This window comes from Hyla sarda, chromosome 3, assembly GCF_029499605.1.
Source record: "Hyla sarda isolate aHylSar1 chromosome 3, aHylSar1.hap1, whole genome shotgun sequence".
NCBI lineage: Eukaryota > Metazoa > Chordata > Amphibia > Anura > Hylidae > Hyla > Hyla sarda.
In genome coordinates this window covers 63,378,548-63,450,636 of record NC_079191.1, presented here as the reverse complement: position 1 = coordinate 63,450,636, position 72,089 = coordinate 63,378,548, and positions in this window count along the sequence as shown.

Sequence of the window (72,089 nt, the reverse complement as noted above, 5' to 3'; positions counted from 1 at the left end):
CCAAACATGTCTATTTTGTGGCATTTAATAGGACCTATGAGCTCTCATAACATACTCTATCTGCATTAGTGAATATTTGTGTCCCCATGACAAAGCAATGCTAGTGAAACTTTTTGACAAAACGCTGCCATTGTGCATTAGGTCTGGTTTTCCTCCTTGAAAAAGTTGACAACTTGGCTTTACCCTTTTCTTAGTCAATACTATGGTTCTGATTTAGAGCATTAGGTTTTATTGTGTGCAATGATGTTTCAGACACTCTACTAACCCCTTAAGAACAATGGAGATAAATATACGTCCTGGTGCCATGGTACTTAATGCTCCAGAATGTACAATTACATTGATGGCTGCTATCAGTAGCTATGCACTTACTATCAGTGACGGAGAACGGCCATATCACCGTTCTCTGTCATGAACCATGACCAATAGTGATCACAGCACCTAAGCTCCACAATGATTGTCCCTCTAAATCATTGGCATCACCACAACATGTATGTCCGATCGGTTTACAGGCCCACCTGCTTCTTTTGGGTCCTGGTTCTGATCTGCTCATAGAATCTTCTAAGGGAGGCTCAATCAGTATATCACTGATAACACTGAGTAATGATATACAATTGCATAGCATTATTCAGTGTTAGGCTATGTTCACATGAAGGAATTTCACACAGAGAAATTGGAATTGGAATTCCACACAGAGATTCTGCAGCAGCAGAGTCCCAATTATTTAAATGGGATTCCGCTGTGCTGTTCACATAACAGAATTTTCGTGCCGGAAACATCTGATGCAGAAATTTAACTTCAGGTGTCCACAGAAAGAATAGACAAGTCTATTCTTTCTGGGGACTCCGAACATAAATGCATTTCCAAATGTTCCTAGTGCTGGGGAATGTCCACACGAACATTTTCCCTGCAGACATTCTCTGGTGTGATCATAGCCTCAGGAATCTGAACATTGCATGGAAAAGTCTCCTACATGAACTCAAAAAGTGTACATAAAATAATAAAAAATGTTATTTAATAACACACATAAGCCCCTCCCCTAATAAAAACAAAAATCATCCCCTTTTCCCATTTTACAAATAGATAATAAATTATGAGAAATAAACAAAATGGTCAAAATTTTCATTACTGACATTTTGCCATTGGGCATAGTTTCTAGTACTGTTTATTGTTACAACTATATTAAGACAACAGAGGCTGAAATGTTTCAGTATGGATCCACATTTTACCCTTCATTGTCTTATAATAGTCAGATACAGTTCTGCAGTATATTTACCTTAGGAGATACACCAGAAAAGTGAATATTTAAAGTTTTGCTGATTCCTAATCAGGAGACAAGACGTGCCTCAGGAGTCAACATAGTAAGACAATATCTTCTTCTGCAATTTCCATGTTTAGAAAATTTACGTGCAAACATCTTTAATATCCCAAAAAGCAGTCACCAGGCATAATAAAGTGAGCTGAATAATGCATATGTAATTATGCTCACAACTAACTTTGAGACAGTTCCAAGTCCTCATGATGAAAAAACAAGACTAAGTAGAATAAGCCAAGCGTAAACATAAAGCAGGTTACTGTTCTTATCTAATACAGTGATGCTGCAGATATAAAAACTCATATGAAAGTCTAAAATTGTGCAGGTTTCCCTTTTGACACCAAAACAGCTTGACCCATTGAGACTATGACTTCACATCCCTTCTAAAGGTGCCCTGTGGTACCTTGTAATGTGGTCACAGCAGACAGTAAATTACATTAGTGGAAACCGTCATTGGTTGTGTCAAATTATACAAAACAAAGACAGGCAACACCGCTTAACAGAACAAACAAACAAACACAAACCATACAGTCTTTCATTGTTGGAAGTCTTTAATTGTTTACCTATACCACCCTTGTATTTTGCTAAAAGTCTCTAATGACTGGCAAGTCACCCTTTGACATCACAAGTGAGATAAGTAGTATCCACAGGATAGGGGATAAGTAGCTGATCGCGGGGGGTCTGACTGCTGGGGTCCACCACGATCACCAGGAAGGGACCCCGGCGCTCTTAGTGAGAAGTGTGTGTCGTCTATCGGTAGAAGGCACACACTCCATTCATTTCTGTGGGAGCACCAATGATGCCTCAGTGCTGTACTCGGATCCTTTTAGCGCTCCCATAGAAATTAATGGAGTGCGTGCCAGCTGAAGCACGCCGTTCTAACTGAGTGTCGGGTCCCAGTGATCGCGGGGGGGCCTGGAGCTCAGACCCCCCGCAATCAGCTACTTATCCTTTATACTGGGGATAGGGGATACGTTTTTTTTTTCTTGTTTTTATCACCGGAGATCTTCTTTAAGTTAGCAAAGCCTTAAGGACATCACAATCAGGTTTTAGTCAGGTAAGCTGCTATGACGTCACAGCTGGGTTTCTGTTGAGTAAACCTCTGTGACATTAAAAGTAGGTTTTCATCAGTTGCTGTAACATTACAGGTGGGCTTCAGTTACTTCAGCTGCTTTGACATAGTAAGTTGGCTTAAGTTAGGAAGTTCATATAACATTACAAATAGGTTTTAGTAAGTAAGCTGCTATGACTTCAAAACTGTATTTCTGTTGGGGGAGCCACCCATCACTAGAGATGAGCGAATGGAAGCTGACGAATCCAAATACGTTACGAATTTCATGAAAAATTTGATTCTCAACTAATGCGAATATCGCCGCGATTCTATCATGCACATCGCTTCATTAAACTCCATTTAGTGCGGTCCAGGCTCCAGGGCATCTAAAATGGCGGATCCACATGTCAATACATGGGGCAAGGAATGCTGGGATGACGGATAGGCACGATGACCCTGAATCACATGCAGGATGCAGCCTATCAGCAGCCAGTCATCCCTGTGATGTCACAGCCCTATATAATTAGCAGCCATATTGCGGCCAGTCACTTCATTCATAATACTGCAGAGAGGAAGGATGGACAGCCTGTGTGTGTGTGTGTTACATAGAAAAGCTTTTTCTAGAAGTGTTTCACCTCCTAGTCACATCACCGTTCTGGTGGACAGAGAGCATTGCTTTTTTCCACTGAAAATAATTTTTACTGCAGCCATTAACCTCCCAGTCACTTTCTACAGCATTGTATTACAGAGAGGGGCAGATAGCTGTGTGTTGCCTCATACATTTAAACCAACTGCCTCAACTTCCTAAACCTTAGCCAAGTAGAGAGGAATAATTTTTCAGCGCAATTCTGTGTCTTTGTTCCGCAACAAATCTGCTGGTTATACTAGTCTGTAGATGGTATAATACCCAGCAGTCCATTCCTAATAGTCTTTGACAGAGTGCAATTTTGGGTTTAGTACACAGCTATTGTGTGCTCCAGCGCTGTTATTTACTGGTGGTGTTGTGCAAAAATACTTTTTTTAAGCATACTGTAGTGCATTTTTTCCTGCTCTCATAACTACATACCACATACCTACTTCTAAGTAGTGTAATATTTTGTACCTGTTAATCTGTCAAGGGCCTAGATACTGTGAAAGGCCAGGCAAAACTACTAACTGGCTGGTGTTTTACTCAAATTCTTTTTTAAGTGTACTGTAGCGCATCTTTCTGCCCTTATGAGTGCATACCACATAAGTACATCTAAGTAGTATACTATTTTGTACCTGTTGATCTGTCAAGGGCCAACATACTGTGAAAGTCCAGGCAAAAGTAATCACCGGCTGGTGTTTTACTCCAATATTTTTTTAATTGAGCATAATGTTGCACATTTTTCTGCCCTCATAAGTGCATACCACATACGTACATCTAAGTAGCATACTATTTTGTTCCTGTTAATCTGTCAAGGGCCTAGATACTGAGAAAGGCCAGACAAAAGTACTCACCGGCTGGTTTTGTACTCAAATGCTTTTTTAAGCGAACTGTAGCGCATTTTTATGCCCTCATAAATGCATACCACATATGTATATCTGTACATCTATGTAGAGTACTATTTTGTACCTGTTAATCTGTCAAGGGCCTAAATACTGTGAAAGGACAGCCAAAAGTAATCACCGGCTGGTGTTTTACTCTAATACTTTTTTTTTTTTTTTTCAAAGTATATTTTTTATTCAAGTTTTTATAACAAGAAACAATAAACAGGGGCCACATGAGTGCATCGAGATGGGACACAACTAAGTCTCGACAGGCTTGAGACCTAGAGAACACTAAATGTTCCACACATAGTACGAGAATAGAGAAAACGTAGTGGAAGGTAACATACAAGCCACTATACAAATGGTCAACAGGTGTATATTCAAGAATGTTAGGTGGTATCACAGCGAGTGAATAAGTAGGTGTTGTCTATAGTGGTTATATAAGTGAGTAGAGTATGGCATTCAAGTGGCGGCTGCCTTGACATGTTGCGCCAGTCTGGGGTAGAACAATCGGCAGTAGAGCCTCTGTCAATGTTGAACAAAGAGAGGTAAAAGAATAGAGGGGGAGAAAAGGTGTAGTAAAAAGAGGTGAGAAACAGACAGGGATAGATGGGAGAGAGGAAGGAGGAGAAGAGGTCTATAAGCAAGAAGTATCTTACCTTGCGTCACAGCACACCTTTCGGAAACCCCAGGCACCTGAGCATGGGTATCGGTCATATAGTAACACCGAGGGCTTTATGTGGTCGGGCCATGGATGGACGAGAATTCATCAGAGGCCATAAAGGCAGTCCACGGTCTCCATATGGAGGTGAATTTGTCAAGTTGGCCACGTGAGTCTGCCACTAGCTCCTCCATTCTATGTAAGCAGGAGGTCTCCCGAAGCCAGGACGAAATAGATGGGGGAGTGGATGACTTCCATAGGCGTGGAATGACCGTTCTAGCGGCTAAAAGTAAAAAATGGAGTAGTCGGGCCGAAGCCTTGGGTATGTCACTTGGGAGGATTGACAAGAGAAGAATCTTGGGCTCCATGGGAAGCGACAAGTTCAATACTCTGCCTACAATGTCCGTCACCCGCGACCAAAACGAAGCAAGTGCCGGACACTTCAACCAAATATGATACATGGTGCCTCCCGGTTCTCCACACCGCCAACAAATGTCCGAAATATTCGGGTACATGTGGGCGAGGAGCGATGGGACACGATACCATCGCGTCATTACCTTATAGTTAGTTTCGTGTGCTTTAGACGAAGTGGCAGACCGGTGGCACCAAGAGAAGGCTTTCCTCCACTCCTCCTCTGATATGGAACAATTGGTCTCTCGTTCCCATGCAGAGCAGAATGTCATCTGTCCCTTTGTGAGACTATCTAAGAGTTGAGAATATAAGACACTCACAGTTCTGCCGGTAAGGGGTGAAGAGGTACAGAAACGCTCAAAAGGTGTGAGGGTTCGGTGTAGGTCCAGCTTACTTTTATTTTTCTCGTAGAAATGTTTGAATTGTAAATATTGAAACCTATGAGAAGCAGTGGGCGGCACATCACCCATAATGATCTCAAGGGGCTTCACGCCTGATGAGTGTAAGAGATCCCTTATTACTGGTGCTGAAGACCTAATCAGGGAAAGGTATGATGTGGAGGTCAAGGCCGGGGGGAACAGCGGATTTCCAAAGAGTGGTGACAGTGGGCTAGAGTTCGGGAACATAGACAGGCGGGAGGAGTATGTCTTATGGGCCCAGATAACTGAGGCCGTTATGGGTGGGAGACTCAAAGAGGTATCATTGGTCCAAGGAATCTTAGGCAGCCATAGCACTGATCGCATGTCTATACCCGAAGTCCGATGTTCAAGTGCTACCCACTGCTTCTCCTCTCTATGGTGGAACCCATCTAATACCCTCGTGAGGGTTGATGCCATATAGTAAGCAGAGAAGTCTGGAAGTGCCAGGCCTCCCTCGGTCTTTCTCCTAATGAGGACGTTTCTGGCTAGGCGGGGGTGACGGTGCGCCCACACAAATCCAGTCTGGATCGCAGCGACCTCTCTAAAGAAAGAGCGAGGCAGGTGTACAGGAATACCCGAAAACAGGTATAGGAGGCGGGGGAGGATATTCATCTTGAATGCATTGATCCTGCCAAGCCAGGAGAGGTCGCCACGATTCCACCTGGCTAAGTCTGAGCGCAGCGTTTGTAGAAGGGGCGGAAAGTTAAGTCGGTATGTGTCAGTCAGAACAGCCGGGACCTGAACACCTAGATATTGCAAGGATCGTGTTTGCCACTTAAACGGATAGGAGGCTCTCAGTGTCTGGAGGGTATGGACGGGAATGTTGATATTTAGGGCTTCACATTTACATGTGTTCAATTTATAGTTGCTATAGCTGGCAAAACGGCGGATAGTGGCCAACAATGAGGGTAGTGACAAGTGTGGGGAGGTGAGGAAGAGGAGCAAGTCGTCGGCAAATGCCGAGCATTTGTAATGGCAAGGCGGCACCGATATCCCCCTAATGTCAGCGTTTTGTCTGATGTCCACAAGGAGATGCTCCATGCAGAGGACATATAGGAGCGGTGAAAGAGGGCAACCCTGCCGCGTGCCATTACAAATGGGAAGAGGGGCAGAAAGTTGTCCGTTTACACGTATCTGAGCTAGGGGATTAGTGTACAGCGCCATAATTCGGGCCATCATTGAGTCGCCAACACCAATGTGTGAGAGTGTCATCTGCAGGAAATCCCAGTCCACCCGGTCAAAGGCCTTCTCCGCGTCCAGAGACAGGAGCATGGTTGGGATATTATGTCGACGAGCATAATGTATTGTGGAGAAAGCTCTCAGAGTATTGTCCCTTGCCTCGCGTCCGCGGACAAAGCCCACTTGATCAGGGTGGATGAGGGAGCCCAGGTGGTCTGCCAGTCTATTCGCCAGTAATTTGGCAAACAGTTTGGCGTCCGTGTTAATAAGTGATATCGGCCTGTAGCTAGGGCAGAGAAGGGGATCCTTACCCTCCTTCGGGATAACGGTGATGTATGCCCGGAGGAAGGAGGGGGGCAGTGGGGAATTTTGAGAGACCGAGTTGAACGTTTTAAGGAGGGGGGCAATTAAGTCTACCTTGAGAGTTTTATAGAATTTACTAGTGTATCCATCGGGGCCAGGGCTTTTACCCGGGGGCATGGCCGATATGGCGTCATCTAGTTCTTCCGCAGAAAATGGAGATTCTAGGGATTGGATCACATCATGGGGGAGTTTAGGCAGAGCCGTTGAGTCTAGATAGTGCCTTAGTGAGGGTAAAGCGGGGGGAGGTGTGGTCAGGGCCGGGGGTTTAGGAAGATTATAGAGTTCAGAGTAGTACTTGTGGAACGCAGATAGTATGTCTGGGGTGAGGTGAGAGATGGAGTTAGGGGAGGTCCGAATCGCCGGAATATACGTGGATGTGCGCTTTTTTCTAAGAGCTGAAGCAAGGAGGCGACCAGACTTATTGCTCCATTCATAGAAGACCCTCCCGGTAAGTTGTTTAAAATAACGGTGTTTGGCGTTCATCACCTCCAGCAATTCATGTCTAACTTTAATTAATTCTCTATAAACATTGTCCAGTTGGGAGCGTTTATGTTGGGCCTCTAGGGTGTGGAGCGATTGCATTAAGGTCCTGAACCTGTGCGCCGCCTCTCGCTTCAACCTCGCCCCATGCCCCATCAGGACCCCTCTAAGCACGCACTTTAGGGCGTCCCACTTCATCGCCAGTGAGGTAGAGTCCTCTGCGTGATGAGCTTCAAATTGGGCTATGGTGTCTTTCAGTTCCTGAAGGCAAAGTGCATCAAGCAACAATGATTCGTTTAGTTTCCATGAGGCATGGGGCTTGGCAAACGAGGGCAGGGCAAAGGAACAGAACACCGGGGCATGATCCGAATGTGTAGCTGTACCAATAGAGGTGAGTGAGATAGATGGCAAGAGATGGTGCGAAAGAAAGATGTAATCAATTCTGCTGTAAGAGTTTCTAGGATGGGAATAGAACGTGTAATCTTTCTCTTGTGGGTGTTGGGTCCGCCAAGTATCATTGAGTTGGAGGGAGTGAAGTTTTAGGCGTAGTGCTCTCAGCTTGTTGTGGGACAGTGTAGAGTGTCCTGAAGATGTGTCGCAGGAGGGAAAGAGGGGGACATTAAAATCTCCACTTAAGATAATATTACCTGTGGCAAAGTTGGCTAGCTTATCTATGGTTCGGATTAGGAAAGGGATCTGTGAGTGGTTTGGTGCGTAGACTGATGCCACAGTGAAGTTGTGTCCTGTCACAGTAAAATTTACAAAGATAAACCTAGCATCAGGGTCTATTAGTGTAGAGGTGATTTCGACTGGCAGAGATTTGTGAAAAGCGATCGACACCCCTTTCGTCCTGGCTTCCGGGTTTGTGCTATGGTACCACTTGGGATAGTATCTGGCACTGATGGCAGGGAGGCAGCCCTCTTTGAAATGAGTCTCTTGGAGCGTGAGAATATGCACCTTCTGTTTATGAAAGGCATATAAAATCTGGGCTCTCTTTTCGGGCGTGTGGAAGCCCCTCACATTTAGTGAGGCTACTTTGATATCATTGGCCATAGGGAATAAGACTTATAATGTTAAACTCACTCAGGTGCCCCGGGTTCTTCCAGATGGCTGATCTGCAAGGAGTGGAGGAATAAGAAAGTGTTGCTGACCTAGAAAAGGAAAAGAAAAGAGAGGACGAGATGAGAACACAAAAGAAAAAAACAGGCATACGCATAGACACATAAGCAAGGGAGCTAAAGAAGGTGGCCATAAGGGCCAAAATATAGGCCAGAGCCAGCCTGGCCACAGACCTAGTGGGGGTGACGTAGAAGAGGCGAGGGCCGGGGACCGCAAGCAGCCTGACACATAATGTCGCTAGATAGAGAGACATTAGGAGGTGCGTGGACCAGGGCCCAATGACAGTACAAAGTGGGCCTCGACTCAACATGTGAGGGAGGGTAATCCTATATGAGGGCTATATATCTTGTGGGTGCATAACCCTATGAAGGCTGATGGCGGGGAGGCAAGGTGGAAAACTATGACAAGCTATGGGGGTATGTAGTGATGGGAGGTTGGGCAGTCAGCAATACTTATAGCTGTCACGGTATAGTATATTACAAGTATCAGGTATCATAATCAAACCAACAAACAAAATCAGAAAACATAAGGACTAAGGAGTCCTTCACCGAGGAGAAAGAAAAGATTCTGACGGAGTCCTTAGCGAAGTCCAGTAGCCTTGGGCTCATAGGTCGGACTCAAGGAAGTTCGTAAAGAAACAATACGAGGAGATAAGAGAATCTTCCAGTAAGGAAAGAGTGGAGTCAAGTCTTTCTCTTCTGGCGTTGAGGTAACGGGTCTACTCTAATACTTTTATTAATCGTACAGTAGTGCATTTTTCTGCCCTCATAAGTGCATACCACATACATACATCTATGTAGTGTACTATTTTGTACCTGTTAATCTGTCAAGGGCCTAGATACTGTGAAAGTCCAGGCAAAAGTACTTATAGGCTGGTGTTGTACTCAGATACTTTTTTAAGTATACTGTAGCGCATTTTTCTGCCCTCATAAGTGCATACCACATACCTACATCTAAGTAGTGTACTATTTTGTACCTGTTAATCTGTCAAGGGCCTAAATATTGTGAAAGGACAGCCAAAACTACACACCTGCTGCTGTTCTATACAAATACTGTTTTAAACGTAGTGAAACGTATTGTACTCCCCTCATATTCGCACTAAGTATGTCAGGCAGAGAGGTGCCAGGACGTGCACAGAGGAGTGGCAGAGGCCTTAATTCTTCAGGCAGAGGTCGCAGCATACTAGGGGCGAGTGGCAGCAGGAGTCACAGGGAGAGGCCTAAGCTCCCGGTATCAGCTAGTGGTCGTGTCTCGACCAGCAACCTATCTTCCATCATCGATTGGTTAACACAGTCATCCACTTCATCACAAGTGACATCTGATACCCCAGTCAACAGTCAGTGGGTTCCTCAGACACAACCCTCAGTTGGCATGGCCCAGGAGCAGTCCCTGTCCTTCCATTGCCTCTGTCCTATGCTGTTCCCTCCCCTAAAGAAGTATCTTATGGTGTGGGTTCAGCTCCACTATTCAGTAAGGATGATCTAATAGAGGACAGTCAGCAGCTACTGCCCAGCCAAGAAGTGGAGAAGACATCGGCCGCTTCATCCACTAGGCGGGCAAGTAGTGATGAGGAGAGTGACGTGGGAGGCGGTGTTGCCAGCATTCAGGGTCCTGAAGCAGACACTGTTGAGGAACCTGAGGAGGACATCAGTGACGTGCAGATACAACTCGATGATGATGAAGCCGATCACACTTGGGCGTCATCATCATCAGGAGAGTTGCAGGCAGCAGCTGAGCCAGCAAGGCGGTAGCATGGTTGCCAGTCAGCATGGTGGTCAAAGTGGAAATTCTGGAGCCAAACGTGCCCGGGGGAGATCACTTGCTTCGTGGCAGCCTACCTTCCCGGGAGGTAGTGGAACAGGGGTTCCTGGAGACGGTGGCAGTAGCAGTCAATTAGAGCGGACTGTGGGCGCCATCGTCCATCCTCTTGCAGGTCTGAGTCGGGGGGCCCTCTGCGCTCACTTTCTACTGCCATGGTTACCGGGGTGGCAGGAGCAGTACCAGTTCCATCAGCAGCAGCCTAAGTCTACAGTCACTGATGAGTACCTTTCTTCACCTTCACTCATCAGCAGCAGGTAGACCTGGAGCAGAAACTTAATCAGCAGGTGGTGGCATACCTTGACATGAAGTACATAAAGAAAAAATAGACCAGCTCACCGCCCTGTAGAAGTAGCCACTGGAAGGGTACTTAGTGGAGGAGCACGGATGCAGGTCAAGCCATATGGTTCGAAACGTGTCTGCGTTTCATCTATGCTTTTAATTCTCACCATCTCATTGATTTTTAAAGGATGAAATTCATTTTTTGTGTTTTTATACCGTCATTCTATATTTTTCGGGGGTGCTGGATTTCCCTTTCCTTCCTCGATTCTATACCTTGACATGCCCATGCCAACATACCTTGAAGATCCGCCGGACTTCTGGGCAGCCAAACTTGATTTGTGGCCGCAACTAGCAGAGTTTTCCCAGGAAAAGCTTTCCTGCCCGGCCAGTAGTCTGCCATCAGAACGAGATTTTAGTGCGGCGGGGGCCATAGTAAAACCAAGGAGAACTTGCTTCAGCTACCTCCAAGCTGTGCCATTCAGCCATTTTTGGTCTCCTCATGCTTCAGCCAACTCCAGACTGTGCCATTCAGACACTTTATGTCTCCTCATGCTTCACCACCTCCAGGCTGTGCCATTCAGCCACTATATGTTCTACTCATGCTGCCGCCAACTCCAGGCTGTGCCATTCAGCCACTATATGGTCTCCTCATGCTTCACCAACTCCAGGCTGTGCCATTCAGACACTATATGGTCTCCTCATGCTTCAGATAACTCCAGGCTGTGCCATTCAGACACTATATATTCTCCTTATTCTTCAGCCACTTCCAGGCTGTGCCATTCAGCCACTATATGGACTCCTCATGCTGCCACAAACTTCAGGCTGTGCCATTCTGCCACTATATGGTCTCCTCATGCTTCACCAACTCCAGACTGTGCCATTCAGATACTATATGGTCTCCTCATGCTTCAGCCAACTCAAGTCTGTGCCATTCAGACACTATATGGTCTCTTCATGCTTCAGATAACTCCAGGCTGTGCCATTCACACACTATGTATTCTCCACATTCTTCAGCCACTTGCAGGCTATGCCATTCAGCCACTATATGGACTCCTCATGCTGCCACAAACTTCAGGCTGTGCCATTCAGCCACTATATGGTCTCTTCATGCTTTAGCCAACTCCAGGCTGTGCCATTCAGACAGTATATGGTCTCCTCATGCTTCAGATAACTCCAGGCTGTTCCATTCGGACACTATATATATTCTCCTCATTCTTCAGCCACCTCCAGGCTGTGCCATTCAGCCACTATATGGACTCCTCATGCTGCCACAAACTCCAGGCTGTGCCATTCAGCCACTATATGGTCTTCTCATGCTTCAGCCAACTCCAGGCTGTGCCATTAAGCCACTATATGGTCTCCTCATGCTTCAGTCTCCTCCAGGCTGTGCCATTCAGCTACTATATGGTCTCCTCATGCTTCACCACCTCCAAGCTGTGCCATTAAGCCACTATATGTTCTCCTCATGCTTCAGCCACCTCTAGGCTATGCCATTCAGACACTAAATGGTCTCTTCATGAGGCCTCAAACTCCAGGCAGCCATTCAGCCACTATATGTTCTCCTCATACTGATGCCACCTCCAGGCAACCATAAATCTTCAATTTCAATATTAAAATTCAACTTTTAATCTTAGGGACTGTGAAGCTCTATTGTCTACTCATGCTGCCGCCAGCTCCAGGCTGTGTCATTGTGCCGCCAGCTCCAGGCTGTGTCAACTTAAATTAAACTTTTAACATTTTAATATATCTAAAATCTTCAATTTAAAATGTCCAAAATATCTTAAATCTTCTCTATTGTGGGGCCCTATGGTCTTGTCAGGCTGTTGCCACCTCCAGACTGGGTCGTTCTGCCACTACATGGTCTCCTTGTGCAGCCGCCAATTCCAGGCTGTGTCATTCTGCCAGATTATGGTCTCCTCATACTGCTGCCACCTCTAGGCTCTGTCATTGTGCAGCCATGTGACTCCTTGTTATATTGGGTTTTGTGGTCAAACAATATTAGTTCAAAGTAAACACCTAGACATTTAAATAAATCGATGTAATCTTTTCACGACTGAGGCCATAGGGTCGTAAAATTCTGCGAATCGGCCGAATCGAATTTAAGTTCGCTCATCTCACCCATTACAGGTGGGATTCCATCAAGTAAGCTTCTGTGACATCACAAGGGGATTCCATAAGATAAGCTATTGTGATAACAAGAGTTGTGCAAATCAATATTGTCCCTGCTCCTGTACACTGAGAAGTGAGACATATAACATATGCCTCACAACTCAGTTAACAAAATTAAGTGCCTGTTCACATCACGTTTTGTGTCATGTGGAAACATTCTGTTTAAGGTCAGAAAAAAGGTATTTTTATACAGGATGCCTATCCTCTTGCCACCTATTACTATTGACATCTGCACCATTTTTTGTGTCCTGCTGCATCCCGTTTTAGTTGTAAATATAGCAAACGGAAAACAGGATGTTAGAATAGGATATAAAAACGTTTTGTAAAAATGCCCTAAATAATATATGCAAATGATGAAGTTGAGCTGTATTAAACTATGACAGCACAAAGGGTGCGGTAATGGCAATGACAGGAGGCCTGGAATTTAGCAGCCAAATGGAAAAGTTTATAGCAGCGATTAATTCTGTTCACCAGAACTGCCTTATGGAGGGGTATATAGCTTTGGCTAATGACAAACTTAGGTCTTTTACCAATACCTGGTCTAAATGGTTGAACTTTAAGCCGTTACCTATTTAAGTTACTTGAGTAACATAGCCTCCTTCCCTCCTCTTTCTTTTTCCCCTTTATTTCCTTTTTTTTTTTTCTTCTCTCCCCCCATTCTGGGGATTTCCGGGACATATAATGCTGGCATGTTAAATAGTATAAGCAATGTGAACTTAGTTATTGTTTGAATGCATATGTTGTATTTTCTTTTTTCTTTCTTTTTGGATGTAATGTATGGAAATGAATAAAAAAAAATAATAATAATAAATAAAAACAAGAAGCCTATCCTCTTGCCACCTGTTACTATTGACATCTGCACCATTTTTTGTATCATGCTTCATCCCGTTTTTGTCGTAAATATAGCAAACAAACCAAAAACAGGATGTTAGAATAGGATGAAAAAAGGTTTTGTAAAACTGCCCTAAATAATATACGCAAATGATAAAGTTGAGCTGTATTAATCCCTTAAGGACGCAGGGTTTTTCAGTTTTTGCATTTTCATTTTTTCCTCATCACCTTCTAAAAATCATAACGCTTTAAATTTTGCACATAAAATTCCGTATGATGGCTTATTTTTGCGCAATCAATTTGCGCAAAAAAAATCATTGTGCGACAAAATTGAAGAAAAAAATGTCATTTTGTAACTTTTGGGGGCTTCCGTTTCTACGCAGTGCCTTTTTTTGGTAAAAATACCACTTTATCTTTATTCTGTAGGTCCATATGGTTAAAATGATACCCTACATATACAGGTTGGATATTGTCATACTTCAGAAAAAAAGCATAACTACATGCAGGAAAATTTATATGTAAAAAATTATCATCTTCTTACCCCTATAACTTTTTTATTTTTCCCTGTACAGGGTGGTATGAGGACTCACTTTTTTCACCGTGTTCTGAAGTTTTTAGTGGTACCATTTTTGTATTGATCGGACTTTTTGATCGCTTTTTATTCATTTTTTCATGATATAAAAAGTGACCAAAAATACGCTATTTTGGACTTTGGAATTCTTTTGCGCTTACGCCATTGACCGTGCGGTTTAACCCCTTAAGGACTGAGCGATTTCACATTTTTGTTTTTTCCTCCTTGCCTTTATAAAATCATAACCCTTTCAATTTTGCACCTAAAAATCTGAATTATGGCTTATTTTTTGCGCCACCAATTCTACTTTACAGTGACATTAGTCATTTTACCGAAAAATCCACGGCAAAATGGAAAAAAAATTCATTGTGCGACAAAATTTAAGAAAAAAATTCATTTTGTAACTTTTGGGGCTTCCGTTTCTACGCAGTGCATTTTTCGGTAAAAATACCACCTTATCTTTATTCTGTAGGTCCATATGGTTAAAATGATACCTACCTATACAGGTTGGATATTGTCGTACTTCGGAAAAAAATCATAACTACATGCAGGAAAATATATATGTAAAAAATGTTCATCTTCTAACCCCTATAACTTTTTTATTTTGTACGGGCTGGTAGGAGCACTCACTTTTTGCGCTGTGTTCTGAAGATTTTATCGGTACCATTTTTGTATTGATCGGACTTTTTGATCACTTTTTATTCATTTTTTCATGATATAAAAGTGACCAAAAATACGCTATTTTGGACTTTGGAATTCTTTTGCGCGTACGCCATTGACCGTGCGGTTTAATTAACGATATATTTTCATTGTTCGGACATTTCCACATGCGGCGATACCACATATGTTTATTATTATTTACACAGTTTTATTTTATGGGAAAAGGGAGGCGATTCAAACTTTTATTAGGGAAGAGGTTAAATGACCTTTGTTAACTTTTTTTTCACTTTTTTTTTGCAGTGCTATAGCTCCCATGGGATCTTTTACCCTGATCCCTGCAAAGCCATAGCTTTGCATGGATCAACGAGATAGGGGCTCGATTGCTCAAGCCTGTAGCTAAGGCTTGGAGCAATCAAACCCATATCGGACTCGACGGAGCAACGTAAGGGGGTCTCCGCTCGCGTCCAAGCTGATTGGAACATCGTGATTTTATCACAATGTGCCGATCAACCCGACTGAGCTGCCGGGAAGCTTTTACTTTCATTTTTAGGTGCGGCAATCAACTTTTATCGCCGCATCTAAAGGGTTAATAGCACGCGGCACAACGATCAGTGCTGCACGCTATTAGCCCAGGGTCTCGGCTATCGTTAGCAGCCAGGTCACTGCGTGACTCCGTTTTAAACACCGGGACCGGGCAAGGGGTGTACAGGTATGCCCTTCGTTCTGAAGGAGTTAAACTATAACAGCACAAAGAGTGTGGTAATGGCAATGGCAGGAGGCCTGGAATATCTCGAAGTTGTGGTTTTATTCCATCCAGGTGGAAAGACTAAAACCACAGCTTTAATAGGGTACTACGCACCGAAACATTTTATCCCCCTATCCAAAGAATAGGGGATAAGATGTATGATCCTGGGGGTCCTACTGCTGAGACCAGCACCGCGAAGTTCTGAACACGGAAGCTTCTAGCTTCTGTTTTCTGCTGACATCATTTTATAGCACCTACATTAAAATTTCTGGGCTCAAATCAGCAAGTCCATGATAGCAAGCAACAGGTCAGGAGGGCACTTCTTCTGCAGGTCAGGAGGGCACTTAGAGGGTATATTATCTATCTATCTATCTGATGAGCCATTTGTGCAATAATGCTGAATAAAGTTATGATAAGCATAAGGTGATGATGAGAGGGTCACAATGAGAATAGTAGTTTCTCTCAAGTGTATGTCACATAGCTGTCACGATGCCGGCTGGCAGGTAGTGGATCCTCTGTGCCAGAGAGGGATTGGCGTGGACCGTGCTAGTGGACCGGTTCTAAGCCACTACTGGTTTTCACCAGAGCCCGCCGCAAAGCGGGATGGTCTTGCTGCGGCGGTAGTGACCAGGTCGTATCCACTAGCAACGGCTCACCTCTCTGGCTGCTGAAGATAGGCGCGGTACAAGGGAGTAGGCAAAAGCAAGATCGGACGTAGCAGAAGGTCGGGGCAGGCAGCAAGGATCGTAGTCAGGGGCAACGGCAGAAGGTCTGGAAACACAGGCAAGGAACACACAAGGAACGCTTTCACTGGCACTAAGGCAACAAGATCCGGCAAGGGAGTGCAGGGGAAGTGAGGTGATATAGGGAAGTGCACAGGTGAACACACTAATTGGGACCACTGCGCCAATCAGCGGCGCAGTGGCCCTTTAAATCGCAGAGACCCGGCGCGCGCGCGCCCTAGGGAGCGGGGCCGCGCGCGCCGGGACAGAACAGACGGAGAGCGAGTCAGGTAGGGGAGCCGGGGTGCGCATCGCGAGCGGGCGCTACCCGCATCGCGAATCGCATCCCGGCTGGCAGCGGAATCGCAGCGCCCCGGGTCAGAGGACGTGACCGGAGCGCTGCCGCGGGGAGAGTGAAGCGAGCGCTCCGGGGAGGAGCGGGGACCCGGAGCGCTCGGCGTAACAGTACCCCCCCCCTTGGGTCTCCCCCTCTTCTTGGAGCCTGAGAACCTGAGGAGCAGACTTTTGTCTAGGATGTTGTCCTCAGGTTCCCAGGATCTCTCTTCAGGACCACAACCCTCCCAGTCCACTAAAAAAAAATTTTTCCCTCTGACCTTTTTGGCAGCTAAAATTTCTTTAACCGAGAAGATGTCCGAGGAGCCAGAAACAGGAGTGGGAGGAACAGATTTGGGAGAAAAACGGTTGAGGATGAGTGGTTTGAGAAGAGAGACGTGAAAGGCATTAGGGATACGAAGAGAGGGAGGAAGAAGAAGTTTATAAGAGACAGGATTAATTTGACACAAAATTTTGAAAGGACCAAGATAGCGTGGTCCCAACTTGTAGCTAGGGACACGGAAGCGGACATATTTAGCGGAGAGCCATACCTTGTCTCCAGGGGAATAAACGGGGGGAGCTCTTCTTTTCTTATCCGCGAACTTCTTCATGCGTGATGAAGCCTGTAAGAGAGAATTTTGGGTCTCTCTCCATATGATGGAAAGGTCACGAGAAATTTCATCCACAGCGGGCAGAGCAGAGGGCAAGGGAGTAGGGAGGGGGGGAAGAGGGTGACGGCCGTACACCACGAAAAATGGGGATTTGGAGGAAGACTCAGAGACCCTGAAGTTATACGAGAATTCGGCCCATGGGAGGAGATCTGCCCAGTCATCCTGGCGGGAGGAAACAAAATGTCGCAAATAATCACCCAAGATCTGGTTAATCCTTTCTACTTGTCCATTGGACTGGGGATGATATGCAGAAGAAAAATTTAATTTAATCTTGAGTTGTTTACAGAGAGCCCTCCAGAATTTAGACACGAATTGGACGCCTCTATCCGAGACAATCTGCGTAGGCAACCCGTGAAGACGAAAAATGTGTACAAAAAATTGTTTAGCCAACTGAGGCGCAGAAGGAAGACCAGGAAGAGGGATGAAATGTGCCATTTTGGAGAATCGATCAACGACCACCCAAATAACAGTGTTGCCACGGGAAGGGGGTAAATCAGTAATAAAATCCATACCAATCAGAGACCAAGGCTGTTCGGGGACAGGCAGAGGATGAAGAAAACCAGCGGGCTTCTGGCGAGGAGTCTTATCCCGGGCACAGATAGTGCAGGCTCGCACAAAGTCCACAACATCCGTCTCCAGAGTCGGCCACCAATAGAAGCGGGAGATGAGTTGCACAGATTTCTTGATACCCGCATGACCTGCGAGATGGGAGGAGTGACCCCATTTGAGGATTCCGAGGCGTTGGCGAGGAGAAACAAAGGTCTTTCCTGGAGGAGTCTGCCTGATGGAGGCAGGAGAAGTGGAGATCAGGCAGTCAGGTGGAATGATGTGTTGCGGAGAGAGTTCAACTTCTGAGGCATCCGAGGAACGAGAGAGAGCATCGGCCCTAATGTTCTTATCGGCAGGACGAAAGTGAATCTCAAAATTAAATCGGGCAAAGAACAGAGACCACCGGGCCTGGCGAGGATTCAGCCGTTGGGCAGACTGGAGGTAGGAGAGGTTCTTGTGGTCGGTGTAGATAATAACAGGAGAACTTGATCCCTCCAGCAGATGCCTCCATTCCTCAAGTGCTAATTTGATGGCTAGAAGCTCTCGATCCCCGATGGAGTAGTACCTCTCCGCTGGAGAGAAGGTCCTAGAGAAAAAACCACAAGTGACAGCATGCCCGGAAGAATTTTTTTGTAGAAGAACAGCTCCAGCTCCCACTGAGGAGGCATCAACCTCCAATAGGAAGGGTTTGGAAGGGTCAGGTCTGGAGAGGACGGGAGCCGAAGAAAAGGCAGACTTGAGTCGTTTAAAGGCGTCTTCTGCTTGAGGGGGCCAGGACTTGGGATCAGCATTTTTTTTGGTTAAAGCCACGATAGGAGCCACAATGGTAGAAAAATGTGGAATAAATTGCCTGTAATAATTGGCGAACCCCAAAAAGCGTTGGATAGCACGGAGTCCGGAGGGGCGTGGCCAATCTAAGACGGCAGAGAGTTTGTCTGGATCCATCTGTAGTCCCTGGCCAGAGACCAAATATCCTAGAAAAGGAAGAGATTGGCATTCAAACAGACATTTCTCAATTTTGGCATAGAGTTGGTTGTCACGAAGTCTCTGAAGAACCATACGGACATGCTGGCGGTGTTCTTCTAGATTGGCAGAAAAAATTAGGATATCGTCCAGATATACAACAACACAGGAGTATAACAAATCACGAAAAATTTCATTGACAAAGTCTTGGAAGACGGCAGGGGCGTTGCACAGTCCAAAGGGCATGACCAGATACTCAAAGTGTCCATCTCTGGTGTTAAATGCCGTTTTCCACTCGTCCCCCTCTCTGATGCGGATGAGGTTATAGGCGCCTCTTAAGTCCAATTTAGTGAAGATGTGGGCACCTTGGAGGCGATCAAAGAGTTCAGAGATGAGGGGTAAGGGGTAGCGGTTCTTAACCGTGATTTTATTAAGACCGCGGTAGTCAATGCAAGGACGTAGGGAGCCATCTTTTTTGGACACAAAGAAAAATCCGGCTCCGGCAGGAGAGGAGGATTTACGGATAAAGCCCTTTTTTAGATTCTCCTGGACGTATTCGGACATGGCAAGAGTCTCTGGGGCAGAGAGAGGATAAATTCTGCCCCGGGGTGGAGTAGTGCCCGGGAGGAGGTCGATAGGGCAATCATAAGGCCTGTGAGGAGGTAGAGTCTCAGCTTGTTTTTTGCAGAAAACATCCGCGAAGTCCATATAGGCCTTAGGGAGACCGGTTACTGGAGGAACCACAGAGTTACGGCAAGGGTTACTGGGAACCGGTTTTAGACAGTTCTTGGAACAAGAGGACCCCCAACTCTTGATCTCCCCAGTGGACCAATCCAGGGTAGGGGAATGAAGTTGAAGCCAGGGAAGTCCAAGGAGAATTTCCGAGGTGCAATTGGGGAGGACCAAAAGTTCAATCCTCTCATGATGAGATCCGATGCTCATAAGAAGGGGCTCCGTGCGGAAACGTATGGTACAGTCCAATCTTTCATTATTTACACAATTGATGTAGAGGGGTCTGGCGAGACTGGTCACCGGGATGTTGAACCTGTTGACGAGAGAGGCCAAAATAAAATTTCCTGCAGATCCTGAGTCCAAGAAGGCCACTGTAGAGAAGGAGAAGGCAGAGGCAGACATCCGCACAGGCACAGTAAGACGTGGAGAAGCAGAGTAGACATCAAGGACTGTCTCACCATTGTGCGGAGTCAGCGTACGTCTTTCCAGGCGAGGAGGACGGATAGGACAATCTCTCAGGAAGTGTTCGGTACTAGCACAGTACAGGCAGAGGTTCTCCATACGGCGTCGTGTCCTCTCTTGAGGTGTCAGGCGAGACCGGTCGACCTGCATAGCCTCCACGGCGGGAGGCACAGGAACAGATTGCAGGGGACCAGAGGAGAGAGGAGCCGAGGAGAAGAAACGCCTCGTGCGAACAGAGTCCATATCTTGGCGGAGTTCCTGACGCCTTTCGGAAAAACGCATGTCAATGCGAGTGGCTAGGTGAATAAGTTCATGTAGATTAGCAGGAATTTCTCGTGCGGCCAGAACATCTTTAATGTTGCTGGATAGGCCTTTTTTGAAGGTCGCGCAGAGGGCCTCATTATTCCAGGACAATTCTGAAGCAAGAGTACGGAATTGTACGGCATACTCGCCAACGGAAGAATTACCCTGGACCAGGTTCAACAGGGCAGTCTCAGCAGAAGAGGCTCGGGCAGGTTCCTCAAAGACACTTCGGATTTCCGAGAAGAAGGAGTGTACAGAGGCAGTGACGGGGTCATTGCGGTCCCAGAGCGGTGTGGCCCATGACAGGGCTTTTCCGGACAGAAGGCTGACTACGAAAGCCACCTTAGACCTTTCAGTGGGAAACAGGTCCGACATCATCTCCAGATGCAGGGAACATTGGGAAAGAAAGCCACGGCAAAACTTAGAGTCCCCATCAAATTTATCCGGCAAGGATAAGCGTATCCCAGGAGCGGCCACTCGCTGCGGAGGAGGTGCAGGAGCTGGCGGAGGAGATGACTGCTGAAGCTGTGGTAGTAACTGTTGTAGCATAACGGTCAGTTGAGACAGCTGTTGGCCTTGTTGCGCTATCTGTTGTGACTGCTGGGCGACCACCGTGGTGAGGTCAGCGACAACTGGCAGAGGAACTTCAGCGGGATCCATGGCCGGATCTACTGTCACGATGCCGGCTGGCAGGTAGTGGATCCTCTGTGCCAGAGAGGGATTGGCGTGGACCGTGCTAGTGGACCGGTTCTAAGCCACTACTGGTTTTCACCAGAGCCCGCCGCAAAGCGGGATGGTCTTGCTGCGGCGGTAGTGACCAGGTCGTATCCACTAGCAACGGCTCACCTCTCTGGCTGCTGAAGATAGGCGCGGTACAAGGGAGTAGGCAAAAGCAAGGTCGGACGTAGCAGAAGGTCGGGGCAGGCAGCAAGGATCGTAGTCAGGGGCAACGGCAGAAGGTCTGGAAACACAGGCAAGGAACACACAAGGAACGCTTTCACTGGCACTAAGGCAACAAGATCCGGCAAGGGAGTGCAGGGGAAGTGAGGTGATATAGGGAAGTGCACAGGTGAACACACTAATTGGGACCACTGCGCCAATCAGCGGCGCAGTGGCCCTTTAAATCGCAGAGACCCGGCGCGCGCGCGCCCTAGGGAGCGGGGCCGCGCGCGCCGGGACAGAACAGACGGAGAGCGAGTCAGGTAGGGGAGCCGGGGTGCGCATCGCGAGCGGGCGCTACCCGCATCGCGAATCGCATCCCGGCTGGCAGCGGAATCGCAGCGCCCCGGGTCAGAGGACGTGACCGGAGCGCTGCCGCGGGGAGAGTGAAGCGAGCGCTCCGGGGAGGAGCGGGGACCCGGAGCGCTCGGCGTAACAATAGCTAGAGTGATATTGACCCAATGTTCCTATGAGTGCACAAAAAAAACCTTTTCAAATAAAGCTATTCCCCACACACAGACCAGGAATGAGACCTCTAAAACCAGGATTCCGTTAAACAACTTGTAACTTTACTTCACTCCTGATACAATTTATTAAACTGCATATACTTGCAGATACTTTGGCAGAAAATAAATCTTTAGTACATTTGCACATGTTCAGAAATATGTTTCCTGCACATTCTGAGGCCAGCTCTCTCCTTGAAAAAAATCCCACTTGGGGCAAACGTGTAAAGAAAAGTATCTGGAACAGGGTTCAGGAACTAATTAGTTGCAGATAAGGGACATGTGACCTATAGGAGGTATTCCTGACGTTAGCAGTACATAGGCTCACTAACTTTGTTCCCCTCAGGATTAGCAGTGCAGAGGGATAAATCATGTGCACCTAGGAGTAGACTCACCTAGGGCAGGGTTAGGTCCATCTCTTTTCCCCAGGAGATGAGGGCAGATTTGGGACTGGCTCCTGATGTACAGTATAATGCAGAAACATTAACTTGTGGAACACTCAGCTCTCCCTCCATGAGCAGTGCCCAAATCCTGCATCCAGCCTGGTGCGTTCAATGAATCCAAAAGCAAGACGATGATCCAGCACAATTGCAGTTAAAACTCAGCTTTATTTGGGGTTCAGAAGACAACACGGGATACACATGAAGGTGGTAACATTAGACGTGTTTCCAGCGCATGCACAATCTTTATCTGTGACATCTGCACATTGCCACCTGCAGTCTTAACATCCCTTATACTCCTTCACACTGTGGTGATTACAAATGGTCTCATAGCTTTAAATCAATTATCAATAACTAGTGCCATAATCATGGTTTATCTGGGAAAATCTTCTTAGAGGTAGAATGAGAAGGGTCCCCACTCTTGTCTGTTAATTTGGTAAATTATACATTGAGTTTCCATAATTATTGTATTGCGGCAGCAATGTCAGATAGGTTGAACATTTCCAATTTCCATTCACACTGCTTTAATTACTATTTACCCAAATTACAAGGAGCTATTCTTGAGTCACCTCTCAAATAGTGAGGATGAAATATAAAACTTAATGAAATCAAACTCTTTAATCTAGAAAACTGTCTTAGAATATTTAATAGACCTGGTGATCCGGATCAAGATTATATATTTCCTTCTAAGTATATATAGCAAAAAGTCAATATATATCAGGGAGTCATCTTCTCTAAAACTGTTAGAATTTTAATTTGACAATTTCTTAGTTTTATCTTTTTTTTTTTTTATATATTTTGCATTCAATTAAAGTGCTTGAGGGGTTTTCTCTAGACTCCTGATCTGGCAAATCTGAATATTTATGGAACAAAGATAACTATGCAGATTGATTATTGGCAACTAGGAATCATATGTGTATCAATATAACAAAATGGCTTTCCATGAATATTCATTGGAGTTCTGCCTTTGAAGATTATAAACTGAATGGTCAACTGGTGAATTTTTAGAACCAGTTGCCCTTTAATGACCGGAGACCCCCCCCCCGTATAGGAAAGAGACCAGTGACCCACATCATAAAATCTAGTGAGTGAGTCTTCTTTGGATTTTTGTCAGTGTGAATTCCTATTAGAATTGGTAAATCCAGCGATCTGATCTGAAATTGGAATCTGTGCTAGACAAGCTGAGGTCAGGATTGAAAAAGTTTCACAGCAGGATTTCAGGGATGTATTTCTCACTATTTACTTGTGGTTGAGGGCCTAGGGTGGCAGCCTGCAGGGGGCAGCACTATGTGAGGAGTATATCTTGTGCACTTTTTTTTTCAATCCCCCTCCATGCCACTCTGAAATTATTAGTAAAACCGGCGTCTTACGAGGGGGGGCGGGTTCAGCTACTGGCCGTACAGCAGAGAATGGGGCAGATAGTTAGAACAGCAGGAACATCTATCCCACTTATCAGCACATAATTAATGTGTGAGAAAAATTAGACATTTTGTGTGCCATAGGCTGCCTTCGCATATGCGTATGTTTCTCTTTATATTACAAACTCAAGTCCTTGTCCAACCACGGGTCAAATGACCAAATGCAGACGTAAAATCAGCTTGGCCCATGGGAAGCCACCCTATAGTGTATGAGCCTCATTTAGCATGACTCACATATGAGGCAGAATTACATCTATATACAACCCTGTTGGGTTTATTTAAGCATTATGGACTACAAAGTTTATCCCTTCATGGCTGCTATTTATCTTATAGCAGAAGAGAACTTTTTTAGCAGGACAAAATACCATGCCACATGAGTCGTACACTAAAATACAAAAGACAAAAAAAGCGCTCCTTGGTGTGACACCTTCAACATAAAGATTAAAAACAAGTGAGCCGAAGACCAGCTCACCTAACACAGTTGTGCAGATTTCGGCACAACACGTATAAGCATTTGGTCAATTAAGGCTCCTGCACATTCCTCCTCACGCTTCCAGTCGTGAATAATAGATTTCAAAACCACTCCAACCTCCACAGAGGATCATAGGAGCTGCCAGTAAGGTGATCCAGAAGTGATAATAAAAACTTATTTTATTTAAACATGCCTTATAATAAAATATGTTTTTATTATCACTTCTGGATCACCTTACTGGCAGCGCCTATGATCCTCCGTGGAGGTTGGAGTGATTTTGGAATTTACATGGGTCATACAGTCATGAAACATGAGTTTTCCTTGTTACCTTGACCTTCACAGTGCAAATTGCTTCAGTTCTAAAGGCCAAGAAACGTCCAATGTGCTACTAGATGCTTCTCTCCAATAAAGTGGCCATTCAGTGTTTTATTTATAAGCTTTCTCTAACAGCTGTCAGATTAAATAAAAGAGCCTTGGGGTCAGAGATTTCATCTGAGCGGCTACCACAGAAATACTTCAAGACTAGGACAGTGCGGACCTACACTGTCATCAGTGGAATGTTTACAACACCTAGTAGAAAGAATGAAGGAAGTTCTAAAGGCAAAAGGAGGTCCAACCCAGTACAAGTAAGTGGACAGTGAGTGTAGAATATGTGCACATCTTATGTTATGCATTGTTAATCATTGTACATAATGGACATATCATTAATAAGGTCTAGTAATTTATTTGTGAATAATCACATAATAAATAGACCCTAATGGCCAGTGGTTGGCTACAAGGTCAGCTTCTAAATAGAGTTGTCTTCTGTTAGACCCATGGACCCATTCTTGTATTAGAGTCTAGGTCCACCACAGAAGCCTCTTGTACCCTTGTAGGCCATTTTATCCTGAAATATTGTCATCCTTTTAAAGGGGTCTTCCCATCATTAACACTTATTAACATTATCCAAAACATAGAGGATAGGTGTATAATCGCAAGGGTTCTAACCAATGGGCATCCATTGCAATTTTAAGAATTGGGGGTTCTGAAGCTCCCATCAGAATGAAGCATTTTGGGCATGTGCTCTTATTTTTCACTCACATGCTATTGGACTGTCAAAAATAGTCTAGAGATAAACTCAGCTATCCTTGGCAGTGAGGAACTTTATTCTTGAGGTCATGAGGGGGTAATGGGGGTCCCAGTGGTCAGACTCCTCTAGCACCATACACTTATACTCTTAACGTTAATAGTGGGACAACACCTTTAAAGGGGCACTTCGCCCCTACACATCTTATCACCTATCCTAAAGAATAGGGGATAAGATGTTTGATTGCAGGGGTCCCACCATTGGGGACCCCCACAATCTCGTCTGCGGAACCCCAGACATCCAATGCACGTGCCGGATGACTGGCAATGAGGGCGGAGGCGCGTGATGTTACAGTCACGCCCGCTTGTGATGTCACGGCAACGCCCCCTCACTGCAAGTCTATGGGAGGGTGCGTGACGTCCGTGGCCGTGATGTCATGATCGTGACATCACTAGGCTTCAGCGCTGCACCCGACGCTCTAAATGAATGCCAGGTGCAGCAGGGAGATCATGGGGGTTCCCAGTGGTTGGACCCCTGCGATTAGACATCTTATTTCCTATCCTTTGGATAGGGGATAATATGTCTAGGGGCAGAGTACCCCTTTAAGATGAAAAAATGGCAGATGAAAGATGATGACTGGAGCACTTGGAGATTGTACTTTGATTCATCACTCTTTATATATCTATAGTAAAGTACAATGGACTGTATATTTGGAATGAGTCTCAGTTTTTTCAATTGGTTGCATAATTATACAGTATTGTTTTCAGGCTTTTTCATAAGTTAATGTAGTGAATGTAACCAGTATCAGTAACAAGAGTGCATTACTGTGAATCAATACAAGATAACAATGGATCTTTATCACAGCCCCCTGATTCAGCATATGTTTGATGCTCCCAATTTTAAATATTTAACAAAGCTCTGTAGAAAACCAGGAAAAGCTTCTTCTTTGTAAGGAAAACAACACTGAACTTTTCGCTTAGTCTTCAGTTTCTGGTTACACAATGAGCTGCAAATTGCTGACCAAATTTATATCCAATCCTTTGTAGATGGAATCTTTTTCTTTTACAACTACTAGATTTTTTAAATGATTCATTTAGATATTTAATAATATAAATAAAGGGGGCACCATCCCGTTACCAGCAGTTGTTGTTTTGCAACAGCTGGAGTCTCCATTTTGAAAACAGTGGTGTACCAGACGTTTTTCATTTTTATAGGGGAGGGGGACTGTGTAGGGGTATGTGTATATGTAGTGTTTTTTACTTTTGATTTTATTTTGTGTTAGTGTTGTGTTTTTAGGGTACAGTCACACGGGCGGGGGATTACAGCGAGTTTCCCGCTGCGAGTTTGAGCTGCCATGCAAAATTTGCTGCATCGCAAACTTGCAGCCTGATACTCACTGTAAGCCCCTGCCCATGTGAATGTACCCTGTACATTCACGGGGGGGGGGGACCTCCAGCTGTTGCAAAACTACAACTCCCAGCATGCACAGTCTATCAGTGCATGCTGGTAGTTATAGTTTTGCAACAGCTGGAGGCACACGGGTTGGGAAACACTGAGTTAGGAAACAGACAATGTTTCCCAACCAGTGTGCCTCCAGTTGTTGCAAAACCACTACTCCCAAACATTCTCAGGCATGCTGGAAGTAGTAGTTCGGCAACATCTTTAGAGCCAGATGTTGCCGAACTACAACTCCCAGCATGCTTGGAGTTGTAGTTTGCAACATCTGGAGGACTACAGTTTGCAGACCACTAATACAGTGGTTCCCAATCTGTGCCCTTCCAGATGTTGCAAAACTACAACTCCCAGTATGCCAAAACTGTCCAGGCATGCTGGGAGTTATAGTTCTGCAACATCTGAAGGGCCAGATGTTACAGATCTACAACTCCCAGCATGCCTGGACAGTAAGGGCATGCTGAGGATGTGTCGTTTTGCAACATCTGGAAGGGCACAGTGGTCCCAAGGGCTGTCTGGGCATGCTGGGAGTTGTAATATACAGGGTCCCAATACAGCAATGCATGTCACTTTACGGCGACGTGCATTGCTGTAAAGGGCCCGACCGCGGCTGAAGATCCACTCACCTGTCGCCGACGCCGTCTTCATCGCCGGGAGTCGGGTCTTCAGGGACGAGGTAAGTACCGGGGCTGGGCCCCAGCACTCCCCCATCCCCCGGCGCGTCCTCCGGTCTTCCTCCCGTCGTCCTCTCTGGACTTCCAGGGGCCGGGCAGGGCGGGAGGAAGTAACCGCCCCCCCCTGCGATCGGTCGATTAACTAACCAACGGATCGCAGGGCATAGGAGGAGGTGGCAGGCTTGCCACCTCGCTCCTATACTTTAGCATGGTCCTGGCTGTCTGTGACAGCCGGGATCATGCAAAATTACCGGGCGGTCGGGTCCCAGAGACCCGATCAGCCCGGTATCGCCGCAGATCGCAAGGGCAATTTCCCTACAAGGCCCCCCTCGGCGTTTGCCCTGGATCCCTGCTGAAGGATTTCAGCAGGGATCCTCTTCCGATCTCCGCCGGGTGAGCGGCGGAGACCAGGAAAAGACCATAACGTATGCATACGTCATGGGTCCTTAAGACCCAGGGTGTGATGACGTATGCATACGTCATGGGTCCTTAAGGGGTTAAGGAACTTGTAGGCTTCTGTCGTGGAGTCTTCCATCTTCTAAGGTGACCAACTGGCAAGGAAGAATGTCCCCAATTCAAGACTTTACATCTGAGTTTAACAGGCACAGAAGATATTACAGGGAGAAAGACAGTGATCTTGGCAATATTGTCCCCAACAAGTGATTTCAACAGATTTCCAGTCAAGTTGTAGAGAATGGCGTTGAAGCCAAGGAAGACCAAGAAGAAGCTCAGAAGTACAATCTGGTAGCACATAGAACTCCATTTTTTTCTTATGCAAATTTCCTACATGCATGACGTGAAATTGCACCTTAAAGTTCAGATTTTGTCCATTAACAGAAGAGATGAAAGACGTCTTTGCAGAGGAAAATACTTGAACTGGGGTGGTCAAGCGAGGACCTTGTCCAAGTTGAGAGCGTTCTCCCGGACACGGAGGACATATAGAACAGTCTTTGCGAAAGTGCTCCGGACTGGCACAATACAGGCACAAATTCTCAATGCGTCGATGGGATTTTTCCTGCTGCGTTAAGTGAAAACAGTCTGCTTCCATAGCCTCTTTGGCAAGAGGCAAAATAGAGAGTAGGGGTGGATGTTGGAACATGGGGGCTAGACGAGGTAAACGCTGTGTTCGGGCAGGTTCTTTTTCCAAATGAAGTTCCTCCTGCCTCTCAGCAAAACGCACATCAATTCGAGTGGCTAGATGGATAAGTTTGTTTAGGTTAGCCGGAGAATCTTGTGAAGCGAGAGCATCCTTGATTCGAGAGGAAAGTCCTTTTTTAAAGGAGTACTCCGGTGGAAAACTTTTTTTTTTAATCAACTGGTGCCAGAAAGTTATAAAGATTTGTAAATTACTTCTATTAAAATATATTAATCCTTCCAGTGCTCATTAGCTGCTGAATACTACAGAGTAAATTATTTTCTTTTTGGAACACAGTGCTCTCTTCTGACATCATGACCACAGTGCTCTCTGCTGACACCTCTGTCCATTTTAAGAACTGTCCAGAGTAGGAGAAAATCCCCATAGAAAACATATGCTGCTCTGGAGAGTTCCTAAAATGGACAGAGATGTCCTCTGTAGTATTCAGCAGCCAATAAGTACTGTAAGCATTAAGATTTTTTAATAGAATTAACTTAAAAATCTGTTTAACTTTCTGGCACCAGTTGATTTAAAAAAAAAAAAAAAAGTTTTCCACCGGAGTACCCCTTTAACCCCTTAAGGACCCTTGATGTAGGCATACGTCATGACACCCTGGTACTTAAGGACCCATGACGTACGCGTGACCCATGACGTACGTCATGAAGAATTCCGGCCCCCGCCACGCACCGGGCGGGGATCGGACCGGGATGCGAGCTGAAATCATTCAGCAGGCATCCCGTGCAAAGGCCCAGGGGGGTCATCAGACCCCCCATGTCGGCGATCATGGCAAATCGCAAGTGAATTCACACTTGCGATTTACGCGATTCCGGGTCATTACGGGTCTATGGTGACCCGGAATAGAAGGGGAATCGCGGGTGTCCATGACACCCACAATCCCCCTGAAGGGATAGGAGTGAGGTGGCAGGGGTGCCATCCCTCCAATCCCTGCTATTGGTGGTCTAGATGCGACCACCAATAGCAGATCGGGGCCGGGGGGTTTACTTTCGTTTTCCCCTTCCTGCCCACCCACAATAGGCGGGGCAGGACGGGGAAACCCAACAGAGACCGGCACCAAAGATCCACTTACCGATCCAGAGGCTGCGGGCGACGGAGATCGGCTGGATCCTACGGAAGCCGGTGAGTTGCCTAGCGACATCTGGAGGGTACAGTCTGATACCAATAGATAGTGGTCTCTAACTGTAGCCCTCCAGATGTTGCACAACTACAACTCCCAGCATGCCCAGACAGCGTTTTGGGCATGCTGGAATATGTAGTTTTGCAACAGCTGGAGGGCTACAGTTTGAGACCACTATCTAGTGGTCTCTAAACTGTATCCCTCCAGATCTTGCAAAACTACAACTCCTAGCATGCCCAAACAGCTGTTTGCTGTCCGGGCATGCTGGGATTAGTAGTTTTGCAACATCTGGAGGGTCACAGTTTGGAGATCACTTTGCAGTGTTCTCTAAAACTGTAGCCCTCCAGATGTTGCAAAACTGCAAATCCCAGCATGCCCAAACAGCTGTCTCGGCATGCTGGGAGTTGTAGTTGTGTACCTCCAGCTGTTGCATGACTACATCTCCCAGCATGCCCTTTGGTGATCAGTAGTTGCTGGGAGTTGTAGTTTTGCAACACCTGGAGGCACACTGGTTGGAAAATACTGAGTTAGATAACAAAACCCAACTGAAGGTTTTCCAACCAGTGTGCCTCCAGCTGTTGCAAAACTACAACTCCCAGCATGCACGGTCTGTCAGTACATGCTGGGAGTTGTAGTTTTGAAACAGCTGGAGGTTTGCCCCCCCCCCCCAGGTGAACGTACAGGATACATTCATACGGGCAGGTTTACAGTAAGTTTCTTGCTTCAAGTTTGGGCTGCGGCAAATTTTTCGCTGCAGCGCAAACTCCTAGCGGGAAACTCACCGTAACACACCAGTGCAAACATACCCTAAAAACACTACACTAACACATAATAAAGAGTAAAACACTACATATACACCCCTTACACTGTCCCCCCCCCCAATAAAAAATCCAAAACGGAGCCTCCAGCTGTTGCAAAACAACAACTCCCAGCATTTCTGGACAGCCACTGACTGTCCAGGCATGCTGGGAGTTTAGCAACAGCTGGAGCCACCCTGTTTGGGAATCACTGGCGCAGAATACCCCTATGTCCACCCCTATCCAATCCCTAATTTAGTCCTCAAATGTGCATGGCACTCTCTCACTTCGGAGCCCTGTCGTATTTCAAGGAAACAGTTTAGGGCCACATATGGGGTATCTCCGTACTCGGAGAAATTGCACTACAAATTTTGGGAGGCTTTTTCTCCTTTTACCCCTTATGAAAAGGAAAAGTTGGGGGCTACACCAGCTTGTTCGTTTTCCCCTTCCTACCCACCCACAATAGTAGGGCAGGACGGGGAAACCCAACAGAGACCGGCACCGAAGATCCACTTACCGATCCAGAGGCTGCGGGCGACGGAGATCGGCTGGTTCCAACGGAAGCCGGTGAGTTGCCTAGCGACATCTGGAGGGTACAGTCTGATACCAATAGATAGTGGTCTCTAACTGTAGCCCTCCAGATGTTGCAAAACTACAACTCCCAGCATGCCCAGACAGCGTTTTGGGCATGCTGGAATATGTAGTTTTGCAACAGCTGGAGGGCTACAGTTTGAGACCACTATCTAGTGGTCTCTAAACTGTATCCCTCCAGATCTTGCAAAACTACAACTCCTAGCATGCCCAAACAGCTGTTTGCTGTCCGGGCATGCTGGGATTTGTAGTTTTGCAACATCTGGAGGGTCACAGTTTGGAGATCACTTTGCAGTGTTCTCTAAAACTGTAGCCCTCCAGATGTTGCAAAACTGCAAATCCCAGCATGCCCAAACAGCTGTCTCGGCATGCTGGGAGTTGTAGTTGTGTACCTCCAGCTGTTGCTTGACTACATCTCCCAGCATGCCCTTTGGTGATCAGTAGTTGCTGGGAGTTGTAGTTTTGCAACAGCTGGAGGCACACTGGTTGGAAAATACTGAGTTAGATAACAAAACCCAACTGAAGGTTTTCCAACCAGTGTGCCTCCAGCTGTTGCAAAACTACAACTCCCAGCATGCACGGTCTGTCAGTACATGCTGGGAGTTGTAGTTTTGAAACAGCTGGAGGTTTGCCCCCCCCCCCCCTCCCAGGTGAACGTACAGGATACATTCACACGGGCAGGTTTACAGTAAGTTTCTTGCTTCAAGTTTGGGCTGCGGCAAATTTTTCGCTGCAGCGCAAACTCCTAGTGGGAAACTCACCGTAACACACCAGTGCAAACATACCCTAAAAACACTACACTAACACATAATAAAGAGTAAAACACTACATATACACCCCTTACACTGTCCCCCCCCAATAAAAAATCCAAAACGGAGCCTCCAGCTGTTGCAAAACAACAACTCCCAGCATTTCTGGACAGCCACTGACTGTCCAGGCATGCTGGGAGTTTAGCAACAGCTGGAGCCACCCTGTTTGGGAATCACTGGCGCAGAATACCCCTATGTCCACCCCTATGCAATCCCTAATTTAGTCCTCAAATGTGCATGGCACTCTCTCACTTCGGAGCCCTGTCGTATTTCAAGGAAACAGTTTAGGGTCACATATGGGGTATCTCCGTACTCGGAGAAATTGCACTACAAATTTTGGGAGGCTTTTTCTCCTTTTACCCCTTATGAAAAGGAAAAGTTGGGGGCTACACCAGCTTGTTAGTGTAAAAAAATAAAACATTTTACACTAACATGCTGGTGTTGCCCCATACTTTTTATTTTCACAAGCGTTAAAAGGAAAAAAAGACCCCCATAATTTGTAACGCAATTTCTCCTGAGTACAGAAATACCCCATATGTGGGCGTAAAATGCTCTGCGGGCGCACAACAAGGCTCAGGAGTGAGAGCGCACCATGTACATTTGAGGCCTAAATTTGTGATTTGCACAGGGGTGGCCGATTTTACAGCGGTTCTGACATAAACGCAAAAAAATAAATACCCACATGTGACCCCATTTTGGAAACTACACCCCTCACTTAATGTAATAAGGGGTACAGTGATCATTTACGCCCCACAGGTGTCTGACAGATTTTTGGAACAGTGGTCCGTGAAAATGAAAAATGTAATTTTTCATTTGCACAGCCCACTGTTCCAAAGATCTGTCAAACGCCAGTGGGGTGTTAATACTCACTGCACCCCTTATTAAATTCTGTGAGGGGTGCAGTTTACAAAATAGGGTCATATGTGGGGGGGGTCCACTGTTCTGGCACCACGGGGGGCTTTGTAAACGCACATGGCCCCTGACTTCGATTCCAAACAAATTTTTTCCCAAAAGCTGAATGGCGCTCCTTCTCTTCTGAGCATTGTAGTGCTCCAGCAGAGCACTTGACGTCCACACATGGGGTATTTCCATACTCAGAAGAGATGGGGTTTCAAATTTTTGGGGCATTTTGTCCTATTACCCCTTGTAAAAAAAAAATAATTTGAGGGAAAACTAGCATTTTAGTGGAAAAAAAATTATTTACACATCCAACTTTCACGAAAAGTCGTCAAACACCTGTGGGGTGTTAAGGCTCACTGGACCCCTTGTTACGTGCCTTGAGGGGTGTAGTTTCCAAAATAGTATGCCATGTGGTTTTGTTTTTTTTGCCGTCCTGCAACCATAGGGGTTTCCTAAATGGGACATGCCCCCCCAAAAACCATTTCAGCAAATTTTGCTTTTCATTACCTAAATGTTACTCCTTCTCTTCTGAGCATTGTAGTTCGTCCGCAAAGCATTTTATGTCCTAACATGAGGTATTTCCATACTCATATGAGATGGGGTTACAAATTTTGTGGGTCATTTTGTCCTATTATCCCTTGTAAAAATTTTAAATTTGAGGGAAAACTAGCATTTTAGTGAAAAAAAAATCATTTTCACATCCAACTTTAACGAAGAGTCGTCAAACACCTGTGGGGTTTTAAAGCTCACTGGACCCCTTGTTTCGTGCCTTGAGGGGTGTAGTTTCCAAAATAGTATGCCATGGGTTTTTTTTTGCTGTTCTGGCACCATAGGGGCTTCCTAAATGTGACATGCCCCCCAAAAACCATTTCAGAAAAACTCACTCTCCAAAATCCCACTGTCGCTCCTTCCATTCTGAGCCCTCTACTGCGCCCGCCGAATACTTGACATACACATATGAGGTATTTTCTTACTCGAGAGAAATTGGTTTACACATTTTAGGAATATTTCTGTCCTTTTACCCCTTGTAAAAATTCAATAACTGGGTCTACAAGAACATGCCTGTGTAAAAAATGAAGATTTTGAATTTTCTCCTTCAATTTGCTGCTATTCCTGTGAAACACCTAAAGGGTTAACAAACCCTTAAAATGTCATTTTGAATACTTTGAGGGGTGCAGTTTTTATAATGGGGTCATTTGTGGGGTATTTATAATAAGAAGGCCCTTCAAATCCACTTCAAAATAGAACTAGTCCCTGAAAAATTTCGATTTTGAAAATGTTGTGGAAAATTGCTGCTATACTTTGAAGCCCTCTGATGTCTTCCAAAAGTAAAAACATGTCAACTCTATGATGGAAACATAAAGTAGACATATTGTATATGAGAATAAATATATAATTTATTTGGAATATTCATTTTCCTTTTCAATTTTTTCATCAAATTTTGGAATTTTTCACCAAGAAATTATGCAAGTATCGACACAATTTTACCAATAACATAAAGTAGAATATGTCACGAAAAAACAATCTCGGAATCAGAATGAAAGGTAAAAGCATCCCAGAGTTATTAATGTTTAAAGTGACAGTGGTCAGATGTGCAAAACATGGCCGTGTCCTACAGTGAAAATTGTCTGGGTCCTTAAGGGGTTAAAGGTAGCACACAAGGCCTCGTTGTTCCAAGAAAGTTCAGAGGCAAGAGTGCGAAACTGAACCGCGTATTTGCCAACGGAGGAGTTCCCTTGGCAGAAGTTCAGTATAGACGTCTTGGCTGAGGAGGCTCGCGCTGGTTCTTTAAATGCATTGCAGAATTCTGCAAGGAAGGCTGACAGGTTCAAGGAGACTGGATCTCTACGATCCCAGAGAGGAATAGCCCAGGCCAAAGCTTTTCCAGACAGTAGACTGAACACAAGTGCCACTTTAGCACGCTCCTTTGGGAACAGATCCGCCATGAGTTCTAGATGGATAGAACACTGTTTCACAAAGCCTCTACAAAGCTTGGAATCTCCGTCATACTTTGAAGGCAAGGGCAAAAGAAGCTTGGTCCCGGGAGAAGCTGCAGACTCAAGAGGAGGCACAGGAACAGGTGGCAGCCTGAAGGGCTAACTGCTGTGACTTTTGAGCCACGACGGTGGGAGATCTGAGACATCTGGCAAAGGCACCCCAGCAGGATCCAAGGCCAGATCTTACTGTAATGGGACATGGCAGGTCGTGGATCCTCTGGGCTTGTGTGGAAGATGACGTGAGCCATGCCAGGGAGTGGAGTCTAAGGTGCCGCTGGTTTTCATCAGAGCCCGCTGCAAAGAGGGATGGTCTTGCTTCGGCAGGCGGCACCCAGGTCGCTACCCCTGGCACAACTCGTCCACACAGGTAGCTGGGAAGTGGCGTGGCACAGAAGGAGACTGGCAGGATGTGGCAAGATGGCAGAACTCAGGGCAGGTAACACAGGTGCAGGGGAGGTAAGGTAGCAAGGAACAGGTAGACGGTAACAGAGAAACAGGACTTTCACTATGGCACAAGGTAACCAAAGATCCAGCAGGGAAACAAGGGAGGAGCTGATATTTAAAGGGGTATTCCAGGCCAAAACTTTTTTTTATATATCAACTGGCTTCGGAAAGTTAAACAGATTTATAAATTAGAAAAATAGTAGAAAAGCCAGCAAGTGGAAGTAAAAAATAAGTCTTTATTCAGAAATCTTCTTAAAAACCTTGAGCGGTGGCAGACAAACAACGGACATATCAAAATGTAAAAATTGCACAAAAAGATGGGGGTCCCAAGCAAAGCTGACGCGTTTCCAATCTATTGATCCTTACTCATAGCCTATGCAACCTCAAATGAGGTACCCTTATATAGCTCAGGGTGTATTCCCCATTCCCACAGGAAGGGGAGGGACAGGTTCACATCACATGTGCACATGATTAAAACCAAAAATCATGGAACCATTACAGATAAAGTATATTTGTTTTAGGGGTGGCATATATTAGTAATTTAATATCAAATCTGTTTTACTATTTAGACCATAGGGTTGTATGCAGTTCAAAAGATAAATCCACATGATTTCCCTATTATGGAGGGATCGAATGTGATCTCCACCCCTTTTACCTAACTTCACCTTCTCAATGCCTGAGAATCTGAGGGAAGTGGTGTCTGAATTGTGACATATTAGAAAATGCTTGGATACAATGGAGATGTTTTGGCTTAAAGGGCCAGTAGCATGTCTAATATGCTCTTGCATGCGCTTTTTTAAGGACCTTTTTGTGGATCCCACATATGTTAAATGGCACTTGGTACACACTACTTTGTATATTATAAAGGTGCTATCGCAGTTGATAAAATCATGTATAATATGGCATCTTCCGTCCACTGTGCTTTCTACCTTCTGGCATTTATCGGCAAAAGGACATACCACACACCGCGATTTGCCACATTTGTGGAAACCTTTTGTATTAACCTCAATAGGGTGGGTGCCCGTCTTGCTGTAAATATCACCCCCCCTTGATAATCTCCCCCACTGTGGGATCAGTAGATAGCAAAGGTAAGTGCTTAGTTATTATACGTTTAATATAATTAAACTCTAAGCTATGTGTTGTAACAAAAGTAGGACAATTTTGTGGCTCAATTACTTGCTAGTAGGGACCTGCGATCCATGGGATCCACTCTTGAGCGGGCTTTTCTGAGTAGCCATCCTGGGTAACCTCGGGCCGCCAAACGTGTGCATACCTGATCAGTTTCCCTGAGGTACACTTCCGCGGAAGAACTGTTCCGCTTGATCCGTATCAGTTCACCTACTGGTATGGCTTCTGCAACCTTTGGTTATACAGTGTCCAAGTTACATTAAGTAAATAGAAAAAAAAATAAAAAAAATAGAAAAAAATAGAAAAAAAAACTGATGGGCACCACCTCAATAAAGATAGAGTGCAATAGGCTGCAACTAAATATAGACCCAGAAGAAGAGAGAAAGCTAGCAGCCATATATAAATTGCACACCACAAGTATTCAATATGTTCCTAAAAATATATATAAATCTTTATTTATCACAAAACAGACAGATGAGTACATACAATTAAAAACAATTAAAAACACATAATCCAAAAGCGGAGGAATATAATCCTACTACGCCCACCCTGCAGTGGGTACACATAACCCTAAGATGTAAACCAGTCCCGGACCAATGAAACACAAACCAATCTATGCAGCAAATTCTAAAGATTGTACCAATAAGTAGCACCTGGCAAATGTAAATATAATATATAAAACGTCTAGCAGCCTAACCAATGTCAGTGTAATGAAAAATATATGTGAATCTCAGTGCATATAAATCTGACCAATATAAGGTGCAAAAAACTAAATCTCAGTGCATATAATAAGTCTGACCAATGTAAAGTGCAATACTGCGACCTGAGAAAAGTGCTGTATGTCCATCAAGTCTGGCTGTCAGGCTCAGTGCTAAAGTGCTGCTACCGGGACTCCTCACATCCAAAGCAGGGAGAAGCTGACCCCACGCGTTCCGCCTCCAGCTACGGAGGCTTCCTCAGGAGTGATGAAATACTCATCTTATCCGTCTTATGTATACGACAGAATCATTAAAATTATAATCACCTGGAGTAATACCTGTGGACCGCATGTTGACTCGCATTCATTATGGAATATCAGCGAAAGCGAGGCTTGGCGCGCTACAATGACTACCATAACATGGCCGAGACCAGGGATAGGAGCGAGGCTTGGTTTACCAACCAATGTATGTGGAACCAAGGCTTGGTATGTAATTCTATTAGCCCTCCATGGGACCGGGAACAAGGCTCGAAGCGCACGAGCGCCCGGGGCAAGGCACCGCCCACAGCACATATCCGAAACAAGGCCCTGCACGCACCGCGGACCAGAGCGAGGCCCAGACCGCAATGCAATACACGACCGCGCCCGGCATATTGCCCTGCCGGATCGGCGCCGCACCCCGCCCACCCGTCACGTGATCGAGCCTGACACGGTACCCAGGGGAGGAGGGACTCTGAGTATATGCTTGTCCGGAAATGGGGCAAAATAAAGTAGGATAAGGACGAAAGTGGGGCCATCCAACAATACAAGGGCATAATAATAACTTAACTATCCACCCAAAAATATCAGTGAGACACAATCAAAGCAGGAGTGAGGGCAAATCTGGTACCAAACATTATTATATTCAATTTCAAATGAGACTAACCAAATGATTAAACCATATACCTATGCAACATGCACATACCCCCATAAGCTAGACCATACCAAATACCAGCATGTATCACAATAACAATAACATTCAGTGAAGATGCATCTTCCAGAATATGTCTCCTGGACATATTCTTCACAATTTATGAGACATGCATAAAAAAAAAAAAAAAATATATTATTATAAATAAATAAATAAGAAAATGGAAAAAACACGGTGAGTAAATTCCACTCGATTGTGTGGCTCTTATCCCCGATGAAAATCCAATCATATATCTATCAACGACTCCTCCATATATCATGATCACTTAGCAGTAAAACCCCACAGTGGTCCAAATGGAGTAGGGATCTATATTGAAAAAAAAATATATATATATTAAAAAAATAAATAAAAAAAAAATTAAATAAATTTAAAAATAAAAAAGGGAAGGAAGGAGAGAATATTATTATTATTTTAAAGAGATCAGCAAATGATCATAACCAAGGGGCCCCCGGACTATGAGTATACCCTAATACAAGTTATTTAACCAAAGGAATAAAAATATAATGACTTGTACCATATGGTCAGTGGTAATAAAGAGAAACATGTTATTTATGACAAAAAAAAAAATAAAAAAAAATTTACTTTTTTTCTTGAAAATAATACAGTGTATGTGTGAAAAATGGGTGAAAAACTATGCAATCAAACCAAAAAATAAAAAACCTCAAACCAAATCTAAATGCAAAATAATGCTATACCAGGGTGATGCGTGAAATATGTATGTGTATGTATGTGAGATAAGCAGTGTGTGAAAGTCTGAAAAAATAAAAAATGTGATGTGTCAAGTGTATATTGATGTGTGAAAGTGACTCTATACATACATATGTGTAATATGTACAAACTGTAAACTTTTGTCTGTGAGATAATGCGGCATGCCCAAAAAAAAAAAAAAAAAAAAAAATTTTAATAAATACATAAAATAATAATAAATAAAATTTAATATATAACAGGGAAATAAAGAAAAAGTTACATTAAGGACACTAAGTATTTGCTTAAAACTATGGATGAGTTCACATGGAGCGACTCTTTGTCGTGGCTTACCTGTGACATAGAGTCGCTCTATTCTAGCATCCCACAAGATCTGGCACTGACAGCCATTTCTGACATATTGATCAGATTATCTAAATATTCTATGGATTTGAGGCACTTTATGGTTGAGGTTGTAGATTTTGTGTTAAAACACAATTATTTTTTGTTTGGTAACAATTTTTATTTACAGCACACGGGTGCTTCAATGGGGGCAAAATCATCACCGGCTCTGGCTAACCTTTTTGTTTTCTGGTGGGAAGAACAGTTCATTTTTTCAGACACAAATCCATTTTCCACATGCCTCTCATGGTATGGGAGGTATGTGGATGATATTATCATTATTTGGACATCTGATTACCCAACTATTGATGCATTTATGAAATACATTAATGCCAATAACTTCAACCTTAAGTTTACCCACACATGGTCTAAAACTGAGATGCCCTTTCTAGATGTAACTCTACGAGGCAATCCAGATATAAATAAAATAGAAGTTGATCCCTATAGAAAAAAGATATCGGGTAATACCATCTTAAGAGCGAATTCTTGCCACTCAAAAAAAACGATAAAAGCCATACCAGTAGGTGAACTGATACAGATCAAGCGGAACAGTTCTTTCACGGAAGTGTGCCTCAGGGAAGCCGATCAGGTATGCACACGTTTGGCGGCCTGAAGTTACCCAGGATGGTTACTCAGAAAAGCCCGCTCAAGAGTGGATCCCATGGATGGTAGGTCCCTACTAGCAGGGGCGGACATGTCACTTGTTCAGCCGGTTCGGCTGCACAGGGGCCCAGCGTATTAGGAGGCCCACCTAGTAGCCCAGGTTACAGCCTGGGCCTCACAGTCTGGGCCCCTGCAGGGCCCCCTGCCAGTACTTCATACTCTATGCTGCAGCAACAGGTCCCGGACCTGCCGCTGACAGCAGTAATTTACCTTTAAACCGGCCAGGCGAGACAGACAAGCCAGGGGCTGATGGGAACAGACGTGCCCCGCGCAGGCAAGCATGTCTGTTCCAAGCCCCTGACGTCACGTGTCATGGCCTCTGACCCCGGCAGAAGCGACAGGAGCAGCAAACACTCCCACCTCACACGGCCGCATCGCTGAGCAGATCAGGTGAGGAGAGCGACGGTCGGATGCAGGGCGGTGGGGGAGGGGATTGTAATGATGATGAAGAGGACTGGAGGGGTGTTGAAGAGGTTGGTGGTGTAATGATAAAGAGGATTGGCGGTCTGGGAGAGCGTAGTGTTGATAAGGAGGACCAGAAGGGGGGTCAGGGGGGTTGTAATTAGGGGGTTTAATGTTGATGAGAAGGACTGGGGGGTGTCAGCTGTGTAATACTGATGAGATGCTTAAAGGGGTAGTCCAGTGGTGAAAAACGTATCCCCTATCCTAAGGATAGGGGATAAGTTTGAGATCGGGGGGGGTCCGACCGCTGGGGCCCCCTGCGATCTCTCTGTACGGGGCCCCGGCTCTCGACCCAGATAGCGGGTGTCGACCCCCGCACGAGGCGGCGGCCGACACACCCCCTCAATACATCTCAATGGCAGAGCCGGAGATTGCCGAAAGCAGCGCTTCGGCTCTGCCATAGAGTTGTATTGAGGGGGCGTGTCGGCCGCCGCCTCGTGCGGAGGTCGACACGCCCCCTTCCCGCGGGCTGTCGGGGCTCCGTACAGGAGATCGCAGGGGGCCCCAGCGGTCGGACCCCCGTGATCTGCAACTTATCCCCTATCCTTAGGATGGGGGATAAGTTGCTCACCACTGAGTCACCACTGGACTACTCCTTTAAGGTATATGAGGTGATGAGGAGACTGAGGATGGAGTGCATGGGTTGTATGGGGTGATGAGGATGGGGTGATGAGGAGACTGAGGATGGAGTGCATGGGGTGATGAGGAGACTGATGATGGGGTGTATGCGGTGATGAGGAGACTGAGAATGGAGTGCATGGGGTGATGAGGAGACTGAGGATGGAGTGCGTGGGGTGTATGGGGTGATGAGGAGACTGAGGATGGGGTGCGTGGGGTGTATGGGGGTGATGAGGAGACTGAGGATGGAGTGCATGGGTTGTATGGGGTGATGAGGATGGAGTGCATGGGGTGATGAGGAGACTGAGGATGGAGTGCATGGGGTGATGAGGAGACTGAGGATTGAGTGCATGGGGTGTATGGGGGTGATGAGGAGACTGAGGATGGAGTGCATGGGGTGATGAGGAGACTGAGGATGGAGTGCGTGGGGTGTATGGGGTGATGAGGAGACTGAGGTTGGGGTGTATGGGGGTGATGAGGAGACTGAGGATGGAGTGCATAGGGTGATGAGGAGACTGAAGATGGAGTGCATGGGGTGATGAGGAGACTGAGGATTGAGTGCATGGGGTGATGAGGAGACTGAGGAAGGAGTGCATGGGGTGTATGGGGTGATGAGGAGACTGAGGATGGAGTGCATGGGGTGTATGGGGGTGATGAGGAGACTGGGGATGGAGTGCATGGGGTGATGAGGAGACTGAGGATGGAGTGTGTGGGGTGTATGGGGTGATGAGGAGACTGAGGATGGGGTGTATGGGGTGATGAGGAGACTGAGGATAGAGTGCATGGGGTGATGAGGAGACTGAGGATGGAGTGCATGGGGTGATGAGGAGACTGAGGATGGGGTGCGTGGGGTGTATGGGGGTGATGAGGAGACTGAGGATGGAGTGCATGGGGTGATGAGGAGACTGAGGATGAAGTGCATGGGGTGATGAGGAGACTGAGGATGGGGTGCGTGGGGTGTATGGGGGTGATGAGGAGACTGAGGATGGAGTGCGTGGGGTGTATGGGGTGATGAGGAGACTGAGGATGGAGTGCATGGGGTGATGAGGAGACTGAGGATGGAGTGCATGGGGTGATGAGGAGACTGAGGATGGAGTGCATGGGGTGATGAGGAGACTGAGGATGGAGTGCGTGGGGTGATGAGGAGACTGAGGATGGAGTGCATGAAGTGAGGAGGAGACTGAGGATGGAGTGCATGGGGTGATGAGGAGACTGAGGATGGAGTGCATGGGGTGATGAGGAGACTGAGGATGGAGTGCATGAAGTGAGGAGGAGACTGAGGATGGAGTGCATGGGGTGATGAGGAGACTGAGGATGGAGTGCATGGGGTGATGAGGAGACTGAGGATGGAGTGCATGGGGTGATGAGGATGGAGTGCATGGGGTGATGAGGAGACTGAGGATGGAGTGCATGGGGTGATGAGGAGACTGAGGATGGAGTTCATGGGGTGATGAGGAGACTGAGGATGGAGTGCATGAAGTGAGGAGGAGACTGAGGATGGAGTGCATGGGGTGATGAGGAGACTGAGGATGGAGTGCATGGGGTGATGAGGAGACTGAGGATGGAGTGCATGGGGTGATGAGGATGGAGTGCATGGGGTGATGAGGAAACTGAGGATGGAGTGCATGGGGTGATGAGGAGACTGAGGATGGGGTGCATGGGGTGATGAGGAGACTGAGGATGGGGTGCATGGGGTGATGTGGAGACTGAGGATGGGGTGTGTGGGGTGTATGGGGTGATGAGGAGACTGAAGATGGGGTGTATGGGGTGATGAGGAGACCGAGGATGGGTTGTGTGGGGTGTATGGGGTAATGAGACTGAAGATGGAGTGCGTGGGGTGTATGGGGGTGATGAGACTGAGGATGGGGTGCGTGGGGTGATGAGGAGACTGAGGATGGGGTATATGGGGGTGATGAGGACACTGAGGATGGGTTGTGTGGGGTGTATGGGGTGATGAGACTGAGGATGGGTTGCGTGGGGTGTATGGGGTGATGAGGAGACTGAGGATGGAGTACGTGGGGTGTACGGGGTGATTCAGTGGTGTATCGTGGTTGGCAGTATTATATTGATAGAGTACAGTGGTTGGCAGTATTATATTCAGGGGTACAGTATTTGGCAGTATTATATTCGGGGGTACAGTGGTTGGCAGTATTATATTCTGGAGTACAGTGGTTGGCAATATTATATTCAGGGGTACAGTATTTGGCAGTATTATATTCAGGGGTACAGTGGTTGGCAGTATTATATTCAGGGGTACAGTGGTTGGCAGTATTATATTGATAGAGTACAGTGGTTGGCAGTATTATATTCAGGGGTACAGTATTTGGCAGTATTATGTTCGGGGGTACAGTGGTTGGCAGTATTATATTCGGGGGTACAGTGGTTGGCAGTATTATATTCGGGGGTACAGTGGTTGGTAGTATTATATTCGGGGGTACAGGGGTTGGCAGTATTATATTCAGGGGTACAGTGGTTGGCAGTATTATATTGATAGAGTACAGTGGTTGGCAGTATTATATTCAGGGGTACAGTATTTGGCAGTATTATATTCGGGGGTACAGTGGTTGGCAGTATTCAGGGGGTACAGTGGTTGGCAGTATTATATTCGGGGGTACAGTGGTTGGTAGTATTATATTCGGGGGTACAGGGGTTGGCAGTATTATATTCAGGGGTACAGTGGTTGGCAGTATTATATTCAGGGGTACAGTATTTGGCAGTATTATATTCGGGGGTACAGTGGTTGGCAGTATTATATTCTGGAGTACAGTGGTTGGCAATATTATATTCAGGGGTACAGTATTTGGCAGTATTATATTCAGGGGTACAGTGGTTGGCAGTATTATATTCAGGGGTACAGTGGTTGGCAGTATTATATTGATAGAGTACAGTGGTTGGCAGTATTATATTCAGGGGTACAGTATTTGGCAATATTATGTTCGGGGGTACAGTGGTTGGCAGTATTATATTCGGGGGTACAGTGGTTGGCAGTATTATATTCGGGGGTACAGTGGTTGGTAGTATTATATTCGGGGGTACAGGGGTTGGCAGTATTATATTCAGGGGTACAGTGGTTGGCAGTATTATATTGATAGAGTACAGTGGTTGGCAGTATTATATTCAGGGGTACAGTATTTGGCAGTATTATATTCGGGGGTACAGTGGTTGGCAGTATTCAGGGGGTACAGTGGTTGGCAGTATTATATTTGGGGGTACAGTGGTTGGCAGTATTATATTTGGGGGTACAGTGGTTGGCAGTATTATATTCAGGGGTACAGTGGTTGGCAGTATTATATTCAGGGGTACAGTGGTTGGCAGTATTATATTCAGGGGTACAGTGGTTGGCAGTATTCATGGGGTACAGTGGTTGGCAGTATTATATTCAGGGGGTACAGTATTTGGCAAGGTTATAATGATTATTGTCATCATACAAAGGATGAGGATCTACTGACAAATTAAGGAACCAATGATGTTCAGGTGTCAGACTCTGCAGAGAAGATGGAAGAAATCCTGGTGTCTGGACCAGAGGAAGAAGAAAAGTAAAGACAACAGAGAAGACGTCACTCAGGTCAGTGATATCATTGTGTATTTTCCTAACTGTCCCATCAGAGCTGTAGTCACTGATATCATTGTGTAGTCTCCTGACTGTCCCATCAGCTGTAGTCACTTCAGACATGATGGGAGTTGCAGCTTTCCAACATCTCGGGAGCCACTTGAACCAAGGTGATTGGTGGGGGTCCCATGAGTCAGACCCCCACCATAAAAATGGGCTGTTTATTTTAAAATGCCTGGGCCTATTTTTCGTCCCAGTCTGGCCCTGCCTGTAAGTCACTTCTATCACTAAGGATAAGAAGCCAAGGAACCAGGGGGTGCCAAGGGGTGTCGTGCTAAGTCCAGGGGTGCGAGTGTAAAGGGGAGCACTGCCCTCTGCCTCCCAGCTAGATACGGGTAAGGCTGACCCAGGGGAGTACTTACTGGGCCGCACATTGAGAGGGACAGGGGCCACCCGGAGCCCACCTCAGGAGCCGTTCCATCCACCTGTGGTGGACAAGGCAATTGGCGACACTACACGCGCGGGGTAAGTGGAGGCCCTCCGGTGGGGTCTAGGTACATGAGGGGGCACAGTGCTGGGGGGGGGGGGGCAGGCACATTCTTTGCACAGGGGCCCTCTGCTGTCTGTGTCCGCCCCTGCCTACTAGCAAGTAAGCAAGTGACTGAGACACAAAATTGTCCTACTTTTGTTACAACACATAGCTTAGAATTTAATGATATTAAACGTATAATAACTAAGCACTTACCTTTGCTACCTACTGATCCCACAGTGGGGGAGATTATCAAGGGGGGTGTGAGATTTACAGCAAGACGGGCACCCACCCTATAGAGTCTCCTTGTTCCCAGTATGGTGGACACAACATGCACCGCCACACAGTGGCTTAATACAAAAGGTTTCCACAAATGTGGCAAATCGCGGTGTGTGGTATGTCCTTTTGCCGATAAATGCCAGAAGGTAGAAAGCACAGTGGACGGAAGATGCCATATTATACATGATTTTATCAACTGCGATAGCACCTTTATTATATACAAAGTAGTGTGTACCAAGTGCCATTTAACATATGTGGGATCCACAAAAAGGTCCTTAAAAAAGCGCATGCAAGAGCATATTAGACATGCTACTGGCCCTTTAAGCCCAAACATCTCCAATGTATCCAAGCATTTTCTAATATGTCACAATTCAGACACCACTTCCCACAGATTCTCAGGCATTGAGAAGGTGAAGTTAGGTAAAAGGGGTGGAGATCACATTCGATCCTTCCATAATAGGGTAATCATGTGGATTTATCTTTTGAACTGCATACAACCCTATGGTCTAAATAGTAAAACAGATTTGATATTACATTACTACTATATGACACTCCTAAAACAAATATACTTTATCTGTAAGGGCGCCATGTTTTTTGGTTTTAATCATGTGCACATGTGATGTGAACCTGTCTCTCCCCTTCCTGTGGGAATGGGGAATACACCCTGAGCTATATAAGGGTGCCTCATTTGAGGTTGTATAGGCTATGAGTAAGGATCAATAGATCGGAAACGCGTCAGCTTTGCTTGGGACCCCCATCTTTTTGTGCAATTTTTACATTTTGATATGTCCGTTGTTTGTCTGCCACCGCTCAAGGTTTTTAAGAAGATTTCTGAATAAAGACTTATTTTTTTACTTCCACTTGCTGGCTTTTCTACAATTTTTCTATATATCTGGAGGCAGCCGTGCAAGTCCCAGGTGAGCTAAGATTTTTTCAATTTTTTCAGATTTGTAAATTACTTCTATTAAAAAATCTTAATCCTTCCAATAGTTATTAGCTTCTGAAGTTGAGTTGTTGTTTTCTATCTAACTGCTCTCTGATAACTCACGTCCCGGGAGCTGTGCAGTTCCTATGGGGATATTCTCCCATCATGCACAGCTCCCGGGACGTGACATCATCATTGAGCAGTTAGACAGAAAACTTCAGAAGCTAATAACTATTGGAAGGATTAAGATTTTTTAATAGAAGTAATTTACAAATCTGTTTAACTTTCCGGAGCCAGTTGATATATATATATATATATATATATATATATATATATATATATATATATATATATATAAAGGTTTTGCCTGGAATACCCCTTTAACCCCTTAACCTGTTGGGGACGAAGGGCGTATGCATATGCCCGTGGGAATTTCGGTCCCCGCCGCGCGCCGGGCGGGGACCGGGCCGGGGTGACTGCTGATATCTATCAGCAGGCACCCCGTGCAAATGCCCAGGGGGGTCATTAGACCCCCCCATGTCGGTGATCGCCACAAATCGCAAGTGAATTCACACTTGCGATTTGCGCCGATTCCGGGTCATTACGGGTCTATGGTGACATGGTGACCCGGAATAGAATGGGGATCGCGGGTCTAAGACACCCTCGATCCCCCTGTAGTGATAGGAGTGAGGTGGCACGGGTGCCACCCCTCCTATCCCTGCTATTGGTGGTCTAGACGCGACCACCAATAGCAGATCTGGGGCAGGGGGGGGGGGGTTACTTTCGTTTTCCCTGTCCTGCCCACCCACAATAGGCGGGGCAGAACGGGAAAAACGAAGAGGAGCGGCGCCGAAGATCACTTACCTGTCCGGAGGCAGCGGAGCGACGGCGGGCGGCGACGGAGATCTGCGGCGGCGTGCGGCAGAAGAGGACGGCTCCCTGGATGCGACGGAAGCCGGTGAGTAGTTGCCTAGCAACATCTAGAGGGCTACAGTCTGAGACCACTATAGTGGTCTCTAGACTGTAGCCCTCCAGATGTTGCAAAACTACAACTCCCAGCATGCCCAGACAGCTGTTTGCTGTGTGGGCATGCTGGAATTTGTAGTTTTGCAACAGCTGGAGGTCTGCAGTTTAGAGACCACTGCACAGTGATCTCTATACTGCCCTCTAGATCTTGCAAAACTACAACTCCTAGCATGCCCACACAGCTGTCTGCTGTCTGGGCATGCTGGGAGTTGTAGTTTTGCAACATCTGGAGGTCCACAGTTTGGAGATCACTGTTCAGTGGTCTCTAAATTTTTAGCACTCCAGATGTTGCAAAACTACAAATTCCAGCATGCCCACACAGAAAACAGCTGTCTCGGCATGCTGGGAGTTGTAGTTGCGTACCTCCAGCTGTTGCATAACTACATCTCCCAGCATGCCCTTCTCTGATCAGTACATGCTGGGAATTGTAGTTTTGCAACAGCTGTAGGCACACTGGTTGGAAAATACTGAGTTGGGTAACAGAACCTAACTGAAGGTTTTCCAACCAGTGTGCCTCCAGAAGTTGCAAAACTACAACTCCAAGCATGTACTGACAGACCGTGCATGCTGGGAGTTGTAGTTTTGCATCAGCTGGAGGCTCACTGGTTGGAAAATACTGAATTAGGTAACAGAACCTAACTGAAGGTTTTCCAACCAGTGTGCCTCCAGCTGTTGCAAAACTACAACTCCCAGCATGCACGGTCTGTCAGTACATGCTGGGAGTTGTAGTTTTGAAACAGCTGGAGGTCCCCCCCCATGTGAACGTACAGGGTACATTCACACGGGCGGGTTTACAGCAAGTTTCCTGCTTCAAGTATGAGCTGCGGCAAATTTTTCGCCACAGCGCAAATTCCTAGCGGGAAACTCACCGTAACCCGCCAGTGTGAATGCACCCTAAAAACACTACACTACACTAACACCTAATAAAGAGTAAAACACTACATATACACATACCCCTACACTGTCCCCCCCCCCGCCCCCCCAATAAAAAATGAAAAACGTATTGTACGGCAGTGTTTCCAAAACGGAGCCTCCAGCTGTTGCAAAGCAACAACTCCCAGCATTTCCGGACAGCCACTGACTGTCCAGGCAAGCTGGGAGTTTAGCAACAGCTGGAGGCACCCTGTTTGGGAATCACTGGCATAGAATACCCCTATGTCCACCCCTATGCAATACCTAATTTAGTCCTCAAATGCGCATGGCGCTCTCTCACTTCGGAGCCCTGTCGTATTTCAAGGAAACAGTTTAGGGCCACATACTCAGAAGAAATGGGGTTACAAATTTTGGGGGGCATTTTCTCCTATTACCCTTTGTAAAAAAAGTAAAATTTGGGGAAAAAACAGCATTTTAGTGGAATTTTTTATTTTTATTTACACATCCGACTTTAACAAAAAGTTGTCAAACACCTGTGGGGTGTTAAGGCTCACTGTACCCCTTGTTACGTTCCTTGAGGGGTGTCGTTTCCATAATAGTGTGCGATGTGGGGGATTTTGCTGTCCTGGCACCATAGGGGCTTTCTAAATGGGACATGCCCCCCAAAAACCATTTCAGAAAAACTCACTCTCCTAAATCCCATTGTTGCTCCTTCGCTTTTGAGCCCTCTACTGCGCCCGCCAAACACTTGACATACACATATGAGGTATTTTCTTACTCGAGAGAAATTGGGTTACAAATTTTGAGAGAATTTTTTTTCCTTTTACCCCTTGTAAAAATTCAAAAACTGGGTCTACAAGAACATGCCAGTGTAAAAAATGAAGATTTAGAATTTTCTCGTTCACTTTGCTGCTATTCCTGTGAAACACCTAAAGGGTTAACACACTTACTGAATGTCATTTTGAATACTTTGAGGGGTGCAGTTTTTATAATGGGGTCATTTAGAAAAGGAAAGAGGACGCCGCAGATCAGAAAATATCCAGTTTTTGTGTTGTGGTATATATTTACTCCTTGTATACCAGTATTATTGGTCATGGAAATTTACCTACTTTAAAGTGTTTCTTACATAAATACATTTTAGTTTATTTTGTGTGAGATTTGGGTGGAATACCATATGTGACCACATTTTGGAAACTACACCCCTCAAGGAATATTACCAGGGGTGCAGTGAGCATTTACGCCCCACAGGTGTCTGAAAGATTTTTGGAACGGTGGTCCGTAATATGAAAAATAAAATTTTACAAATGCACAGCCTACTGTTCTTAAAATCTGTTGAACACCAGTGCGGTGTAAATACTCACTGCACCCCTTGTTGCATTTCTTGAGGGGTGTGGTTTCCGAAATGGGGTCAAATGTGGTTGTTTTTACTATTGCGTTTATTTTAGAACCTCTGCAAGGATGCATGTGCAAATCATTAATTTAGGCCTCAAATGAACATGGTGCTCTCTCACTCCTGAGCCCTGTTGTGTGCCCACAGATCGCTTTACGTCCACATATGAGGTATATCCGTACTTGAGAGAAATTGTGTTACAAATTTTGGGGGTCTTTTTCTTCTTTTACTGCTTGTGGTAATTAAAAGTATGGGTCAACTGCAGCATATTAGTGTAAAAAAAATGTTTTTTTTACACTAACATGCTAGTGCAACCCCCAACTTTTCTTTTTCATAAGGGGCAAAAGGAAAAAAGTCCCCCAAAATTTGTAACCCTATTTTTTCCAAGTACAGATATACCCCTTATGTGGACACAAAGCAATCTTCCAAAAATCTGTCAAATGCAAGTGGGGTATAAATGTTAATTGCAGTGGTGCAGTTTCCAAACTGGGGTGACTTGTGGGGGGTTACCGCTGTTCTGACACCATGGGGGCTGTGTAAAGGCAACATGGCCCCCAACTTACATCCACATATGGGGTATTTCCAGAATCAAGAGAAATTGGGTAACAAATTTTATGGTGCTTTTTCTGCGTTAACCCCTTGTAAAAATAAAAAATCAGGAGTTACAATAGAATTTAAATTTTTAATTTTTACGACCCACTGTAACAAAAACTTGGCAAACACCTAGGACATCCTAAATAAAATGAAAAATGGTCGACTACAGCGAGCGGAGAGAAGCAAGTGAGACCCAAACCAATAAAGTCTCAAAAAAGTAAAGTGTGGTAAGCGGGGTGAGGCAATGGTGTTGCAGGGTCTGGTGGTATTAACCCTGTGGGGTAAGGTGGTATTAACCCCTATTTTGTCATGACACCAGGGTGCAGTTGTTTTCTGTAGAAGGCCCTGCCGACAACCAGCCCAAAAACGGCAGGAAATAATGGAATGTCCACAGCAGGAATTATGAGATAACTGGAACTTTTACTTAAACTTCTCATGGAACAGTCTTTACAATGATGCAGTTTCCCTAGAGGCAACCGGGATGCAAGATACCTTGCAGGCTTGCTGGGACTTGTAGTATTGAGATTTCTGCCTGCCACTGTGCTACTAATTGTATGCTTGAGTTGAATAGTAGTCACTAGGAATTTGTAGATATAGCTTGATAACTCACGTTTTGAAGTGGCTGCAGGTTCTTTAGGCTTTGGCCTAGCTGAGATGAATTGAGTAGTATATGCTGATTGTGCTTGCTTGAGTGCCAGGAATTAAGTGAATTTAGAGACTACAGACCCTTATATTCTAAGGAGGCTGGATTACAGCACATTGGTTGCAAAGCCTGTAGGTCCTGTACCCAGGGAACTCTGGGTACATCACATGACAGTATCACATGACCCAGGAAGGTCCTATACACTTGTACAACTTTATATACCCTGAACAATATACACCATACATTTACAATATATTTACATGAGGTGAGCAAGGGGTGAGCTCTGCAGGAGAGCCCTATGGACTGCAGGGACTCTTCCTGAGGGGACCTAAGGGAGGAACAGGACAAGGTTCTGTACCGGGACACCACAAACCCCCTTACAAACCCCCTTACTTAAAAAGAGTCGAAATGGCCAGAGGGCCAGATTCAGTCCTGAAGCATTAATCCAAATGTCCAAGTTCAGGCTGAAGATAACAAAAATGATGAAAAAATATATAGAGAGTCTCTGTGCATTTAAATAATGTCCATACATGCTATGGAGCTTATTCACGAACAGGATGGCTGGAACTTATTAACGAACTGGATGAACAGGATAGTACTAGCAATACTAATTGTCCTGTTATATTGTACTTTTGGTATCTCCACTTTTCTTTAGTTTATGCATCTACTGACTATGCATGAAATTTAATTAATACATCCTAGCTGTAACATCCGTCTATAGATGAAAATTTTATCAACACATAACATTTGATTTTTGATTTATGTCTGCCATTTGACATGTGACTGACATAAAGATATTTGACTATGAAATCTCTGACTGATATCTTGACATGAAGTATGTATAATGACTGTAAGGCTTCTACATACTGAAATCAATCTCACTGTTACTTTTTTATCCTTGACATACATTTGATATAATACCACATATTATTTACCTTGTTATACACTGGTTGCAGATTGGGTTGCCTGAAGCTTTCTGCCCAATGCTTTAGCTACTAGGGTCTATCAGTACTACACACTTACCCCTAGAACTCTTGATCTAGATAACAATTAAGCATACTGAATTAAGCATACTGAGTGACCCACCTCTGAGTGGGTCAGAGGTTCAGGACAGTCAGGCAGTTAGCTGGGTTACAGTTAGAAAACGGGGTAGAGGGAAAAGTGTCAGGGAGGCTAGTCCTGAACTGGCACACCCCAACAAGTTTACCCTGTTGGCGGATGAGGGGGATGCCATTTCAGAGCTAGCAGTACAGCAGCCTCTGACCACCAGGGGGGTGTCTGCTCCAGTAAGGAGAGAGGGAGGAGTGCAGGGCAGGCTAGACAAGTACTGGTAGTGGAGGACTCAATTAATAGGGGGACAGACAGGGCGATCTGTCACAAAGACCGGGATCGCCAAACAGTGTGTTGTCTTCCGGGCGCTCGAGTTCGGCACAATGCGGATCGGGTTGACAGGTTGCTGGGTGGGGCTGGAGAAGACCCAGCTGTCATGGTACATATTGGCACCAATGACAAAGTAAGAGGTAGGTGGAGTGTCCTAAAAAATTATTTCAGGACTTAGGCCGCAAGCTTAAGGCAAGGACCTCCAAGGTAATATTTTCTGAAATATTACCTGTACCACGAGCCACACCAGAGAGGCAGCGGGAGATCAGGGAGGTAAACAAGTTGCTCAGAAGCTGGTGTAGGAAGGAGGGGTTCGGGTTCATGGAGAACTGGGCTGACTTCGCTGTTGGTTACCGGCTCTACCGTAGGGACGGGCTGCACCTCAATGGGGAGGGTGCAGCTGTGATCGGGGAGAAGATGGCTACAACGGTGGAGGAGTGTTTAAACTAGGGACTGGGGGGGAGGGAACCTATAACATAGAGGGGGAAGACAGTGTAGATAGAGAGGGGGACTTAGTAATGTAGAAAGAAAGGAGAAATGGTATGTGGAGCTCACACTAAGGGACACGAGGTTAACTGAATTCCTTCACTCAAGGAATGTAAATAAATGAAACTACATAGAAAAACCTGTAAAAAATAAATATAATAATGTTGCCAAAAAAAATGAAGTCCTGTAATGGATTATCCTGTGGAAGTAAAGTCCTGAAAAATATGTTGCAAAATAAATCCAAAATGTACAATATGGAATCCAATTAATGTATCCTGAAAAAGAAATATGGGTCTTTTCAATGATTCCTATTGATTCACATCCTGTGAATAAATAATATTGTGTCCTGTTTTGAATCTTTAAATAATTGATACAATATAGTTTATAGTTTTTCCCCAGCAGACACTGTATCTTTAGTTGTAAATATGTCTTTGTAAATATTCTGTTGAAGAGAAGAGAAGTTTTGGCGAACTGTGCCACTCACCGCCCTTTGGTTAGATGATCTCAAGGTCTTGATGTATATCTCCCCGGGGTTGTGACTTTATGACTGGAGGTGGCGACAACCAGTAATGGAGTCAGGCCCCTTCTCACAGTCTAATACCGCTGCCGACAGATGATAGCAATGCTCGCTTAGGCGTGGAGATGAATACCGCCCGATGTAAGCGGCGTGTACAGGCAGCGGCGTGTGATGTAATCGGTCAGCTGATTGTAGGTCAGCTGACCTCGGTTGCACTCAATCCCAGTATGTCCCGTAAGTTGGAGTTTACCCTGACTTCGGACGGGAGGTTTTAGAGTGGCTGAAAAATCTGAACGTGGTTGTTGAGTCCAGTAGCTAATGCTGAATCACAGAAGTTTGCTGGTGGATCACAAAAGGTCTGCTGGTGATTATAGTCCTTCTGGTGGTGATGGTTATAGTCCTTATTTACTAGTTATCCCGGACAGTAATATAAATGAACCGACAATCGTTCCAATATAGTCCCTTTATAACATATAAAGAAATAATGCAAAAAATGCAAATAGTGAAAAAATAAAAAGTTAAGATAAAAACGCAGGTGAACTGCATCGGGTGTGAACTTGTAGCAATACCAAACGTATTTCGGGGTATCCTGGATGGTATCCTGACCCCTTCCTCAGTGGTGCATACAAAGAACTGAATACATAATTTGTGAAGAATTGTGTCAGTATATTCTCTTAAGTGAGCCTATATGCCGCAAGGGCCCTGCGGAGGCATAACTTTAGAGATATTTTAGATTAATATTTTAATATTGTATATTAAACAATGCATTGATTCGTAACTGGCTTTATTAGTATTTGTACCAGATATCCACTACGGACTTAGTAATGTACCTGGGGTGGAATAGTTAATAGGGATAGGCTTCATAGGAAGAAAAAACATACACCACTTAATTGCATGATGACTAATGCCAGAAGTCTGTCCAATAAAACTGACGAACTGGAGTGGTTGATGTCTGAGGAAAATTATCACATTATCACTGAGGCAAATAAACAAGGGAGAAAATCAAAATGATGTGATAAGAATGGGGGACTTTAACTATCCTGATATAAACTGAGAGACTGAGACCTGTGAATCTCATAAAGGAAACAGGATTCTGACTATAACTAAATACAATTATCTGTCCCAAATGGTGCAGAGCCCGACCAGAGGGGGCGCCCTCCTAGACTTAATATTAACCAACAGAGCTGAAAGAGTAACTAATGTGCAGGTAAAAGGACACCTGGGAAATAGTGATCATAATATAATACATTATAACTAGAGATGAGCGAATCGAAGCTGACGAACCCGAATTCGTTACGAATTTCATAAAATATTTGATTTAATTAAACTTCATTTTACAGTGTTTCAAGCTATTGGAGACCTAAAATGGTGAATTTACATGTGAGTACATGGGGCAGGGCATTATGGGAGGGCGGGAAACAGCGGCAGGAATGAAGGTAGGCGGGAAGACCCTGAATCACATGTGAGATGCAGCCTATCAGTATTCATTGACCCCTGTGATGTCACAGCCCTATATAATCGGCAGCCATCTTGCCTCTCTTCATTTCGTCTATACACTCAGAGATAGAGAGAACAGGACTGCATGTGTGTGACTAGCTTATACCACAGCGTACCACTGCAACTGCTAGTCACATGAGCATTAGGAAAAGACAGGAGTGCAGAGTGCTTTGCTGTTCTCACTGAGAAGGATCATTGATAGCTAAACCTCCTATTCACGTTATTGAGCATTGCAGCAAAGAGGGGCAGATAGCTGTTAGCTGCCTCATACAGATCAACAGGCTGCCTGAACTTTATCAACCATCTTATCTCCTTATCTTTTCAGCGCAATTCAGTGTTTTTTTTGCTCCACAAATCATATGCTGTTCAGAATTGTGTGACAGAGTGCAATTTAGGGTTTAATCCCTGTATTTTTTTTTTGTGGTGCTGCACTGTTGGGTCCTGCTGCTGTTCACAAATACGTTATTTTTCAGTGGACTGTAGTGCATTTGTCTGCCCTCATACATGCATAACACATGCCTACATCAAAGCAGTCTACTATTCTTTATCTGTAACAAGTCTAGATCGAGGGAAAGTCCTGACTCCTGGCAAAAGTAATCACATGCTGGTGTTTTTAAAAAATACTAATTTTTTCTGCGTATTGTTGCGCATATTACTGCCCTCATCAGTGCATACTGCATACGTACATCCAAGTATTGTACCATTTTGTACTTGTTAGTCTGTCAAGGGGCTACATACTGTCAAAGTCCAAACAATAGTATTCACTGGCTGGTGTTTTACAAAAAAATAGAGTTTTTTCTGCGTATAGTTGTGCATATTACTGCCCTCAGCAGTGCATACCGCATACGTACATCCAAGTATTGTACCATTTTGTATAAGGATCCATGTTGCATTGCTGCAGCCTAATGCTTTTTGTATTTGTTTTTACATTTTGAATTTTATGTCTTTAATTGTACACCTGTTCCACACACGTCACTAGGTAGGAGTAGCTATAATGGTGACGTGTAACCGGAACAGGTAGGGTCTGAAGAAGCGTGTGAACACACGCGATACAGCTGTAACCCAGCTTACGACTGTTCAGCTGTGGCTCTGGATGTCCGTGCTGCCCGCATGTCTGCACTTTTGAAATAAAGACGTTTTCACTGCATCCCGGTGAGTGACGTCCCCGTTATTTCTTTGCCTTTGATGATTGAAAGTCTTGCTCCGGGGGACTGGGAACCCAGAGGATTGCAGTATTCATTGTTGCCTAAGACTGCTTCATAATTTAACTCCATGCGTGCCAGCTATTGGAGTTACCCAGTTGAGAGGCTTTTTAGAGGTAGCTGTGCCGGCCAATCTGTTTTCTTGCACCTGTTGTATAATTGAAGTCTTGCATGCGGTCAGAGCACACCTATTAGCCCAAATAAGAAAAGGAATAAGAATACAAATTGAATTGTGATCATGGATTCAGATGATTCCGCAAGCAGTCTAATGGATAGATCGGATAGTGCAGTGGGAGCCGGACGGAAAGATGCCATCAGCTTTTTCAGTCAATGCAACACAAAAGATATGCTACAAGTTATCAGTGTTAAAAATCTGGAATTTAAAGTGACATCTTTAGCCGAGAAAGAAACAAGGCTTTTTTGAACTGTGAATTCCCCGAGATTGTACAATGAGTGTGAACGTGTCCCTAGGGGACTGAGGAACTATAAGGAACCCTCGTAGTTCGCAGACGATCCAGATTTTGTACAAACGTGGAAAAATATACATCAAGAATACTCCCTACAAATGCTCAGGGCCATCATTGATAAAAACGAACATGAATATTCAAAAACTACCGAGGACTTAATGAGAGCTAAAACCGAACTTCGGGCACGTCTGACCGAAGACCAATATCAGTCTTTCACAAAGAAATTAGAGAAAAAGATTGTGGGATTGCAAGCTATAATAAAAGATCAAAAGAAAGATAAATTAATTTGTGACAAACTTGATTACAACACAGACAGAGTGTTTCAAACGAGTAGTCAGAGGAGACAGCGAACAAGAAGCAATCGTAACAATTATTTTAAACAAAAAGTTACGATGAACAGCAGCCAAAGAGATCTGAAAATGTTTTTAATAATCAAGGTGTTACAACAAGATTTTAAAATAAAAATGATGATAAACAACAAGCAGGATACCCTTTAGGAGGAAACCCCGGCGGGGACCAAGAAGAAAGAAAAGAGGAAAACCAACAAAAGAAGTTGAAAGTAAAGAAGGACAAGAAGAAGGTGACATGGCACAAGTAAAGTGACATTCAAGTGATCTGTGTGCAGTAATTAATTTAACAGATAAAATTTTGGACAGTGACACCCTTACATTTTTGTCAAGAGGCCTTAACTTCTGCATGACGGAGAACTTTGACGTGGTGGACTTTAAAGTTGATCTTTTCAAATCCATTAGAAAGTTAAATCTTAAGAAAATATATGCTAGTAAAAACACCCCTCAAAGTCAACTGGAGGGAAAAATTCCCACAGTCATAGGACCGTTAGGTTTTAGTGTCTTGCAGAATGCTACTGCTACAGAATTGGAATGTTTAGACTACTTAATTGATTTGCAGGAAGGATTTGAGAACAATCCAGAGGGTGATAGGGATGTGATAATGTTGGAAGAATTTAAGGGAGGGATAAAATCTACATGCTGTCCCCAGGTTACTCCTGGTAGTAATTTGGATATGTTTCATAACCGAATGTTAAATGATGTAAAATCACTTATTTACAAAAAAGATGTTTGCAATCTCAGATATGGTGAGAGGACTGCTCTTGAACGCCTTAAAAAAATGAATGATGTCGTGATTAAAAAATCCGACAAAGGCGGACATGTAGTTGTAATGTCCAGTGAATATTATCAAAAAGAAGCTCTGCGTCAGCTGAGCGATCCCCTCACATATCAGAGATTGCAGACAAAATCCATCCCCAAAATTAAAACAAATCTACAAACTTTGTTGCGGAAAAATGTAGAGAAAGGGATTCTTTCAAAAAGGAGAGCAGAGAATCTTATACCATCTTTTCCATCCTACCCGCGATGGTACTTCTTGCCGACGGTGCACAAGACCTTGCAGAACCCCCCCCCCGGGCACCCCATTGTCTCGGGGAGGGGGTCGGTCACAGAGCCACTCTCTAAATACCTGGAGTGGCTGCTGCGACCCCTTCTGCAAGAAGTGCCATCGCTGGTGAAGGATACAAATCAGTTCCTTGTATGCATTCAAGACCTACCCTGTTCTGAGAATATCATTTTAGCCTCGATCGATATAGAGAGCCTATACACTAGTATACCACAAAAAAGAGGTGTAGAGTGCATACGTGAGATACTAACACACACAAATAAAACAGAAAGTACTATTGACTTTATATGTGAATCCCTTTCCTTTATTTTGGAGAACAACACATTCCAGTTTGATGAAGTGTGGTACAGGCAGATCGGGGGTGTGGCCATGGGCACCCCCATCGCCTGTACATTTGCAAATCTGTATGTTGCTGCATTCGAAAACAAATTTGTTTTTTCTGATCAGAATCCCTTCCTCAAGTCCGTCAGGTGCTATCTTAGGTTCGTTGACGATGTCTTCATAGCCTGGGATGGCACACTGGCGGACTTCGGGAAGTTTGTGGATTATCTTAACACAAGCAATGACATGAATCTCAAATTTACTAGTAAGGCTGACAAAAAAGAAATGGAATTTCTAGATGTATTGGTGGAGTTAAAGGATGGTAATATCTGCACCTCTGGATTTAGAAAGCCCACAGCCTCCAACTCCCTTCTTCAGTTCTCCAGCTATCATCCTGAACACGTAAAAACTTCACTGCCGTATGGGCAATTTTTGCACCTACGGAGAATTAATAATACTGATGACAAACAAACTGGAGATCTGAAGAGGAGAATGGAGGCTCGTGGGTATCCTGAGAAATTGTTGAATGAAGCCCTTGAGAGAGCTTTCGCTCAGGATAGGAGAAATCTCCTTTTCAAAAAAACGTTAAAAAAAAAGTAGAATACAAAAATTATGACCTCGCTTTTCTTTTTCATTTAAATTTAGCCCCCTTGAGAAAATCATCAGATCTGCTGTGCATAAGAACTGGCCACTTATTATGAATGATAATGATTTGTGTAAAATTTTGAATGAGAAACCATTGGTAACATTCTGACGTTGCAAAAATTTGAAAGATGTCGTTACTAGTAGCAACTTCACTTCAAAATCTGTAAAGAAAGATTCGTTGACTGGAGCCGGCCCTGTGGGTAACCACAGGTGTTGCTCTTGCATTTGGTGCCCACACCTTAAGACAGGCAAAACAGCCTTTGTGAGAGGAGAAGAAATTCCTATTAAAATGTTAATAACTTGCAGAACTCAGTGGGTGGTTTATGCAATGAACTGTACCTGTGGGAGATTCTATGTAGGAAGCACAAAGCGAGCGATGAACACTGGCTTCAGGGAACACGTTTACTCTATTAGATCCAGGAAAGGAGTCCCTAGATTCATTGAACATATGCTTGAGCTTGAGCCACGTACGGTTGTCTCCATTCTGTATTTCTGTTTTATAATCAACATAATGTATTTTTCATAGTTTTAAATGGCAATAATCAGTTATAGTATGTGATTTCTTACATTAACTTATAGATTTTTCTTTACAGTACAGTTATGTCTTAAATCTGCGGTCTGTCTATTGAAAAAGGGATTACTACAAATAAAAAAACAGATATTAGAAATCATAAATGTTCCTAATCTCTGTACCTGAGACATGGTTGTGTTATATAAGAAGCTGTCTATAAATGATATACTTATTAAAAACACATATATCTTCATGTATAAGGTAGAGACTATGACATCTTTGCAGGTTTAGATGTTGTATCTAGCCTGATTGTTATCAATAATTACTATAAATATTAATTACCTGTCTCTTTGTTCCTTTCCTGCAGCTGACGGGGGTATAGGTCCCTTTCACCCTCTCACCGGGCATTAATCACATATAAAAAGACACAGGTATGATAACATGTCCCTTATACATGCTACAGACGCTAATATATATAACCCTCTAGGGCCAGAACTACTTGTCTCAGGGATTATAAAATCGCATTAGAAAAAAGAACAAAAGAAAAGATGGAACCCATTGAGATATAGATGATATGGATTTTTATTTCTATTGTAGTGCAGTGTATTATCCCTCCCAGGATGATGTTGACAGACACTATTGCTAGGTTTTTGGGGGTTTTGTGTTTGCAATGTTTGGGGTATGTGTTTTTTTTTGTTTCTTTATTCATAAATTTTAAGGGTAATATATGTTTTTTTTTTTTTTTTGGGGGGAAGGGGGCAGGAGCAAAATATTTTATAAATTGTTATTGTTTTTTTGTTTTTTAATCAAAAACTGTTATTTTTGTTGTTATTCTTATTCATCAATTTCATCAATATTTTCTATATTTTTATTTGGCAAAATATTTCTTGGAATGTCTTTTATCAATTTTGTGCAGAAATTTAGGATAGAGGTTAACCATGTTGCAGTGGGAATTGCTAAACTAAAAATTAATAACAGAAATACAGTTTGCCCCCGAGGTTCCAAAGCACAGAATGCACTTCAGATCAACAGCCGAAGCATCGTAGGGGGACCCATTCTAATGGAGACAATGTCCTCCACCCGTTTCCACAACATTGAGGTGCCACTCAAAGAAAGTGGCAGTCGAGCTTGAGCCACAGATGGTTGTCTCTATTCTGTATTTCTGTTTTATAATCAACATAATGTTTTTTTCATAGTTTTAAATGGCAATAATCAGTTATAGTATGTGATTTATTACATTAACTTATAGATTTTTCTTTACAGTACAGTTATGTCTTAAATCTGCGGTCTGTCTATTGAAAAAGGGATTACTACAAATAAAAAACAGATATTAGAAATCATAAATGTTCCCAATCTCTGAACCTGAGACACAGTTGTGTTATATAAGAAGCTGTCTATAGACTATATACTTATTAAAAACACATATATCTTCATGTATAAGGTAGAGACTATGACATCTCTGCAGGTCTAGATGTTATATCTATCCTGATTGTTATCAGTCATTAATATAAATATTAATTACCTGTCTCTTTGTTCCTTTCCTGCAGCTGACGGGGGTATAGGTCCCTTTCACCCTCTCACCGGGCATTAATCACCTATAAAAAGACACAGGTATGATAACATGTCCCTTATACATGCTACAGACGCTAATATATATAACACTCTAGGGCCAGAACTACTTGTCTCAGGGATTATAAAACCGCATTAGAAAAAAGAGCAAAAGAAAAGATGGAACCCATTGAGATATAGATGATAGGGATTTTTATTTCTATTGTAGTGCAGTGTATTATCCCTCCCAGGATGATGTTGACAGACACTATTGTTAGGTTTTTGGGGGTTTTGTATTTGCATTGTTTGGGGTATGTGTTATTTTTTGTTTCTTTATTCATAAATTTTAAGGGTAATATATGTTTTTTTATTTTTGGGGAAGGGGGCAGGAGCAAAATATTTTATAAATTATTATTGTTTATTTGTTTTTTAATCAAAAACTGTTATTTTTGTTGTTATTATTATTCATCAACTTCATCAATATTTTATATATTTTTGTTTGGCAAAATATTTCTTGGAATGTCTTTTATCAATTTTGTGCAGAAATTTAGGATAGAGGTTAACCATGTTGCGGTGGGAATTGCTAAACTAAAAATTAATAACAGAAATACAGTTTGCCCCCGAGATTCCAAAGCACAGAATGCACTTCAGATCAACAGCCGAAGCATCGTAGGGGGACCCATTCTAATGGAGACAATGTCCTCCACCCGTTTCCAGAACATTGAGGGGCCATTCAAAGAAATGGGCAGTCGAGGATGAGCCACAGACGGTTGTCTCCATTCTGTATTTCTATTTTATAAACAACATAATGTATTTTTCATAGTTTTAAATGGCAATAATCAGTTACAGTATGTGATTTATTACATTAACTTATAGATTTTTCTTTACAGTACAGTTATGTCTTAAATCTGCGGTCAGTCTATTGAAAAAGGGATTACTACAAATAAAAAACAGATATTAGAAATCATAAATGTTCCTAATCTCTGTACCTGAGACATGATTGTGTTATATAAGAAGCTGTCTATAGACGATATACTTATTAAAAACACATATATCTTCATGTATAAGGTAGAGACTATGACATCTTTGCAGGTTTAGATGTTGTATCTAGCCTGATTGTTATCAGTAATTAATATAAATATTAATTACCTGTCTCTTTGTTCCTTTCCTGCAGCTGACGGGGGTATAGGTCCCTTTTACCCTCTCACCGGGCATCAATCACCTATAAAAAGACACAGGTATGATAACATGTCCCTTATACATGCTACAGACGCTAATATATATAACACTCTAGGGCCAGAACTACTTGTCTCAGGGATTATAAAACCGCATTAGAAAAAAGAACAAAAGAAAAGATGGAACCCATTGAGATATAGATGATAGGGATTTTTATTTCTATTGTAGTGCAGTGTATAATCCCTCCCAGGATGATGTTGAAAGACACTATTGTTAGGTTTTTGGGGGTTTTGTGTTTGCAATGTTTGGGTGTCCTCCACCCGTTTCCACAACATTGAGGGGCCACTCAAAGAAAGGGGCAGTCGAGCTTGAGCCACAGACGGTTGTCTCCATTCTGTATTTCTGTTTTATAATGAACATAATGTATTTTTCATAGTTTTAAATGGCAATAATCAGTTATAGTATGTGATTTATTACATTAACTTATAGATATGTTTTTTACAGTACAGTTATGTCTTAAATCTGCGGTCTGTCTATTGAAAAAGGGATTACTACAAATAAAAAACAGATATTAAAAATCATAAATGTTCCTAATCTCTGTACCTGAGACATGGTTGTGTTATATAAGAAGCTGTCTATAGACGATATACTTATTAAAAACACACATATCTTCATGTATAAGGTAGAGACTATGACATCTTTGCAGGTTTAGATGTTGTATCTAGCCTGATTGTTATCAGTAATTAATATAAATATTAATTACCTTTCTCTTTGTTCCTTTCCTGCAGCTGACGGGGGTATAGGTCCCTTTCACCCTCTCACCGGGCATCAATCACCTATAAAAAGACACAGGTATGATAACATGTCCCTTATACATGCTACAGACGCTAATATATATAACACTCTAGGGCCAGAACTACTTGTCTCAGGGATTATAAAACCGCATTAGAAAAAAGAACAAAAGAAAAGATGGAACCCATTGAGATATAGATGAAAGGGATTTTTATTTCTATTGCAGTGCAGTGTATTATCCCTCCCAGGATGATGTTGACAGAGACTATTGTTAGGTTTTTGGGGGTTTTGTGTTTGTAATGTTTGGGGTATGTGTTATTTTTTGTTTCTTTATTCATAAATTTTAAGGGTAATATATGTTTTTTTTATTTTTGGGGGAAGGGGGCAGGAGCAAAATATTTTATAAATTATTTTAGTTTTTTTGTTTTTTAATCAAAAACTGTTATTTTTGTTGTTATTCTTATTCATCAATTTCATCAATATTTTCTATATTTTTATTTGGCAAAATATTTCTTGGAATGTCTTTTATCAATTTTGTGCAAAAATTTAGGATAGAGGTTAACCATGTTGCAGTGGGAATTGCTAAACTAAAAATTAATAACAGAAATACAGTTTGCCCCCGAGGTTCCAAAGCATAGAATGCACTTCAGAGCAACAGCCGAAGCATCGTAGGGGGACCCATTCTAATGGAGACAATGTCCTCCACCCGTTTCCACAACATTGAGGGGCCACTCAAAGAAAGGGGCAGTCGAGCTTGAGCCACAGACGGTTGTCTCCATTCTGTATTTCTGTTTTATAATCAACATAATGTATTTTTCATAGTTTTAAATGGCAATAATCAGTTATAGTTTGTGATTTATTACATTAACTTATAGATTTTTCTTTACAGTACAGTTATGTCTTAAATCTGCGGTCAGTCTATTGAAAAAGGGAATACTACAAATAAAAAACAGATATTAGAAATCATAAATGTTCCTAATCTCTGTACCTGAGACATGGTTGTGTTATATAAGAAGCTGTCTATAGACGATATACTTATTAAAAACACATATATCTTCATGTATAAGGTAGAGACTATGACATCTTTGCAGGTTTAGATGTTGTATCTAGCCTGATTGTTATCAGTAATTAATATAAATATTAATTACCTGTCTCTTTGTTCCTTTCCTGCAGCTGACGGGGGTATAGGTCCCTTTCACCCTCTCACCGGGCATTAATCACCTATAAAAAGACACAGGTATGATAACATGTCCCTTATACATGCTACAGACGCTAATATATATAACACTCTAGGGCCAGAACTACTTGTCTCAGGGATTATAAAACCGCATTAGAAAAAAGAGCAAAAGAAAAGATGGAACCCATTGAGATATAGATGATAGGGATTTTTATTTCTATTGTAGTGCAGTGTATTATCCCTCCCAGGATGATGTTGACAGACACTATTGTTAGGTTTTTGGGGGTTTTGTATTTGCATTGTTTGGGGTATGTGTTATTTTTTGTTTCTTTATTCATAAATTTTAAGGGTAATATATGTTTTTTTTCTTTTTTTGGGGAAGGGGGCAGGAGCAAAATATTTTATAAATTATTATTGTTTATTTGTTTTTTAATCAAAAACTGTTATTTTTGTTGTTATTATTATTCATCAACTTCATCAATATTTTATATATTTTTGTTTGGCAAAATATTTCTTGGAATGTCTTTTATCAATTTTGTGCAGAAATTTAGGATAGAGGTTAACCATGTTGCGGTGGGAATTGCTAAACTAAAAATTAATAACAGAAATACAGTTTGCCCCCGAGATTCCAAAGCACAGAATGCACTTCAGATCAACAGCCGAAGCATCGTAGGGGGACCCATTCTAATGGAGACAATGTCCTCCACCCGTTTCCAGAACATTGAGGGGCCACTCAAAGAAAGGGGCAGTCGAGCTTGAGCCACAGACGGTTGTCTCCATTCTGTATTTCTGTTTTATAATCAACATAATGTATTTTTCATAGTTTTAAATGGCAATAATCAGTTATAGTATGTGATTTATTACATTAACTTATAGATATGTTTTTTTACAGTACAGTTATGTCTTAAATCTGCGGTCTGTCTATTGAAAAAGGGATTACTACAAATAAAAAACAGATATTAGAAATCATAAATGTTCCCAATCTCTGTACCTGAGACACAGTTGTGTTATATAAGAAGCTGTCTATAGACGATATACTTATTAAAAACACATATATCTTCATGTATAAGGTAGAGACTATGACATCTCTGCAGGTCTAGATGTTATATCTAGCCTGATTGTTATCAGTAATTAATATAAATATTAATTACCTGTCTCTTTGTTCCTTTCCTGCAGCTGACGGGGGTATAGGTCCCTTTCACCCTCTCACCGGGCATTAATCACCTATAAAAAGACACAGGTATGATAACATGTCCCTTATACATGCTACAGACGCTAATATATATAACACTCTAGGGCCAGAACTACTTGTCTCAGGGATTATAAAACCGCATTAGAAAAAAGAACAAAAGAAAAGATGGAACCCATTGAGATATAGATGATAGGGATTTTTATTTCTATTGTAGTGCAGTGTATTATCCCTCCCAGGATGATGTTGACAGACACAATTGTTAGATTTTTGAGGGGTTTTGTGTTTGCAATGTTTGGGGTATGTGTTATTTTTTGTTTCTTTATTCATAAATTTCAAGGGTAATATATGTTTTTTTATTTTTGGGGAAGGGGGCAGGAGCAACATATTTTATAAATTATTATTGTTTATTTGTTTTTTAATCAAAAACTGTTATTTTTGCTATTATTATTCATCAACTTCATCAATATTTTATATATTTTTATTTGGCAAAACATTTCTTGGAATGTCTTTTATCAATTTTGTGCAGAAATTTAGGATAGAGGTTAACCATGTTGCGGTGGGAATTACTAAACTAAAAATTAATAACAGAAATACAGTTTGCCCCCGAGATTCCAAAGCACAGAATGCCCTTCAGATCAACAGCCGAAGCATCGTAGGGGGACCCATTCTAATGGAGACAATGTCCTCCACCCGTTTCCAGAACATTGAGGGGCCACTCAAAGAAATGGGCAGTCGAGCTTGAGCCACAGACGGTTGTCTCCATTCTGTATTTCTGTTTTATAATCAACATAATGTATTTTTCATAGTTTTAAATGGCAATAATCAGTTATAGTATGTGATTTATTACATTAACTTATAGATTTTTCTTTACAGTACAGTTATGTCTTAAATCTGCGGTCAGTCTATTGAAAAAGGGATTACTACAAATAAAAAACAGATATTAGAAATCATAAATGTTCCTAATCTCTGTACCTGAGACATGGTTGTGTTATATAAGAAGCTGTCTATAGACGATATACTTATTAAAAACACATATATCTTCATGTATAAGGTAGAGACTATGACATCTTTGCAGGTTTAGATGTTGTATCTAGCCTGATTGTTATCAGTAATTAATATAAATATTAATTACCTGTCTCTTTGCTCCTTTCCTGCAGCTGACGGGGGTATAGGTCCCTTTCACCCTCTCACCGGGCATCAATCACCTATAAAAAGACACAGGTATGATAACATGTCCCTTATACATGCTACAGACGCAAATATATATAACACTCTAGGGCCAGAACTACTTGTCTCAGGGATTATAAAACCGCATTAGAAAAAAGAACAAAAGAAAAGATGGAACCCATTGAGATATAGATGATAGGGATTTTTATTTCTATTGTAGTGCAGTGTATTATCCCTCCCAGGATGATGTTGACAGACACTATTGTTAGGTTTTTGGGGGTTTTGTGTTTGCAATGTTTGGGGTATGTGTTATTTTTTGTTTCTTTATTCATACATTTTAAGGGTAATATATGTTTTTTTATTTTTGGGGAAGGGGTCAGGAGCAAAATATTTTATAAATTATTATTGTTTATTTGTTTTTTAATCAAAAACTGTTATTTTTGCTGTTATTATTCATCAACTTCATCAATATTTTATATATTTTTATTTGGCAAAATATTTCTTGGAATGTCTTTTATCAATTTTGTGCAGAAATTTAGGATAGAGGTTAACCATGTTGCGGTGGGAATTGCTAAACTAAAAATTAATAACAGAAATACAGTTTGCCCCCGAGATTCCAAAGCACAGAATGCCCTTCAGAGCAACAGCCGAAGCATCGTAGGGGGACCCATTCTAATGGAGACAATGTCCTCCACCCGTTTCCACAACATTGAGGGGCCACTCAAAGAAAGGGGCAGTCGAGCTTGAGCCACAGACGGTTGTCTCCATTCTGTATTTCTGTTTTATAATCAACATAATGTATTTTTCATAGTTTTAAATGGCAAAAATCAGTTATAGTTTGTGATTTATTACATTAACTTATAGATTTTTCTTTACAGTACAGTTATGTCTTAAATCTGCGGTCAGTCTATTGAAAAAGGGAATACTACAAATAAAAAACAGATATTAGAAATCATAAATGTTCCTAATCTCTGTACCTGAGACATGGTTGTGTTATATAAGAAGCTGTCTATAGACGATATACTTATTAAAAACACATATATCTTCATGTATAAGGTAGAGACTATGACATCTTTGCAGGTTTAGATGTTGTATCTAGCCTGATTGTTATCAGTAATTAATATAAATATTAATTACCTGTCTCTTTGTTCCTTTCCTGCAGCTGACGGGGGTATAGGTCCCTTTCACCCTCTCACCGGGCATTAATCACCTATAAAAAGACACAGGTATGATAACATGTCCCTTATACATGCTACAGACGCTAATATATATAACACTCTAGGGCCAGAACTACTTGTCTCAGGGATTATAAAACCGCATTAGAAAAAAGAGCAAAAGAAAAGATGGAACCCATTGAGATATAGATGATAGGGATTTTTATTTCTATTGTAGTGCAGTGTATTATCCCTCCCAGGATGATGTTGACAGACACTATTGTTAGGTTTTTGGGGGTTTTGTATTTGCATTGTTTGGGGTATGTGTTATTTTTTGTTTCTTTATTCATAAATTTTAAGGGTAATATATGTTTTTTTATTTTTGGGGAAGGGGGCAGGAGCAAAATATTTTATAAATTATTATTGTTTATTTGTTTTTTAATCAAAAACTGTTATTTTTGTTGTTATTATTATTCATCAACTTCATCAATATTTTATATATTTTTGTTTGGCAAAATATTTCTTGGAATGTCTTTTATCAATTTTGTGCAGAAATTTAGGATAGAGGTTAACCATGTTGCGGTGGGAATTGCTAAACTAAAAATTAATAACAGAAATACAGTTTGCCCCCGAGATTCCAAAGCACAGAATGCACTTCAGATCAACAGCCGAAGCATCGTAGGGGGACCCATTCTAATGGAGACAATGTCCTCCACCCCTTTCCAGAACATTGAGGGGCAACTCAAAGAAATGGGCAGTCGAGCTTGAGCCACAGACGGTTGTCTCCATTCTGTATTTCTGTTTTATAATCAACATAATGTATTTTTCATAGTTTTAAATGGCAATAATCAGTTATAGTATGTGATTTATTACATTAACTTATAGATTTTTCTTTACAGTACAGTTATGTCTTAAATCTGCGGTCTGTCTATTGAAAAAGGGATTACTACAAATTAAAAACAGATATTAGAAATCATAAATGTTCCCAATCTCTGTACCTGAGACACAGTTGTGTTATATAAGAAGCTGTCTATAGACGATATACTTATTAAAAACACATATATCTTCATGTATAAGGTAGAGACTATGACATCTCTGCAGGTCTAGATGTTGTATCTAGCCTGATTGTTATCAGTAATTAATATAAATATTAATTACCTGTCTCTTTGTTCCTTTCCTGCAGCTGACGGGGGTATAGGTCCCTTTCACCCTCTCACCGGGCATTAATCACCTATAAAAAGACACAGGTATGATAACATGTCCCTTATACATGCTACAGACGCTAATATATATAACACTCTAGGGCCAGAACTACTTGTCTCAGGGATTATAAAACCGCATTAGAAAAAAGAGCAAAAGAAAAGATGGAACCCATTGAGATATAGATGATAGGGATTTTTATTTCTATTGTAGTGCAGTGTATTATCCCTCCCAGGATGATGTTGACAGACACTATTGTTAGGTTTTTGGGGGTTTTGTATTTGCATTGTTTGGGGTATGTGTTATTTTTTGTTTCTTTATTCATAAATTTTAAGGGTAATATATGTTTTTTTATTTTTGGGGAAGGGGGCAGGAGCAAAATATTTTATAAATTATTATTGTTTATTTGTTTTTTAATCAAAAACTGTTATTTTTGTTGTTATTATTATTCATCAACTTCATCAATATTTTATATATTTTTGTTTGGCAAAATATTTCTTGGAATGTCTTTTATCAATTTTGTGCAGAAATTTAGGATAGAGGTTAACCATGTTGCGGTGGGAATTGCTAAACTAAAAATTAATAACAGAAATACAGTTTGCCCCCGAGATTCCAAAGCACAGAATGCACTTCAGATCAACAGCCGAAGCATCGTAGGGGGACCCATTCTAATGGAGACAATGTCCTCCACCCGTTTCCAGAACATTGAGGGGCAACTCAAAGAAATGGGCAGTCGAGCTTGAGCCACAGACGGTTGTCTCCATTCTGTATTTCTGTTTTATAATCAACATAATGTATTTTTCATAGTTTTAAATGGCAATAATCAGTTATAGTATGTGATTTATTACATTAACTTATAGATTTTTCTTTACAGTACAGTTATGTCTTAAATCTGCGGTCTGTCTATTGAAAAAGGGATTACTACAAATTAAAAACAGATATTAGAAATCATAAATGTTCCCAATCTCTGTACCTGAGACACAGTTGTGTTATATAAGAAGCTGTCTATAGACGATATACTTATTAAAAACACATATATCTTCATGTATAAGGTAGAGACTATGACATCTCTGCAGGTCTAGATGTTGTATCTAGCCTGATTGTTATCAGTAATTAATATAAATATTAATTACCTGTCTCTTTGTTCCTTTCCTGCAGCTGACGGGGGTATAGGTCCCTTTCACCCTCTCACCGGGCATTAATCACCTATAAAAAGACATAGGTATGATAACATGTCCCTTATACATGCTACAGACGCTAATATATTTAACACTCTAGGGCCAGAACTACTTGTCTCAGGGATTATAAAACCGCATTAGAAAAAAGAACAAAAGAAAAGATGGAACCCATTGAGATATAGATGATAGGGATTTTTATTTCTATTGCAGTGCAGTGTATTATCCCTCCCAGGATGATGTTGACAGAGACTATTGTTAGGTTTTGGGGGGTTTTGTGTTTGTAATGTTTGGGGTATGTGTTATTTTTTGTTTCTTTATTCATAAATTTTAAGGGTAATATATGTTTTTTTTATTTTTGGGGGAAGGGGGCAGGAGCAAAATATTTTATAAATTATTATTATTTATTTGTTTTTTAATCAAAAACTGTTATTTTTGTTGTTATGATTATTCATCAATTTCATCAATATTTTATATATTTTTATTTGGCAAAATATTTCTTGGAATGTCTTTTATCAATTTTGGGCAGAAATTTAGGATAGAGGTTAACCATATTGCAGTGGGAATTGCTAAACTAAAAATTAATAACAGAAATACAGTTTGCCCCCGAGGTTCCAAAGCACAGAATGCACTTCAGATCAACAGCCGAAGCATCGTAGGGGGACCCATTCTAATGGAGACAATGTCCTCCACCCGTTTCCACAACATTGAGGGGCCACTCAAAGAAAGGGGCAGTCGAGCTTCAGCCACAGACGGTTGTCTCCATTCTGTATTTCTGTTTTATAATCAACATAATGTATTTTTCATAGTTTTAAATGGCAATAATCAGTTATAGTATGTGATTTATTACATTAACTTATAGATATGTTTTTTTACAGTACAGTTATGTCTTAAATCTGCGGTCTGTCTATTGAAAAAGGGATTACTACAAATAAAAAACAGATATTAGAAATCATAAATGTTCCCAATCTCTGTACCTGAGACACAGTTGTGTTATATAAGAAGCTGTCTATAGACGATATACTTATTAAAAACACATATATCTTCATGTATAAGGTAGAGACTATGACATCTCTGCAGGTCTAGATGTTATATCTAGCCTGATTGTTATCAGTAATTAATATAAATATTAATTACCTGTCTCTTTGTTCCTTTCCTGCAGCTGACGGGGGTATAGGTCCCTTTCACCCTCTCACCGGGCATTAATCACCTATAAAAAGACACAGGTATGATAACATGTCCCTTATACATGCTACAGACGCTAATATATATAACACTCTAGGGCCAGAACTACTTGTCTCAGGGATTATAAAACCGCATTAGAAAAAAGAACAAAAGAAAAGATGGAACCCATTGAGATATAGATGATAGGGATTTTTATTTCTATTGTAGTGCAGTGTATTATCCCTCCCAGGATGATGTTGACAGACACAATTGTTAGATTTTTGAGGGGTTTTGTGTTTGCAATGTTTGGGGTATGTGTTATTTTTTGTTTCTTTATTCATAAATTTCAAGGGTAATATATGTTTTTTTATTTTTGGGGAAGGGGACAGGAGCAACATATTTTATAAATTATTATTGTTTATTTGTTTTTTATTCAAAAACTGTTATTTTTGCTATTATTATTCATCAACTTCATCAATATTTTATATATTTTTATTTGGCAAAACATTTCTTGGAATGTCTTTTATCAATTTTGTGCAGAAATTTAGGATAGAGGTTAACCATGTTGCGGTGGGAATTACTAAACTAAAAATTAATAACAGAAATACAGTTTGCCCCCGAGATTCCAAAGCACAGAATGCCCTTCAGATCAACAGCCGAAGCATCGTAGGGGGACCCATTCCAATGGAGACAATGTCCTCCACCCGTTTCCAGAACATTGAGGGGCCACTCAAAGAAATGGGCAGTCGAGCTTGAGCCACAGACGGTTGTCTCCATTCTGTATTTCTGTTTTATAATCAACATAATGTATTTTTCATAGTTTTAAATGGCAATAATCAGTTATAGTATGTGATTTATTACATTAACTTATAGATTTTTCTTTACAGTACAGTTATGTCTTAAATCTGCGGTCAGTCTATTGAAAAAGGGATTACTACAAATAAAAAACAGATATTAGAAATCATAAATGTTCCTAATCTCTGTACCTGAGACATGGTTGTGTTATATAAGAAGCTGTCTATAGACGATATACTTATTAAAAACACATATATCTTCATGTATAAGGTAGAGACTATGACATCTTTGCAGGTTTAGATGTTGTATCTAGCCTGATTGTTATCAGTAATTAATATAAATATTAATTACCTGTCTCTTTGTTCCTTTCCTGCAGCTGACGGGGGTATAGGTCCCTTTCACCCTCTCACCGGGCATCAATCACCTATAAAAGGACACAGGTATGATAACATGTCCCTTATACATGCTACAGACGCTAATATATATAACACTCTAGGGCTAGAACTACTTGTCTCAGGGATTATAAAACCGCATTAGAAAAAAGAACAAAAGAAAAGATGGAACCCATTGAGATATAGATGATAGGG